Here is a 72089-nt window from a genome sequence, read left to right as displayed (position 1 = left end):
CAGTCATAAAAGCTGCTGTGCCATTCTGAACTAAGTGATTTCTAAGCAAAGGCCTACTTTTAAATTCCTTTGAAGAAAGGGAAACAATGATTATTTTAAAAACAAATGTTGTCTTTAAAATTTGGAAAGTAGGGGGGCACCTGGGTGGCTCAGTCGGTTAATCATCCAATTCCTGATCTCAGCTCAGGTCTTGATCTCAGGGTCGTGAGTTTAAGCCCTGTGTTGGGCTCCACGCTGTGTGTAGAGCCTACTTAAAATGTGGAAAGTAGCATAGTCAATGGGGTCCTTAAATCTAGTAATCCTTCCTTCTCCCTGGATCTACCTCTACCACAAAGCAAAGCAGCACAGAAACACCTGCCAAGGGGTGCCTGGGTGGCTCAGTCAGTTAAGCATCTGCCTTCGGCTTGGGTTGTGATCTTGGGGTCCTGGGACCTAGCCCCACGTGGGGCTCCCTGCTCAGCGGGGAGTCTGCTTCTCCCTCTCCTTCTACCTGCCCCTCCGCCTGCTTGTGCGCTCTCTGTCAAATAAATAAATAAATAAAATCTTAAAAAAAAAAGAAACACCTTCCAAAGACAGGTCAGTTATTCTGAAAATCAACTAAATTATTTATACCCTTTGAAATAAGCATTTCAAAGGGAAACCTAGAAAAAGTCAATTATAAGCCATGGTACTGAACAGCTTATTGGTTAAATCAGGCTCTTTGTCTTTCTGTTTTGCTAATGGTGTGGACTTTTGACTTTCCTAATCATTAACTTTGGCTATCGAGGGAGATCCCACTGGACTTGGTTTGTTCATACTTTTTTGAGTGATATTTCCCCCAGCTTAATGGCCTAAAAGCATAATGAGGTGAACGAATCACAAGTGATAATAATTTAAAAAATCTAGTCAGGAACACAACTGGACTCATTACCATGAAGAAGTAGCATTCTGACAAAGAAAGGAAATGACCCAGGAACAGGGGAGAATCCATTATGACTACCATGTACGTGTACTGTTTACTACATGCCAGGCACTGTTGTAAGCACTTGCATGTATTCACTCATTTAGTCCTACTAAAAACATTTTACAGAGAGGCTAAGTAATTTGCTTAAAGTCACACAGCTAGGAGTGGGCAAGCTGGTATGTCACCAAGGCAGCCTGGTTTGATTGAGGCTGGACTTGAGCCTGGACTGCCTCTGCCCTTTCAAGGAAAGGAAGTGGGAAAGTCATGGAAAGACATTAAATGTACATAGAGAAAGGGACATTAATATTTCTAAATGCACACTAATCAGTGTATCAAATAACCAGAGACTAAGTTTAAAACAATGGACATTTCTTCCCTTACGGTTTTGGAGGCCAGAGTCCAAGATCAAGGTGTCAGCAGGACCATACTCCTCCTGGTGGCGCTAAGGGAGGACACTTCCTTGCCTCTCTCCCAGCTTGTGGCGGCTCCCGGCGTGCCTTCGCTTGTGGCAGCCCAACTCCAATCTCTGTCTCCACCTCTGCAGGGCCTGTGTCTCTCCCCTGTGTGTGTCTCTTATAAGGGCACCTGTCACTGGTGTAGGGCCCACCTGGATAATCCAGGATGATCTCACCTCAAGATCTTTAACTTAGTAACATCTGCAAAGATCCCTTCATCCAAATAAAGCCACATTCACAGGTTCTAGAGGTTAAGATGTGAACATATCGTTTTGGTGACCACTGTTTAACCCACTACAGCCAACGACGGCTTCACGGTGTTGTAAGAAATCGAAAACTCACCGCAACCTGGCTGAAACAACAAAGCAGATCTCTTGGCTCGTTTGGCTGAATGGTCCAGGGGAGGTCAAGCTTCAGGTCAGGTGTGCAGGACTGGCTCCGTCCTCAGGCAGGCTCTTCCCTTAGCGTCTGACAGGGCTGTCAGTGGCTTCTGGGGTCACATATTCCCTGTTTAAGTCCATACGGATGAGAGAAGCTTCTCCCTCCCAGAAACCCCCGCCCCTGTTCCCGTGCCTCCCATCAGCTCCGCCTAAGTGGTGTGCCCATCAGCAGACCTACCCCTGTGACTAGGGTTGGGGGGCGGGTATGTCGGCGGCCCTAAGACAACCAGGAGCCGCGCCTGGAGGCACACATGGGGTCCCCCACTCAGGATGTGTGGCTGCCAGCAGGAGAGTCCCCAACTTAAAATCAAGGCACTGTTAGGAGGTGACCAACAAATGTCCGCTCTGGGCCCTCGGTCGACTTTCTCTGGTGGGTGTGGCTTCTTCCATTTTACAGACGCGGAAATGGAAGTTCAGAAAGAGGGGCTAAGTTGGTCAAAGTCACGCACTGAGCAGAGGGGCAGAACCAGGACCGAAAATGAAAATTAAAACAAATGTCAAGGGGAATCACAACCACCACACAGCCCTCCTGGGCGAGGAAACGAGAACCACAGCACAAAAATCAAACCCCGCCTCACCTTTCACTTCGCTTGACGGCCCCTTGTCGCTTCGGGTCCCGAACTGTGGGAGTGTCCCGGCGTCGTGGCGACCCGCGCCCAAGAGCCACGCTCAGGGAGCTCCGGCACCTTGTCTCGGGCCTCTCTGGCCTCGGCTGCGGAAGCCAGAGGACGGAGGAGGCGTCGCCGGGTGGACGGCGGGGCAGGAAGACCCACAGGTTGCGCCGCCGCGCTGGCTCTGCCACCGTCGGGAGTCGGCCTGTGGCAGAGGTGGCGACCCTGGCGAGCGGAAGAGAAAGTACAGCGGGAGCGCCAAGCCCAACGGACGAGGCACCACCGGCGCCAAAATGGGGCCCGAAAGGCCGTGTGCGGCGCATGCGCGCGTGGCTTCTGTGGGGGAGGGGCTCCCATCTCCGCGCGGCAGCGCGCCGCGTGCAGTTCATCTTTTTTTTTTTTTTAAAGATTTTTTTATTTTATTTATTTGAGAGAGAGAGAGAGACAGCTAGAGAGGGAACACAAGCAGGGGGAGTGGGAGAGGGAGAAGCAGGCCTCCCGCGAGGAAGGGAGCCCGATACGGGGCTCGATCCCAGGACCCTGGGACCATGTGACCTGAGCCGAAGGCAGACGCTTAACGACTGAGCCACCCAGGCGCCCCGCGTGCAGTTCATCTTTTTTTTTTTTTTTATTCTTATGTTAATCCCCATACATTACATCATTAGTTTTAGATGAAGTGTTCCATGATTCATTGTTTGTGCACAACACCCAGTGCTCCATGCAGAATGTGCCCTCCTCAATACCCACCACCAGGCCAACCCATCCTCCCACCCCCCTCCCCTCCAGAACCCTCAGTTTGTTTTTCAGAGTCCATCGTCTCTCATGGTTCGTCTACCCCTCCGATTTCCCCCGCTTCATTCTTCCCCTCCCGCTACCTTCTTCTTCTTCTTTTTTTTTTCTTAACATATATTGCATTATTTGTTTCGGAGGTACAGATCTGAGATTCAACAGTCTTGCACAATTCACAGCGCTTACCAGAGCACATACCTCCCCAGTGTCTATCACCCAGCCACCCCATCCCTCCCACCCCACCCCCCACTCCAACAACACTCAGTTTGTTTCCTGCGATTAAGAATTCCTCATATCAGTGAGATCATATGATACATGTCTTTCTCTGTTTGACTTATTTCACTCAACATAATACCCTCCAGTTCCATCCACGTCGTTGCAAATGGCAAGATCTCATTCCTTTTGATGGCTGCATAATATTCCATTGTATATATATACCACATCTTCTTTATCCATTCATCTGTCGATGGACATCTTGGCTCTTTCCACAGTTTGGCTATTGTGGACATTGCTGCTATAAACATCGGGGTGCACGTACCCCTTCGGATCCCTACTTTTGTATCTTTGGGGTAAATACCCAGTAGTGCAATTGCTGGATCATATGGTAGCTCTATTTTCAACTTTTTGAGGAACCTCCATACAGTTTTCCAGAGTGGCTGCACCAGTTTGCATTCCCACCAACAGTGTAGGAGGGTTCCCCTTTCTCCGCATTCCCGCCAACATCTGTCGTTTCCTGACTTGTTAATTTTAGCCATTCTGACTGGTGTGAGGTGGTATCTCATTGAGGTTTTGATTTGGATTTCCCTGATCCACGTGCAGTTCATCTTAAGGATTTCAGGGATTAGTCGCACAGTAAATGTCCTGGGTAAAAAAAAAAAAAAAAGCGATATTCAGTATATTTGTTTCTGCTTTCCCCATTGTATCAGTGAGAAAATTCTCTTCAGGACTCCCCGAGCCTGGCTCCCTGGTCGTTTGTCCTTTCACAGAGGCAGGCCAACCATTCTGGTACCACCGGGCGAGAGAAGTGACTGCAGCATCCAGTCCTGCGGAGGGTGGGTTTGCCAGCGCCACGGAGTTGTGTTTTATAAGACTTATTACTATAGAAGGAGCTTGAAAGGTTTTCCAGTTTGGGGGCGCCTGGGTGGCTCAGTCGTTAAGCGTCTGCCTTCAGCTCAGGTCATGATCCCAGGGTCTTGGGATCAAGCCCTGCATTGGGCTCCCTGCTCCGGGGGGCGGGAGGGGGGGTTCTGCTTCTCCCTCTCCCTCTGCTGCTCCCCCTGCGTGTGCTCGCTCTCTCAAATAAATAAATAAATAAAATAAAATAAAATAAGGTTTTCCAGTTCATCCCTTTAACTAATATAGGGATCCCCTTTACTTCAGGCCATGACACTATGAATGTACATAGGATCACTGAACGGTACACTTAAAAATGGTGAAAATGGCAAGTTGTTATGCGGATTTTACCACAATAAAAAAACCCAGAAAATATTTTTGTGTGTGAGTTTTCTTTCTGGGCCAAGCCTGGACTAGATCATCCCTTGTTGCCTATAGCACAACAAAATGGATGTCATAGGATCTGTTAAGAGTGTTTGAACCAAAACAAGTGTCTGTCTTATTCTATTATCCTGGATTGCAGAAGACACAATTACCTAAAAAGCAAAAAATGGAGAGGTGGATGTAGCAGTGGAGGCCCCACGTTGGCAGGTCCCTTTTCCAATGTCAAGTTACCCGGAGGGCTGGGTGAGCTCACAATCACATGCTTTTGGGGGGCTATAGCTCCCTGCACCAGGCACTTAGCTTCGTGAGTTCCATTCATCTGTATATTGCTCTGTCTCCCCCCCAGAATGGGAAAGGAGAGGGCAGAGCCTACCTTCAACTCCTTGGGCTTGGTCCCCAGTAAGCAATCAGTATGTGTTTGCTGAATAAATGCATGAATGAATATCCCTGCCCCAAGGCAGAATGTACTGTTATAGCGACCACAGATCGGCATCTCCCCTCCCTTGGCTTTTTGCTGTCCTTTTCCTACAGTGCAAGTAGAGAAGTTACTTCTAGGCACACAGTCCTTCCTCAGCTCATCAGTGTCATTTATTAGACCCTAGCTTGCTTTTTTTTACATTGTTTAGTCTGACCGAGACGACACTCCAATAGCTGTGATTAATTCCAGCAAAGTTCTGCTTTGGTTTAGAAGACACACCTTCCCTGAAGGAGTGGGTCTAATCTCATCCTATTAGGTAATGCTTTCACTAGTTTAAATTTTTTTTTTTTAAGATTTTATTTATTTGCGAGAGAGAGAATGAGAGACAGAGAGCATGAGAGGGAGGAGGGTCAGAGGGAGAAGCAGACCCCCTGCTGAGCAGGGAGCCCGATGCGGGACTCGATCCCGGGACTCCAGGATCACGACCTGAGCCGAAGGCAGTCGCTCAACCAACTGAGCCACCCAGGCGCCCGCTTTCACTAGTTTAAATCCTCCCTGGGAAACTGGATCTTTCAGATCCCAGGTGCCCCCACCCCAAGAGGAAATGAATGCCCCTAAAAGGAGCTAGCAGGGGGGAAAGTGTGTGTGAGGCCAAGGATGGTTTCTCTGCCACCTTTCTCCCCATTTTCCCTAACTCAAACCCTGGCCAACACAGGTGTCATGTTGCCATCTCTGCCCCCTTCAGGAAGAAGGTGTGACAAACTTATTCGTACTTCAGTGATAGATGGTGTGTTACAGCCTCTTAAAGAGAGGCATGGTCATTTTGCAAAGCCGAACAAATTAGTAAGTCTAGGCAATTACCATCATGGTTGCTAACATCACAAAGAGAGAGATAATCAAGCCGGATAGAAGAATAGCACCATCTAATCTTGACAAAAGAATCAAACCCGAATGTGATCAGGCCTCTATAGACAAGTAACATTTTACAGCAAATAAAGGGGACAGAAGAATACATTCAAGTACCACCACAGGGTGCGATCAGCACAATCTGTACCCTGGGAAATGCTATGGGACTGATGAGCCTGTTTCTTAAATAACAGAGAGAGAGTCAGACACGTCAACCTATCAGTGTATGGGTCTTATTGAGTCTGATTCAAATAGTTTTGTTTTTTTTTTAATTTAGGAGCTAACATTGATGAAAATTGAACACTGACTAGATACTTGATAATATTAAAGCATGACTGTCCATTGAGAGGGGTGAAAATAGTATTGTGGTTATTTTTCTAAAAAAAATCCTTATCTTTTAGATAGATATGCTGAAATATTTGCAGATGAAATGATGTGAAGATCTGAAATTTGCTTGAAAGTAACCTGGGCAGGGGGTGCGGGTGGGGGTGAGGGATGCCTACATCCAGTTAGTTATTAAGTCCTGTGCATTTTAGCGTTCTAAATATTCCTCAGATTCATCTTTCCATTTCTACTTGAAGCTCCTTCTAACTGGGTTGCCTGCTTCTAATCTCAAACCCCTTGATCCCTCCTCCCTTAGCAACTAGATCCATCTATCTAAAAATGACCATTCCACTCTCCTCCTTAAAACCTTCCACGGGGGTACCTGGGTGGCTCAGTTGGTTGAGTGTGGACTCTTGGTTTTGGCTAAGGTCATGATCTCATGGGTCGTGAGATGGAGCCCCCACCTTTGCGCTCTTTGGGGCTCTGCACTCAGTGAGAAATAGGCTTTTGCAGTCTCTCCCTCTGCCCCTCCCCCCACTCGTGAGCGTGCACACACTCTCTCCGTCTCTAAAACAAACAAACAAACAAACAAACAAATAAATAAATAAAAATAAAATTGGGAGGCCTGGGTGGCTTAGTTGGTTAAGCGTCTGCCTTTGGCTCAGGTCCTGATCCCTTGGTTCTCCCTCCCTCCTTGCTCAGCAGGAAGCCTGCTTCTCCCTCTGCCTGTCACACCCCCTGCTTGTGCATGCTAGCTCTCTCTCTCTCTTCTCTGACAAATAAACAAATAAAATCTTTTTTAAAATTTTTAAAAATAATAAAAATTTAAGAATAATAAATAAATAAATAAATAAATAAACAAAAAAACCTTCAGTGGCTCTCCCCACTGCCTGCTCTTGTCCTCCATTCAGTCTCATCTGCTGTTCCCTGTCCTCCCTGTTACATGGGCAGCCCAGAACTGCTTGTAGCTTTTCTCTACACCATACCTCCTGCCAGCACCACCCCCTTTCACCTTGCCTGGCTAATGCCTTCTCCTGCCTCTCTTCCAGTCTCAGTGTAGGTGTTACCTTCTTCAGGGAACATTCTTTGTCTCCTTCCCTCACCTTCACTTTCCACCCCAGGCTGGCTTGGGAGCTCATCCCGTGTATATCTCCACACTTGAACTCACTACATGGTACTATAATTCTTTGTTATACACTGTGAGCTCCTTGACGTGAAGGACCATGTCTTACTCATCTATTCATCTCTTTGTTCCCAATAACTAGCATAGGGCCAGGTGCACAGTAGGTGCTGTGACAGGATGATACTTACTTAACACAGATGATTCAGGTTCCGGTGGGTGACTTTCAGACAGTAACAAGAATAACTGATAGGAGACGTCTACCTGGTGTCCTTTAAAATCCACAGGCTGTCACCAACCATGCCTAAGTGTATAACCTGCCTGGCAGGCAAGTGTTAAACAGCAGAGGGGTCACTGGGATCTGGAACCTCAAGACCTTCCCCAGTTTTAGTAATTGGAGTAGGAAGGTGCTTCTCTTAGAATTAGTTGGGGAAACAAACTCACCCTCTATGGGAGTTTTAGTATTTCCTTAAGCAGGTATCACCAGGTAACAAATGGAGTTTACAATCGATTTCCTTTTATGAACCTGCTTCTTTTTTTTTTTAAGATTTTTATTTATTTATTTGACAGAGAGAGAAACGGTGAGAGAGGGAACACAAGCAGGGGGAGTGGGAGAGGGAGAAGCAGGCCTCCCGCCGAGCAGGGAGCCTGACGCGGGGCTTGACCCCAGGACCCTGGGATCATGACCCGAGCCGAAGGCAGACGCCTAACGACTGAGCCACCCAGTCGCCCCTATGAACCTGCTTCTTAACCTATATCCCAGCTCCTACAATTCCCCCACACATTCTATTTATTCTTCATATTTGAACCAGAGTGACTCTTACATATAAGTCAGATCCTGAAAAGATAATTACTTATGGTGTAATTACTTACACCATCATAAAATCAAGGCACAGTGTAAAGACATTATATATTTTATCATCTCACTGATGTTTTTTTGATATATAAAAAGTGGTATAAGTCAGAAGACCAGGTACCAGCCTCACCCATTATAATTACTTTCCTGCTGGGTACCTTGGATAGGAAACTTGACCTCTGTGAGCCTTAGTTTTCTCGATAAAATGAAGCTGCAATTTTAAAAATTTTAATTAACTAATTAATTAATTAACTAACTAATTAATTTAGAGAGAAAAAGGGAGGGTAGAGGGAGGGGCAGAGGGAGAAGGAGAGAGAATCTTAAGCAGACTCCATGCCCAGCGTGGAGACCCACATGCGGCTGGCTCCATCTCACGACGCTGAGATCATGACCTGAGCCGAAATCCAGAGTCGGATGCTTAATCCACTGAGCCACCAAGGCACCCCTGTAATTTTTTTTAAAAGCAAACTCTAGGCCCAACGTGGGGCTTGAACTCACGACCCCAAGATCAAGAGTCATATGCTCCACTGACTGAGCCAGCCAGGAGCCCCTAACATGAAGCTGTAATTTTAACTTTGATAACGTTTTAGAGTACTTCCAAATCTAAAAATTTAAGGTTTGATGGCTTTGACTAAAAGTCCAAAACTTTAAGAGCACTAATTCTTGTGGTCTTGTGGTATAAATCCCCATGTGGTACCAATCCAGAGAAACAGAACCAATAGCAATTGGTTCATGCAATTATGGGGGTTGGCAAGTTGGAGATCTACAGGGCGCCTGGGTGGCTCAGTTGGTTAAGCGACTGCCTTCGGCTCAGGTCATGATCCTGGAGTCCCGGGATCGAGTCCCACATCGGGCTCCCTGCTCAGCAGGGAGTCTGCTTCTCCCTCTGACCCTCACCCCTCTCATGCTCTCACTCTCTCTATCTCATTCTCTCTCTCAAATAAATAAATAAAATCTTAAAAAAAAAAAAAGTTGGAGATCTACAGGTAAGGTCGGCAGACTGGAAATTCTGACAGGAGTTGATGTTGCATCTTGAGTCCTAAGACAGTCCGGAGGCAGAATTCCTTCCTCTTCTGGGGACCTCAGTCTGCTCTTAAGGCTTTCAACTGACTGGATGAGGGTCATCTGCTTTATTCAAAGTCTAATGACTGAAATGCTAAACACATCTAAGAAAAATATCTTCACAACAACATCTCGACTGGTATTTGACCAAACAGCTGGGCAACCTTGCCTAGCCACGTTGACGTAAGATTAACCACTACACCAATACAGCCTTCAGGTAGAATCTTTGTCCTCTTCTTTCCATCCTCATGAAGACCCTGTCCTTGTCCTTCAGGATCTCCCAGTCCAGCTGGGAGAAGGCTCCCACAGGCTCCTGCCACTGAACGGAGGTGTGCATTGGACCGCAGGACCCCAGATGAGGGGCCTTGGAAATGTGTAGTCTTCTCCTCTTCTCTCCCCCTTGAATCCCCCATGCTCCCAGGAAATGAGGAAAATGACTCTCTGGTTAACATAATATTCTCTTGTGAGTTTGGTTTGTGGCTCAAATGAGCCAATCCTCAAAAGGGTCAAATTAATTTTGTGTTAAGCATATTGCTAAATATAGGGCGCCTGGGTGGCTCAGTCGGTTAAGCGACTGCCTTCGGCTCGGGTCATGATCCCGGGGTCCTGGGATCAAGTCCCGCATCGGGCTCCCTGCTCTGCGGGGAGCCTGCTTCTCCCTCTCCCACTCCCCCTGCTTGTGTTCCCTCTCTCGCTGTGTCTCTCTCTGTCAAATAAATAAATAAAATCTTAAAAAAAAAAAAAAGCATATTGCTAAATATATAGTATGTAGTCAAAAATATGGAACTGGGCAAGCAAAGCAACTATTTTTTTTTAAAGATTTCATTTATTTATTTGAGAGAGAGCACAGAGGAAGAGGGAGAAGCAGACTCCCCACTGAGGCAAAGAGCCCCACACAAGGCTCGATCCCAGGACCCCGAGATCATGACCTGAGCCAAAGGCAGATGCTTACCTGACTGAGCCACCCAGGTGTCTTGCAAACCAACAGTTTAATAGAGGGTTCTGAGGCAACAGGTTTGGGGGTGGGCAGAATATCAAGAAAGTTCTCTAGAGAAGGTGACCTTTGAACTGAATTCGGAAGGTCAGATGAGGCGTTATCCAAGTGGCAAACGTTTGGAAAGGCATCTCCTGCAGGGCACCAGCTGGTGGGAAAGAAGGGGCGTGGAGTACATGCTTGGCCACCTACACCATGGCTCTATGTTCCCACAGCATTCTAGCATATCCCTGACCAACCCTTTCTTAGTCATTTGCTCCATGTCTGTCTCCCTCACTGAATCACTAGCACACAGACCGAGGTCATTTATTTCTGTATTCCCAGCACTTAGCTGGGAATATGCCCGGCATGTAGTTAGGATACCTAATAAATGCTGATCAAAGGACATTGGGTTCAAATTCAGATTTGGTCATAGAGTGGGTGCACTTCTAACCCCTGCCAGACTTTTGGCAGGTCCTTGCAGTCCACAAAGAGGACCGAGATTGAGAGAGAGAGAGAGAGAGAGAGAGAGAGAGAAAGAGAGAGAGGGAGACCGTTCACCACAGCTACTCCCTCTTAACCATGAAAAACAAAGTGTATGTTCTACTGTTGGTGCAAACATAATACCAGTAAGAAACAGAACCTGAAAACAGTTTTTGCAAAGGTGGATGTTATAAATGTGTTCACACTCAACAAACTTTAAAAAAAAGTCGGGGGGAGGGCGCCTGGGTGGCTCAGTCGGTTAAGCGACTGCCTTCGGCTCAGGTCATGATCCTGGAGTCCCGGGATCGAGTCCCACATCGGGCTCCCTGCTCTGCGGGGAGCCTGCTTCTCCCTCTCCCACTCCCCCTGCTTGTGTTCCCTCTCTCGCTGTGTCTCTGTCAAATAAATAAATAAAATCTTAAAAAAAAAAAAAAGTGGGGGGGTGCTCCTGGCTGGCTCAGTCGGAAGAGCATGTGACTCTTGATCTTGGGGTCGTGGGTTTGAGCCCCACGTTGGGTATAGAGATTACTAAAAAAAAGAAACTTTTTTTTTTTAAAGCAGTCTCCACATCCAGCATGGAACCCAATGTGGAACTTGAACTCATGACCCTGAGATCAAGACCTGAGCTGAGACCAAGAGTCAGACGCTCAACTGACTGAGCCACCCAGGCATCCCCAAAAGATAAACTTAAATAATTTAAAAAAAAAAAATGTGTTCATACTCATCTGAAAGCCATCCATTCAGTAAGTGTTTTTTGAACAAATAAATAAACGTATCCCAATGGCTGCAAAGTGTAGGTGCCATGCTCGGTGCCATAGATCATTTTGGCACCAAGGTATTAAAACATGCAGCTCTCTCCGTGCTGTCTTCTTTAGTTTTACATCTAATGCCTTAAAAGGACAAAAGACACTGTTGGGGATCAGGGGAACCGGCTCTCAATAATCTCACCAATGTCCCAGGGGATTCGGAGCCACAGTGAAGAAGAGAGAAGCCAACAGTCAGCACTGCCCCTGCCTTCTCCACGCCACGGGCCTGGAGGAGATTCAGTTACTATAGCTACAAGCCTGTCTCTTAGGGAGCGCAACACACCACGCGGTAGGCTCCCTAAAAAGGCCATGCTGGTCATATGAGCTGTAGATCTCCGCCTAAATAGAGATATTTTCTCTTGGAACTTATAATTAATGAAGTGACACTCAATGGTGTGCACGTGACAGAACAAGATACAGTAAAAATAATGGGTCTGCTTCCCTCAGATGGAAATAAACAGGCTAGTCCATTATGAGAGCTGAGAGGAAACAAAACGCTGGACCCTATAATTATTTGTTCATTGTGAAACATCTTCGGCTGTTGGACGTGGCATGCTTCTGGAAGGCACATGCAGAAGACACGTTGGGGGAATAAAAAAAAAAAAACCCTTTCAGATGGGGAATCAGAGCAAGTTTATGGTACTCCATCTAATAAACAAGAATGACATATCTATACAATGCCTTTTAATTTCTACAACATTTTAAAATAAGATTTTATTTATTTATTTGACAGAGAGAGAGAGCCAGAGAGCACAAGCAGGGGGAGTGGCAGAGGGAGAAGGAGAAGCAGGCTCCCCACCGAGCAGGGAGCCCGATGTAGAACTCGATCCCAGGACTCTGGGATCATGACCTGAGCCCAAGGCAGATGCTTAACCAACTGAGCCACGCAGGTGTCCCATACAACACTTTCTTGCGCAATTGAATTTAATGTAATCCTGTAACATTCTTCTGGGGCTGTTAAGTACAACACCCACTCCCATTCACAGCAGATGTCCCTTTAAACCCAAGCTTCAAAGATGTTATGTAGTTTGCCCAACACCACCCAGAGGATTAGTGCAGGGACTGAGGAAGCTCCCGACCCTCCATCCAGCGAGCTTGCTCCTGCATCCAGGGATGATTCAAAAAATAACTTCCTTTCCTATCTGAATCCTTGGAGAAACAACTTCGATGAGATGATTTTCTAGAAGCAAATATCTTGGATGTGATCACAGAACTCACAGAGAGGCCACATGAGAGGCTTTTACAAACTGGCGTCTCAGAGCTCTGTGGTGGATTTATCAAGAGGAATCAGTCTTCTGGCATTTTTTGTTATTTATTTATTTATTTTTTATTCTTATGTTAATCCCCATACATTACATCATTAGTTTTAGATGAAGTGTTCCATGATTCATTGTTTGTGCATAACACCCAGTGCTCCATGCAGAATGTGCCCTCCTCAATACCCACCACCAGGCTAACCCATCCTCCCACCCCCCTCCCCTCTAGAACCCTCAGTTTGTTTTTCAGAGTCCATCGTCTCTCATGGTTCATTTACCCCTCCAATTTCCCCCGCTTCATTCTTCCCCTCCGCTACCTTCTTCTTCTTTTTTTTTTCTTAACATATATTGCATTATTTGTTTCAGAGGTACAGATCTGAGATTCAACAGTCTTGCACAATTCACAGCGCTCACCATAGCACATACCCTCCCCAGTGTCTATCACCCAGCCACCCCATCCCTCCCACCCCACCCCCCCACGAGTCTTCTGGCATTTTTGAAGGAAAAAATTAATCATAGCTAAGTTTGTGAAAGGATTTTCTTCCCTGAATCTATTTCCTTTCCTTCTGAATTAAATTCTAATATTCACACTGAAGCAACACATTTGTTCCTGAGTAAAATAAAGAACCGCCTAAAGGCATAAAAAATTGTTAAATCAGAGCAGAGGCATACAAAACAAAAATATCACAGTCCCCTAACTTCCCTGTAGGACCTCTGGCCATAGCTAAGAAAAATAGCCAACAATACATAACACTTAGCATATACCAGGCCCTGTTCTCGGCACTTTACATATATTAACTCATTTAATCCTCCCTAGAGCCCTAGAATGAAGGAACTGTTACCATCTTGACTTTGTGGATGGGAAAACTAAGGTGAAGAAGCTTGCCTGAGGTCACAGAGCCAGTCTGCAGTGGAGCTGAGATTGGAGCCTGAGCCGTCCCGGGGTCAGTCCAGGTCTTAACCTTGAGACCGAGTCTGAGATGTATTTGAGTCTTCTTCCTGAGGGGAGCAGTCTGGACAGAAAACTTCTGGGTTTTCTCCCCACCCAGTCACTGGTTCCTAATTTGTGAGCTGTGGAGATCCCCAGCACTCACTGGGCTACATTAACAATGCAGCGGACCATTAAAAATTATACTTATTGACCCATGTCATAACACGGGAAACAGGAATAACCTGATGTGGAGTAGCAAACACAGGATGCAAAACTGCCCATTACACTCTGATTTAAAACTGTACTCATATAATTCTCAATCTTAGTTTTACACACACACACACAGATACGAAGACAAATGAGAAATAGACTAAATATGAACATCGGTTGTTTTGTGAGGGAGGTAGAAGCCTGGGTGGTTTTTTGTTTTTGTTTTTTACTTTATCCATTGATCTAATTGGCCCAAGTTTTCTTCAGTGAGGAAACCTGTATAATGAAGGTGTAAAATTTTAAATCATGTCACAATTGGGAGTAATATAGGCAAAACTCGCCTGGGAGTAAGGAGTGTTGACTAGAAACAGTTTCAGGGACACCTGGGTGGCTCAGTAGGTTAAGCATCTGCCTTTGGCTCAGGTCATGATCTCAGGGTCCTGGGATCAAGTCCCGCATTGGGCTCCTTGCTCAGCAGGGAGCCTGCTTCTCCCTCTGCCTGCCACTCCCCCTGCTTGTGCTCTCTCTCTCTTTCTCTGACAAATAAATAAATAAAATCTTAAAAAAGAAAAGAAAGAAACAGTTTCAAAGTTCAGGTGGCCATGACAGGATTGGTTCTTGAACTTGGCATTAGATGGTGGGCTAGCCTGGGAAGAAAGCATAATAAAGGGATACGGAGGTTGCACACATCCCTGCTTGTCATTCAGTGGACCACACAGGTACTACACTGGGGGGTGTTGCCAGGTGTCACCACAACCCGACCTGAGCCAGAGAACTCAGTCTTCTTTTCTGCTGCTCGGTTACACATGCTGAGACAGGGTGGTTTCAGAGGCACCAAGAGGGCACATCTCTGAAGCTCACAGCTGAATCTAAGTATTCCTTGTCACCTTCCTGCCTATTTGGCTGCAGCCAGAGGGAAGGGAAGAGGAAGAAAGTATCTATGTTCTGCAACTGGCCCCATTCTGTTCTGTTAGTAACACCTCCTTGGTAGCGCACAAAAGTCCTCCCATCAAATCTCTGGCAACTGATGCTCTATCTCTTTTTCAGATAAGCTCAACTGTCCATTGGAGAGACAAGCTTAAACTCAGGAACGTTATCTTCTGTACAACTCAGTATCATCTTAATCCAATGGAGAGCTTCTGCGTTGGAACATGCAACAAAACACAAGGTACAGTCTCTGTTCTCCTGGAGCTTACAGTTCAGCTGCATGAAGAAATGGCAATACAGGAAGATTTGTAGATCCTAATTTTAAAGTACATGAAAGTAAACAACCTTGTGTTGCTGGTTGTCTTCCACAATGACCGTAAGCTTCTAGGGGGCTGGGATTGTTTTGTGTTGCTTCACACACCCTGCGGTGTCTCCAGAGTGCCTTGAATACAGTAAGGCTCTCTATTTCATAAATATTTTGGACTAGAAATTACACCTCACACCTGAATATATAGCCGGCAGGTGCCTCTATCCTAAGGAGGGTGAGGTGCTTTCTCTCCGAAGATGACAAAATCCAGATGACCTGGCTACTCGCGGACGAGGGGAGAAAAGCAGATTTTTATCACTCTTTGGGAAACAAGGACTCAACGTCAGGCGAGTCCTGATTGAAGTTAAAAGGGCAGTGCCTTCCAGAAGTCTCTTCTAACTTAAAATATTAGGATTTCTTTTCCTTAGAAAGGGATTATTTTTTTTAAATGTGCCTTGAAATTCCTCAATAAAAAGGCTAGATGAACATTATTTAAGAAACAAAGAGTCAAAACCATTGAATGACTATGGAGAAAATAAGTAGATTTAAATTCATAGAAGGGAATTGTTGGGTCATATAGTAACCTGTTGGGAGTTATTTTGGGGTGGAAGGCAGGTGAAAGGCGTACATTTGTATTATTTGAAGCCTGTACATCCAGAACATATTCATGTATAACTTCTGCCAATAAAGAGAAGGGAGAAGAGGAAAGAGGAGGATGGGGAAAAGGGGAGGGTGCTATCATTGGTAAGGAAGGTCAGAAAATGTGTTATTTAACTGGGTGCATGGTCATGATTCAACAATACAAGAGTTCTATTGCTAATGATAAAGAGGAAATGCTCTTAGTAAGCAACTGAGCAATCTGTGCTCCAGGGAGGAAAACACATGCAGAGAAAGGGAGTCACGGGTAGCACGGTGTAGCTGGAGGGTTAGTTGACATAAAGAAGCAATGCTTAGAGAGGCAGGGAGGGACTAGATGATAATCAAGCCAGCAAGCCCCTTGTACCTGTTGACCAGCCAACTTCAACCTAAGCCTATGAGATTCTGAATCTACTGACCTCTGATAAGTCTTGGGATTTGCTTTTTCTTTAAGCTTTCCAGGTGAATCTGGTTTAGATTGACTTGCTCTAGGCCAGTGGTTCGCAATTGGTTGGTTTGTACACTTCAGGGGCATTTGGCAACACATGGATACATGTTTGATGGCCACTAAGGGTGGGTATTACTGACATGTAGCACGTAGAAGCTAGAGGTACTGCTAAACACCCTACAATGCACTGGACAGTCTCCCCAACATGTCAACAGTACCACTGCTGAGAAACCTTGCTCCAGGCTTTAAATAGTGAAATAATACCCAGTCACTTAAATACCTATAAAGTGGTTTCTGTGAGCCAGGAACTGTTTGGGGCACTATAGATACAGTGGTGAGCTAAACAAAGTCCTGCCCTCAAGAAGCTAAAACTAGAGGAAATAGACCATGACCAGATAAACAAATAAATAAATAATATAATATTAAGTGGTGATAAGTGCTATGCGGAAAAATAAAGCAAGCTAAGGGAATAAGAAGTAGTTGGTGCTATTTTATTTTATTTTTAAAAAAGATTTATTTATTTATTTCAGAGAGAGAGAGAGCATGCGTGTGTGGGGAGGGGCAGAGAGAGAGGGACAGGGGAGGAGATAAGTAGACACCCTGCTGAGCGGGGAGCCCAACACAGGGTTCGATCCTAGGACCCTGAGATCACAACCTGAGCTGAAATCAAGAGTCAGAGTGGCCAGGAAAGGCCTCTGAAGATGACACCTGAGCAGTACTGAGTGAAGTGACAATGTAAGAAAGTGACAGAAGGAATGGAAAATGCAAAGACCCCAAGTCAGTAAGTTGCTTGAGTCTGGTGAACGAATGAAGTTAGAGAGGTAGCCAGGGGTGAGATCATGAAGGGCCTTGGGGGACATGCAAAGGACCCTGCACTCTATTCTAAGTTTGTTGGAAGTCACTGTAGGGATGAGAGAAAGAGGAAAAACAGAGTCCAACTTCTATAAGATAATCCAACTTATATAAAAGGATCTTTCTGGTTCCAATATGGAGAAGAAAATGCGGGGGGGCGGGGTACTGTAGAAGCAGGGAGATCAGTTAGGAAGCTATTTTATGGTCTTGGGGTGCCTGGGTGACTCAGTCAGTTGGGACTCAGACTCTTGGTTTTGGCTCAGGTCATGCTCTCAGGCTTGTGAGATCAGGCCCCACACTCAGTGGGGAGTCTGCTTGAGATTCGATCCCTCTCCCTATGCTCCCCCCTTGCTCACATGCATAGGCACCCTCTCTCTCTCTCAAATTAAAAAAAAAAAAAGAAGAAGATGCCCCCTCCCCCAGGCTTCCTTTTTTTTTTTTTTTAAGATTTTATTTACTTAATTGACAGAGAGAGAGAGACAGTGAGAGAGGGAACACAAGCAGGGGGAGTGGGAGAGGGAGAAGCAGGCTTCCTGCTCAGCGGGTAATGTAACCATCTGAAAACGAGGACTTTTTTTGGTGTTTCAAAGAATAACTGCAACTTGGTTTGAAATTTGTACTGTCTCTATCACTAACAAAGTTATGGCTTCTTGTTGGATGAAGAAAAAGAAAGAAGAAGCTATTGTTGTGGTCTAGACAAGAGCAATAGAGGCTTGGATTCAGTGGTAGAGATAAAGGGGAGAAATGGTAGGATAGCAATATATTCTGGAAGGATTTGTTATAGTGGAGCAAGGAGGAGAAAGAATGATTCCAAGATTTTTGGCCTGAACAGTTGAGTGAATGGTGATGCTGCTCGTGGAGGTAAGGAACATTGGGAGAACAGCAGATTTTTATGTAAGAATAGAGACCAATTTTGGACATGTAAAGCTTTAGAAGACCACTAGACATCCAAGGGGAGATCTCTGTTGCCTGTTCTGCCAGGCTCACCAATGCTTTCTATTCCAATAAATGGCACCACCATCCACCCGGATGAGGTGGTCATTCTTCAATCACCCCTGTTTGATCAAACCAGATATGTGACTCACTGGACACATGGCAGCCGTCTTTAAAAATCAGAAGGGTTGTCTCTGAAAGAGTAACATGTCTTTATGGTTCCAATGGACAGAACTAGGACCAGAAGATAAAAATCTCAGTGAGACAGGTTTCAGCTCAATATGTGATAGTGAACTGTTGTAAGTGTTCTAAGTGTGCTTGAAAATGTATTTTCTAATTTGGGGGTGAATAATTATCAGATATGGCTCAAAAAGTCTTTAGCCTACCTAATTTTCAGAATGGAGATATGTTAAGATCTCCATGTGCTTGTGGGATCTGTCAGTTTCTTTTTGTAATTCTGACCATCTTATGCATTAGAGTCTATGTTATTAGGTGCATCTAGGTTTAGGACTTTGACCTCTTCCTGGTGATTTATCCATTTTACCATTACCTCATGACCTTTCCTAACCTGCAAAATACTTTTTCCTTTAACATCAACCAGCTTTCCATTGGTTTAGTATTTGCTTGGTATATCTATTTTCACCTTTTTACTTTCTACCTTTCTGCCTTATTTTAGTCATGTCTTACTGCCCCTTTCTTCCTCCTTAAATGTAACAGCTCTCTTGACTTCTAACACTGTTTTTGAGATTTATATAAATGTAATCATATATTAAGTAAAATTTTATGTCTGGTCTCTTTTATACAATATTGTGTGATTCACCCATGTTGCTGAATATAGCTCTAATTTGTTCACTTTAATTGCTACAAAATATTCTATTGTTCAAATTAATATGACAATTATTTATTTGACATTAGGTTGTTTTGATTTTGTGGTGATTATGAATAAGGCTGCTATGAACATTCATATACTGGAGCAGTAAGAGAAATAGGGGGAGTTCAACTCATGAAAACTGACTAGGAATGGGGATGAGGTGGGGAGAACTACTACAAGCCTCTAAAAAAGAATTTTATTTATGATATAGTAATACCTCACACCCAACAGTGATTCATTCAGAACAGAACTGAGCACCTAGGAAATGAAAGGCATTTAACTAAACAAGGTATTGGAAAGTTCATGCACTTAATTCACAGGAGAATTTATTCCTCAGTTTATTTACCCTTATTTTACAAAATCTTCTAAATATTTTGGTTCTCTGGCAGCCTGGTCCTCAGGAGATTAGATATCACCTATTAGAAGAGAATGTTCTCAGAGGCAGGCATATTAAGGTCAGAAAAAATGCCAATTAACAACCAGGGACAGGACAATCTGTATTGTAAAAAGCAGACACAGATACTCAAAATGTACAGCAGTTTGGAAGGACTCTTTGAAGGGCCAAACTATCCAATAATCTCCCAAAGGCAGGCCCACATTACTAGCTAGCATGGTAATATATCACAATTATGTCCAAGTTTTAAAGCAACAGTTGAATTATACGTATTTATTATATAATATATGATATATTATATGTATATAATATTTATTATAAACATGTAATATGTATGTATTATATGTATTCTATTACACTTGACGTGGCCAGGAATATTTACCACTTTAGAAAGATTTCTATACAAATGGTTAAGACAAAACAAAGCAATAAATGAAAACAGTTTAGTGCATAAAGAAGTAGCATTGCAAATGATGATAGAAATACCATATTAGCATATTATCACACGTTGCTGAGAATGGCTAAAATGGACTGATTGTATAGGGAATCTAGAAAAAACCCACAGAAAAAACATCATTCTCAGTGGTGAAAGGCTGAATGCTTTCTGTCCAATATCAGGAACAAGACAAGGATGTCTGCTTTCACCATATCTACTTGACATTGTACTGGAAGTTCTGGCTGAGCAATTAGACAAGAAAAATAAATAAAAGGCATTCAGATTGGAAAGGAAGAACTAAAAAGTCCTATATGCTCAGATGACACACTCTTGTATATAGGAATCCACTAAAAAACTGTTAGAATTAGTAAGTAAGTTCAGCAAGGTGGCAAGGGATGAGATCAATATACAAAAAATTGTGCCCACTTTGTATGAATACTCTCTCTCTCACATGGACACTGGTAACTAAAATATCTGTTAAAGTATGTTAGGTGAGTATGCTCCCTGCATTATACCCTTCACAGCACTGTACCAAAAATCACCTTACTGGTTTATATGCTCATTGTCTGTCTCTCTCCATTGCAATTGAAGTCCCACAAGAGTAGGGACATCATCTGTCTTCTTCCCAGTATATTCCTGCTGCTTAGCAATGTGGCTGGCACATGGCAGATGCTCAAAAATTATTTGTTGACTTCTTAATTAACAGAGTATCCTTGGTATAAGCAACACTACTTCTTAAGCACCATTATTAAGTCTCACTGTTAGGTACTGGAGACACAAGAATGAAACCTGCACTCCAGGAACAGGAGCACTAGACGAACAAATAACATAATGTGATAAAGGATAATGTCAGCATTCTTGCTTTAATTACATTGAATTTTTTCTGTTCTTAAGCTTATGAATTTACTTCTCAGCTCCCTTCTGCCTGGACACATCCCACACTTTATGCAGTTCAGACTAAGGTAAGCGTGCATGTACCATATTGTATTTAATATGGTGAAATTGCTAAGGTACTTAAATATTAGGGAAGCTATGTCTTACTTATTGGTCAAAATATATATTATCATAGGGATTGCAACTCTAGGTACTCTGGTTTAGAAAAACCCAAATTCAATACTATGCCCCATCTCCCTCAATATATAATTTCATTGGACCGTTAGTCACAGAGTACTCATAAAGCCTGGGATGGTGATGAGGATTCGGAGCTCTTAATCCATTGAGGGAGGTAGGTAGGTAAAGAGAGAAATACAACTTAGTGCAGAAGGTACTGGATAGAGCTCTATGCAGGGTATTATGTTCCAAAAATGACTAAAGAAATAAAAGGCACTTTGTGTGAGGGACAGCCCTACCCCAGCTTGATACTCAAATGATGGCCCTGTTTTTTTTAACATGGGCACTACTGCGTAAACCATACCTCAGGGAAAGATTCGGGTACTCAGAGACTTGAAAGAGTTAAATTCTCAGCAGATATGTCAATCAAGTAGTAAAAAAAAAAAAAAAAAAAAAAAAATCCGCCCTTTCCCCCATTGCCTGCATACTGAACCTACCCTTCCATTTTTGGAAAGAAGAGAAACAGTACTGGAAAGCTTTTGAACTTATTTTCTAAGTAGCTTATTTTACTAAACAATCAAAACCATCAAGTAGCTAAAACATATCCATTTTCAACCTTGAGTCCTTTGGCATATTATACCCCTCAAGTCCTCCCTGGAGAATAACAGGCTCACTTCTTCCAGGAAGACAGCATGGTGCTGTGGGAAACGGTGGGATTTGGATTCGGAAGACCTCTTTCTGTTCACATCCTACTCTGTCACTGGTTGTATATCTGTGAGTCATTTAACCATTCTGAACCTGTCTCCACCCTTAGAAAATAGAGATCATCTGCCTAATTCATCTCAGACGTATGAAGTGAGTACCAAGTAAGACAATCGGTGCCAGATTGTTTTTACAAACTACAAAGCAATATATAAGGACGATGATCATATCTGTAGGCCAGTGCTTAGCAGGTGCCTGGTACGAATGTACTCCGTAAATGTTTGTGAAATAAATTAATATCACAGATCAATGAGAGCTCTAGTTGGTTATACCTGAGAAAGCGGTGGATGCTACTGGCCAAAAACTGTCCTTTGTTTCCTTGACTTTGATTTCTATTGATATTGAGAGCTACTGGTTTTATTATCTGGCCAAGAGAAGACTATAAATTATGGATGACAAATTAAAAGGGTAGGCTTATGCTTGGGGGAAGGAAAAAGTAAAAGAATATAATTCCAGCAAAATACCTCCTACTCCATCCCTTGCTTTTATAGATAAAAAAAAGGTGTTTCTAGGTAGAGCTCCATCAAGTTCAAGCCACAGTTCCTATTTAGATTGCTAAGTGGGTCTAAGAATGTTCTTTTTTTTTGGTTTAATTGAGACCAAATTTCACTAAGCATCTCTGACAGCAGTGATTTACAATGAGGATGATATAGGAGGTTGACTGCAAGGCCCTCTGGTGGCCTGAAGATTTTTCCGTGTCTGCAATTGCAAAATGAAAAGAAAGCCCAGCCATTTTCTATCAAATAGGAGCTTATTTATAAATTAAGAAGTCAACAAAGCAGATGGAGCTAGAGTGTATTATGCTAAGTGAAATAAGTCAGTCAGAGAAAGACAAATACCATATGATTTCACTCATATTGGGAATTTAAGAAACAAAACAGATGAACATGGGGGAGAGAAAAGGGAGGCAAACCATAAAACAGATTATTTTTTTTTTAAGATTTTATTTATTTATTTATTTGTCAGAGAGAGAGAGAGAACAAGGAGGGGGAGCCGCAGGCAGAGGAAGAAGCAGGCTCCCTGCTGAGCAGGAGCCCGATGCAGGACTTGATCCCAGGACTCTGGGATCATAACCTGAGCTGAAGGTAGATGCTTAACTGACTGAGCCATGCAGGCACCCAAACGGACTCTTAACTATAGAGAACACACTGAGGGTTGATGGAGGGAGACGGGTGGGGGATGGGCTAAATGTGTGATGTGGATAAAGGAGGGCACTTGTTAAGACGAGCACCGGGTGATGTTATGTAAGTAATGAACCACTAAATTCTACTCCTGAAACCAATATTACCCTATATATTAACTAACTAGCATTTAAATAAAAACTAGAAACATTAAGTCAACACAGATAACTTGGAAAAGTCGTCCTTGATTTTTTTTAATTTCAAAAGCTTCATAATCATAAACATTTCTATAGAGACCCCAGCCCAATGTAACCCCATGTTTGTTTGTTTTTTTAAAGATTTTATTTATTTATTTGACAGAGACAGACACAGCGAGAGAGGGAACACAAGCAGGGGGAGTGGGAGAGGGAGAAGCAGGCTTCCCGCCGAGCAGGGAGCCTGATGTGGGACTTGATCCCAGGACTCTGGGATCATAACCTGAGCCGAAGGTAGACGCTTAACCGACTGAACCACCCAGGCTCCCCATGTAACCCCATGTTTATGGCAATTCACAAAATGATGAACAGCAAGTCCCTGCCCTCTGGAATTTGCCATCTAACAAAGGCACAGGGACTAGGATGCAGACGTAGAAACAAAGGTCGAAGGGGAGAACTATAGAAAGTACTTGGGCTTGGCACACCTGGGTGGCTCAACTGGTTAAGCATCTGCCTTCAGCTCAGGTCATGATCCCAGGGTCCTGGGATTGAGCCCCATGTCAGGCTCCCTGCTCAGTGGGGAGTCTGCTTCTCCCTCTCCCTCCGCCCCTCTCCCTACTTATGCTCTGTCTCTCCCTCTCTCACAAATAAATAAATAAAATAAAATAAAAATAAAGTACATGGGCTTTGGAATCTTTGTGGGATTAAATAAGATAATATATGCAAAGCATCTACTATGGCATCTGGTGTATAGTAGATGCTCAATAAATGGTAGCTTTTATTATTGTACTTTAGTATGTGATATTTAAGTGATCTCAGCCACCTGCTGGAAGAAATCTAATTTTCAGCTCTAAACTCCTCTAGAACTTTTGATACACCTCATTTAATTCTGTATTTCAGAAGAATTAAAAGGAAAAGCATCTAAAGCCCACCCCGTGGCATATAGCACTTCTTCCCTGTCATACTCCAAATGGAATTTCTCCTGCAGCTTGGCAAAGTAGAGGTGAAGGGAGAAATAAAGTGTTTACCTAGTCCAAAGTGACAATGAACATAAAGGGATAGGTGAAGTTTTAATTTAATAACATAATGTCACAGTAGGCATAACTTTTGACCCAATAACCGGATTCCTGAACATTTTTCTTAACAAAATAATCAGAAAAGGGCAAAAAGATGCATATATTAAGGATCTTATCACATTATTTATAATAGCAAAAAATTGGAAACAATCTAAAAGTCCATCAATAGGAGACTAACTAAATAAGGATACAACCACACAGTACAATTCTATGAAGAACTAAAATTACGATGCAGATATTTGACATTAAATTACATTTGAGATGAAATTTTACAAAATTAGGCATTTTGATTTTATTTTTTTATTTTTATTTTTTTTAAAGATTTTATTTATATATTTGACAGAGAGACAGAGTGAGAGCAGGATCACAAGCAGAGGGAGAGGGAGAGGGAGAAACAGGCTTCCCGCAAAGCAGGGAGCCCGATGTGGGGCTCAATCCCAGGACTCTGGGATCATGACCTGAGCCGAAGGCAGATGCTTAACGACTGAGCCCCAGTTTGATTTTATTTAAAAAACCCCCTACCTACAATATACCTATGATTTCATTAAAAAAAGCCAAAACCTATCTAGGGACACCTGAGTGGCTCAGTCGGTTAAGCATCTGACTCTTGATTTCAGCTTGGGTTGTGATCTTGGGGTTGTAGGATTGAGCCCCAAATGGGCTCTGTGCTCAGCATGGAGTCTGCTTGTCCCTCTCCCTCTGTTCCTCCCCCTACTCATGTGTGCTCTTTCTCTCAAATAAATAAAATCTTAAAAAAAAAACCCTATTTAAACATATCTGTGTGTACATATATATACATGTACATATTTAAACAAGTCTGAAAATAGATATACTAAAATTTTAGCAGTGATTTCTAGACATTGGGAATATAGGTATGTATACACACATATATAGGAATATAACTTTATTCTCTTCATTCTTTTCTATATTTTCTGAAATTTTTATGATGACTATGTATTATTTTTATAAGAAAAAACAAAAGCTAAATGAAAAAATTTAAACCAAAATAGAAAATAGCTATCTCCAAGCAGTACAAGCTAGTGAAAGATCGCTGGATAGAATATCAGGAGGTCTGAATTCCTATTTCTGACATCCAATCCTTTGCTATGTGACCTAAGCCAGATCCGTGTCTCAATTTCCCCATCTATACAGTAAATAAGTAATTTAAATAAATCTCACAATAGAGAATAAAATGAGAATGAATGTGTTAGGAAAAAAATCTGTAAATGTCACACCTACTTGCAAATTAAAAAACAAAAGACTTCCTCAATTTTTAAATTCCCCTTAAGTCTTCACTGCTTTTATATATATATATATATATATATATTTTTTTTTAGTAATCTCTACACCCAACATGGGACTAGAACTCATAATCCCAAGATCAAGAGTCGCTTGCTCCACCAACTAAGCCAGCCAGGAGCCCTACTTTTAAAATTTTTAACACACTAACAAATACATGAGAAAGTATTCAGGATCTTAGCCTCAACTAGGCTCCAAACTGTTTACCAAGTAAACATTTCCATATTGATCAAGATAAGGTGTAAGTCTATATGGTAACAGCAGTTCTCAGTAAGCCTGAACCGCTCCTGCTGGCCTATCTTCACAGAGGTGGAACTAAATGATACGTGTTATGTCTAATTTTCAAAATATGTGTAAAATTAGATTTTAAATTCATAGAGTATAGGACTGTATCTTCCTTCTTTAGATCCAAGTGTAACTGTAGTCAAAACTGTCAAAAATTGAGGGTCATGAACACTTCTTTTCCCTTGTTGCAGGCTCTCAGTGACCTGAAGATGCTCCACCCCTTCCCAATTCCAATATGTGTTCAACTCCAAGATCTAGGTTGAGAAGTGTCTGGATCTAATTCAATGTACAAGGTACAAAGCATCATCCTGTTTCTACTTTGCAAATGCTATTTATTTCTTCTGTCAAGAAGGTCCTTTACCTACTTCTTGGTATGTTGCTAATTCATAGGTTGCCTTCTGATCACATAGATGAAGACAGTCAGCCCCAGCCTCCCCACGCTCCCGAAGCAACTGTGAACACTTATATTTCTCATCAGAACTCATCAGTGGTAAAATTCCAAGTTGTTTGGGCGCCTGGGTGGCTCAGTTGGTTAAGCGACTGCCTTCGGCTCAGGTCATGATCCTGGAGTCCCTGGATCGAGTCCCGCATCGGGCTCCCTCCTCGGCAGGGAGTCTGCTTCTCCCTCTGACCCTCCCCCCTCTCATGTGCTCTCTCTCATTCTCTCTCTCTCAAATAAATAAAAAATCTTTAAAAAAAAAAAATTCCAAGTTGTTTTTTGTCTGTCTCCCATATTGCACAATGAGCTATATGAAGACAGAGACTGGATTATCCCAGCAATTGGCATAGTGCTTGGATATGATAGGTAATATTTCTTGAATAAATGGATAAAATGTTATTCCTAGAATAGGAATCTGCAATTTAATAAAAGTTCCTCCATAGGGAATCACCTACTTGGCTGGCCATCTACTCTGCTAATGGGTTCTATAGAAACTAAAGCAAAACAAGAATAAAGCACACATGAAAGAATTTGGTGTACCACAAGGTAGATAATTTTGATGACTCCAATTAAAGCAAAGAAATAATGAAGGATAAAGGAGTCAATTGACTAGCAAAATAAAGTATACTCAATAAAGTGTGAACTGGGGTGCCTGGGTGGCTCAGTCATCAAGCGTCTGCCTTCGGCTCAGGTCATGATCCCAGGGTCCTGGGCTCGCCAGGAAGCCTGCTTCTCCCTCTCCCACTCCCCCTGCTTGTGTTCGCTCTCTCACTGTGTCTCTGTCTGTCAAATAAATAAAATCTTAAAAAAAAAAGTGTGAACTAATTAAGGAAATCTGAAAAACTGAAAATCAACAACCAAGAAAACACCAGAGTGCAAGAATTCTAAAAACATGTACAATCTTTTATTTTTTTAAAAATAAAAAACTTATATCTAGGGAAAGACAGAGATACAGATGGACTACTGTAATTCAAAATCCAAGACATGTCTTCCCCTAGATATAAGTTCTTTCAGGACAGGAAATGATCTTTCAAGTAGTAGAGTGTCTCTAGGTTCAGTAGGGAGCTCCTACTCCCATTTCCATCTTCTAATTTCCTTTTCACTTTCTTTTTTTTTTTTTTAAGATTTATTTGAGAGAGAGAGAGAGAGCGAGAGCACAAGCAGGGGGAGCAGCAGAGAGAGAGGGAGAAGCAGAGTCCCCACTGAGCAGGGAGCCTGATGTAGGGCTTGATCCCGGGACTCCTGGGTCATGACCTGAGCTGAAGGCAGACACTTAACTGACTGAGCCACCCAGGGGCCCCTCAGTTTCTGTCTTTAAATAGTAACTTTCTTTCCTTCTCTTGCCCAGTCCGTGGAAAATTTTTTTTCTTGTCCATTATGTCCCACTGAACATGCTTTTTTTAGGGGCTACCAGTATAACCCAAGGCCCTTTCACTCCAATGGTGGTAAAAACCCTGCAAGTCACAGTTGTATTTACTGCATATGTAAATATCCTGTAACTGAGCCTTTGTATATATTTGGTATCCTGCTGACATTTAACATTGCCAGGTAAGTAATTCAGCTGCCCAGAGGAAGGGCTCTCCTTAGATGTGTGGTATTGGGCTCCACAAAGGCACTCTTCCTAGTTTTTCCAGAGAGTCAAGATGAATACTATCTCAGCCAGTGACTTTCTGCTGTTGAACCAGTTTGTATTTTACTGATTAACAGATCAATATTTGGGGGGCTTAATTTGAATATTGAACAAAACATGAAATTACTGGTTTTGACTTCTCTTTTGAGGAGATACATCGATAAGGCTCCCAGAAAAGAAATGGCCAAAATTCAAACCAATGGAAAGAGGAAAGATTGCCCCAAAGTAAAACCTAGCTGATTTTCTTGGTTCAAACAGCATTTATCTGATGGATATTTTGGTGACAGATGTTAACTAGACTTATTGTGGTGGTTGTTTTGCAATATAAACATATATCGAATCATTATGTTGTATACCTAAAACTAATATAATGTTATATATCTCTCAATATAAAAAACCAGCATTAAGCATATATATATATTTCATGTACTGTGCCAGACGCACATATATATCTCTCCATCTGTCCAATAGAAAGGATTACCTTGCAAGTCTGTTCTGAGGATTAAAGAAGATATATATATCTCTATATAGATATCTGTACATGTATTACAGCCTTGTGAGGGAATCATTTCCATCGGACAGATGAAGACACAGATTCAGAAAGGTGAGCACGCAACTTGTCTGTGGCCAGGATGCTATTAAGCAACAGAATGAAAATCAGAAGCCAGGTCTGGCTCAAAACCCAGAGTGATTTCCACTCACTGGTGTGATCTATTCAAACAGCCGGCCCCCTCGACAGTAATAATCACATAATGATAAAAGTCATTGCTAACATTTATCTAGCTCTTCTCACGTGGCAAGCACTGTGCTAAGCAATTTATATATATGATCTCTTTAATCCTCACAATCACAGGTAGGTTTATCAAGACCTCCATTTCACAGTTGAGGAAACTGAGTTTTATACAAGTTCAGTAATCACTTGGTTCTCACAGCTGGTAAGGAGTGGGGCCAGAGTTGAACCTAGGTCTAATTCCAGAATCCATTCTTTTCATCCTTACACTTGACTGCAGGAAACTCAACTCTTGTCCTGATTCCAATGAGGCAAGTCAATTGATAGTTCTGTCTCGATTTCCTTGTTCCTTAAATGGGACACTGTTCCTTGTCCTTCCCAGAGATATGGGGGTTGTAAGATAAGAAAGTGCTGAAGCTTTAAGAAAAACTGCTATATAAATCTAGGCACAGTCAAAAGTTTCACTCAGATTTTCCCTCTCTGGCGATCATAAAGGGATTTAGTTGACATCATTAGCTCTTAAACATCCTCTCAAGTGGGTAGTGAGTATTATCTTCACTCATCAGAAAGCTGAAGCATAAGGAGATGATGTAATGTGCTAGTCAGTCGGTGGTTGAGCTGGGAATAAAACCCCAGATTCTAGCTCCCACTGCTTATGTTCTTACTGTCAATCCTGTGTCTGCATTTCAAACTTAATTGTAAAATAGAGGAGGGTAGAAATATCAGTGTCCACTTCAAAACACAGATTAAATACTTACAGAAATTAAATTTTCTACTGCAGTGACACTAATATAACCCCAAGGCTCTTATCCTCACATTCTAGAGAAACTGCATGAGGAATCAAAAATAAAAATTTCCATTTCTGCAGTATACACTTCGGCTCCTTAGTCTTCTCAAATAACTTATTATTAATCAAAGGTTTTACAAAACTGGGTGAGTCATTACCTAGTTTCAACTAGTGAGTCTGTAAGCTTCCTTTCATAGGGAGCATAAAACCTCAGTATTAAGTTGTTCGCTGATAAAATCAGAAAAAAGAAGCATCAAATAGATTTTCACATCATAAACACTTCATTTAACTATATAATTTGACTTGGAAATTATTCTAACATACCAACCTGAGCTCAAAATTCAGTTTCCAAAGTGCACTGCATAATTAAAACAACAAAATCACACACATTACACTTTTATGATCATTCTTCTCCTGCATAAAAATCAAAGTAAGTTTTGTGCTTCCCACCCAAGCCTTACCACAGACACACACAAACCTTAAAGTAAAATAGAAGGTAGTAATGAGGCCAATTCTCTGTCTTCAATAGGGGATGAGTGTTCAGTCTAGTTCCCAGATTATGAGCCCCTCCTAAATCTTGCTTTCTAGAACAACACAACCGTCTTCCAATTATCAGGAGCTTGATAATCACCTATTTTTAAATTACCACAGGGACCAGAGAGGAAATAAGAGAAATAAATTTCCACTTTCAAAATTGAACTAAATACTGGAGTCCATAGATACTTCATTGTTCCTCTCTCTGACTCCAACTGAATTAGACTTATAAATGAAAAGCCTGTCATTTTGTTATAGGGACAAAAACTAAGTCACAGGAACCCAAAGGGCTATTCTCAAATGACCTCTCGGAGTTTGCTTCTCGGGTGGCTTGAGAGGCCTAAATTCACCCCTAGCTGCATAATAAAAGTCCAACCACCTTCAAACGTGCTATGAGGCGAAAGTAAAGGATGATGTGGGGCACTCAGGGGTTTTTTATTTAATCCATTAGTCCAACTTTCCTTTGAGAAAAATCTTTGTCTTGGTTTCTATCATTGAAACCAATCATAGCTTCTGTTGAGTCAGGGGCTCTAAGGTCTCTCAGACTTTAATGTGAGTATGAATCACCCGGGGATCTTGTTAAATTTCAGACTATGATTCAGAAGGTCTGGGACCGCGTGCCCAACAAGCTCCCAGGTGATGTCAATGCTGCTGACTGATGCATACACTTTGAATAGTAGGACTATAAGAAATGTTTCCAAATAGAAGTAACCTCAATCAGATGTTTATACTCAAAAGAGATAGCCTCCACCAGGACTTTGTAAAGGGAGAGAATATTCCAGAGCCTAAACAGGGTACCTGCTCCTTGTCCCTTTTCTAGGATTTTTTTTTTTTTTAAGATTTTATTTATTTATTTGAGAGAGAGACAATGAGAGACAGAGAGCGTGAGAGGAAGGAGGGTCAGAGGGAGAAGCAGACTCCCTGCCGAGCAGGGAGCCCGATGCGGGACTCGATCCTGGGACTCCAGGATCTTGACCTGAGCCGAAGGCAGTCGCTTAACCAACTGAGCCACCCAGGCGCCCGCTTTTCTATGATTTCTACGAGCTAGTTGTAAACCCAATGTGGTACCTGAATAAAGGCATCTTTTTAAAATGTCTTCTGTGTTGACAGTTTATTGGGACTCAACTTGATGGGGCTTGTATGGATGAACATAAAAACTTCAAGCCTTTTGTAATGAAAGGGCTGATTCAAAATAAATATTTTTAATTATGTCAAATACTAATGAATAAGTGATGTTCACAAATAGTTTATAAGAGAATCATTTGGGATTAATCATTTTCATTTCTCCCACAAAATAAATAGCTCATGTACTAAAGGAGACACCTTTCCTTAAGCAGGAGGAAAGAAGTTCAAGTCATGCCTATGGAACAATCATAATATTTTTAGTGAGGAAAATACCAAGATTAAAACATACAAAAGTATACGAGGAGAATTATATGGTATTAAATGTGTCCCCAGAATCAGAGGAAAAGAACAGCTGGTAAATTTAAGGAAGATTTTAACTGGAAAAGATTACACATGTGAGCAATAGTCCATTCACCTTAAGAAAAACAATAAACACCCACAAACTTCCATCTTCAGGTTTTCAATAATGGTTTTTTTTTGTACGACCATTAGACTAACCTCCCCCACAAAATTCACAACCAACCATCATAAAAATTAAGTTGTGGACAGGTCCAGCTGGCTATATTCCATGTTTACCCTTAGACGCTTTTCCAGCTAATGAGGGTAAAATTCATGGTGCACACAGCAAGAATAAAAAGAGAATCACTTCCCTTCACACAGAAGGAACCCCCCATCTTGAGCATCTTTCTGCACTTTGCAGTGTGAGGTGTCTCAGTGCTTGCGGGCACTCTTCAGCCCCATAACTGTGAAGGTAGCAGCCGTCAGTTTCTCATAAACCAGGAACATGAGCGCAGCAGTGAGGACTGTCTGTAGCAGTTTGGCTTCAAGGCCTTTGTAGAGTCCCATGATTCCAAAACGCCTAAAGAAAAGAGGTTTGAAAAAAAAATAAAAGGTTTTCTTCATAAAAGTCAGCTCCTGGATCAAAGAAGCAGGCTATCATAGCTACCACTTATCCCCGAGGGAAGATGTTCCAAGACCCTCCGTGGATGCCTGAAACTGAGGTTAGTACTGAACCCCCTATTTTTTTCCTATACACACACACCTATCATAAAGTCTAACTTACAAATTAGGCACAGTAAGAGATTAACAACAATAGCTAATAATAAAATAGAATAACAATATACTGTAATAAAAGTTACAGGAATGTGGTCTCTCCCTCTCTCTCTTATATCTATGTATTGAGATGCAGTGAGGTGAATGATGCAGATATTGTGACTTGGCGTTAGGTCCTATTGACCTTCTGACGGTAAGTGAGAAGGAGGATCATCTGCTTCCAGACCGTGGTTGACTGTGGATCCCTGAAACCATGGGAAGGGACACTGTGGATGAGGGGGGAATACTGTATTTGCATTTTCTAAATTTTATATAAGTGGAATCATATGGTATGAATTCTTTTTTGTCTGACTTCTTTCACATGGCATAATTATTTTGAAATCCACCCATGTGGTTGTATGTATTAGTAAGTCCTTTCTAATGAGCAGTATTCCACTGTGTAGATAGATAGTAACCTGTGTGTCTACTCACTCAATGATGGGACATTTGTGTTGTTTCCGGTTTTTGACTCTTACAAATAAAACTGCTATTAATATCTGCGTACAAGTTTTTGCACAGACATATTTCATTTCTCTTGAGTACATAACTAGAGAGGAAACGTGAGGTCCTATGATAGTTGTATGTTTAGCTTTTGAAGAAAATACCAAACTTTCCAAAATGGTCGGACCATTTTGTTTTCCCACCAGCAGCACAGGAAAGTTCTGGTTGCTCCACATTCTTGCCAATACTTGGTATGGTGAGCATCTAGTTTTAACTTTATACCAGTTCTTTATCTTTGATTTTTTTTATCCCAAGCATATTGTTTTTATAGTAAATTTATTTACGTTCAAAATATCTTATATCTAGGAACAGTTATAAAATTATGGCAGCGTTTGCTTCAAAGGAGGCCCCTGACTGATTTGAGGCTGCTGAGATTCTCTAAATGGAATGATACAGGGAAACGATAAAAGGACCTGCTTCTTAGGGCCACTGTCAGGATTAAGCGAGGTTACCCGTTTGAGGTACGGAGCTCAGTGTCTAGCACAAAGCACTCATCAGCACTGCTGTCATCATTACAATAATTATTGTTACTCTTCCTACTGCCCCCTCCCTTTCTCACTATGACTACTGCGCTCCAACAGCTGTTTATTTCTATCTCTGAGAGAGGTCGCAGGCGAAGCCACTGACGGCAGCACTGCTAAAGGCAGAACAGTCTCTACATTAGGTGATAGCAGGCTTCCCTCTCTAAAGGAGTTCTGGATATTTCTAAGTCACAAAGAATAAAGACCTGGAGTTTTTCCGTAACTTCCCCAAATGCTGCCATATTGCACTAAGGCCCTAAAATGAGAAATGTCTGAGCACAGTGTGCAAGGAGCGGTTTCGAGGCTGCTGCTGCCAAGGCAGTAGTACAAGTTAAGCAGATCCAGCCACTCTGGCAGAGATGGCTGCTGAAAGACAGGACAGAATGTGAGGCATCTACAGAGCTCACTTTACTCGTTGGTGAAGAAGATAGAGAACATTCCGAAGACTCCCCAGTGTTCTGTTTTCTGGGTTTAGTCTATGACGTCCAAACTGGGGAAGAAGAAAAACAGATCAATTTCTACCTGCGGAGGAAATTATGTTGGAGTAATGTCTTATAGTATACAGTAATAAAAATATCCGAGTATGCAGATTTCATGAATTTTCTCTTTTTCACTGAAATAAATGAAAATAAGAAATATTTTTCGGGGCGCCTGGGTGGCTCAGTTGGTTGGGTGTTCGACTCTTGGTTTCAGTTCAGGTCATGGGATCGAGCCCCATGTCAGGCTCTGTGCTCAGCGTAGAGTTCTGCTTCAGAGTCTCTCTCCCTATCTCTCCCCCTCTGCCATTCTCTCTGCTCTCTCTTCTCAAATAAATAAATAAAATAAATAAATATTTTTCAACGAAGCATGAATTTTTACTTCAGAGAATTATGGGGAAAATACTCCCTCAAAAGAAAACAAACATGCCCACAATGAAGATTTAGATATTGATGGTATGGCTTACCCTCTAGTCCTTTAGAAAGTTCTTATAAACTAATCAGTTAGAACCACTACAATCTAAGCTCTTCACATTATATGTTTACATTATAAAAGTATCAAAATACACTTATTTAGATGCTGAATTCCCTTATATTAAGTACCAATTTAAAAATAGCACATCAGTAGAAACACTTTTAACAGAAGGTAATACATTTTTTGAACTGAAATATTTTTGGGACGCCTGGGTGGTTCAGCGGGTTAAGTGTCTGCATTCAGCTCAGGTCATGATCCAGGGCCCGGGGATCGAGCCCCACGTTGGGCTCCCTGCTCAGCGGAGAGCCTGCTTCTCCCTCTGCCTGCCACTCCCCCTGCTTGTGCTCGCTCGCTCTCTGACAAATAAATAAATAAAATCTTAAAAAAAAATTTTCTTTTCACCATCACCGCCATTTTATCTATCAATAAATACTTTGAATTTTTTCTGCAAAGTAGATCATGAATCTGTCCATGTCTTATCTCTCCTCTCCATTGCTACCACCTTAGTGTAGGGCACCATCACCTCTCACCTGTACTATGGAAATGGCCTCCTACCTGATTGCCCTCCCACCCTTATCTCTTAACCCTAGGACCAATTCGCCACACAACAGCCACAGGAATCTTCTCGAATTGTAAATCAGATCACATTGCTCCCAGTTTAAAGCCCTTCAAAGGCTTCCCACTCAAGTGAGAATAAAATCTAGAATCCTCATCTATAGCCTTCCTTGCTACTTTTCCAATCTCATCTTGAGCCACTCTCCAGCCAGAGTGGCCTCTGTTCAGTTCTCAGTCATCACCAAGCTCTTAGCACATCATGTTCCCTCTACCTAGAATGCTCTTTGACAGTTGGGTCCTTATCTTCCTTTAAGTCTTGATATTTATATATGTCTCCTCAGAGGAGCCCAATCCTTAATCACCCTGTCTAAGAAGATCCGTAACATGCCCCTCTCTACCAAATCACAGAATGCAGTTCACCTCCTTGATAGCTCTTTTCTCAACTTATAATTAACTATTTATTTTGCTTATTTACCGTTTTATTCTTTCCTGTTACCTCCATGAGGACAGGGATTATTATTATTATTATTATTTTTTTTTTAATTTATTTGAGACAGAGAATGAGATAGAGCATGAGAGGGTCAGAGGGAGAAGCAGACTCCCCGCCGAGCAGGGAGCCCGACGTGGGACTCGATCCCGGGACTCCAGGATCATGACCTGAGCCGAAGGCAGTCGCTTAACCAACTGAGCCACCCAGGTGCCCCAGGACAGGGATTATTATTTTTACCCACCATGTATACCCACTCCTCACACAGAGTGGGTGCTTAATAAATATTTTGATGAATGAATAAATAACTGAATGCAAAAACCCAGAAATTTGAAAGTACTTCAGAAAAACTAAATCATTAATTCCTCCTGAATGAACTAAACAAATCAACTTCTGATTTTGTATGATTAACCTAAGCAAGTCTACTTAAATGAGAAGGAAACAAGCTTATACATTCCTAAAGTCATTAAAGAACCTCCTCCCACATTTGGGTTTTCTGAGACACTATGTTACCTAAGAAATTACAAATGTAAACTTTGTTCCACACCAAATAGGAAACCAGCTGATAGCCAGCCTGCTTAGCAATTATCAAACAAATGGAAAAATGGTATAGCCTACCAACTGACAACTTTATTGCTTTATTAACATTGCTTTAAACAGAGAAACCACGTACTTCAGAATGTTGTTTGACTAAATGGAGGGAGAACCCCAGCACTCACCCTCAGAATTGACTGTATCGTCTGCATAGGATAGGTGACGGTGGTAGCAATCGCTTTGGATATTGCACCAATGATGAACACATCCAAAGAAGAAAGCTGGAAAGCAAAGAAACAGCAAACCGCATCAATCCAAAAAAGAGAGTGTCAGAGATTATTATTTGCTGCTTTCAGAATCAGGGATTACCTTCGCTCCTTTCTTTAGAAGCTGCCTTTTTAAACCTTCGTAGAACATGAACTGGATGGCAGGATTGAAGACCAACAGCAAGGAAGGAAATGTGCCATTCCATAAAGCCAAGATTCCTTCATCTCGAATGATCTGGTGAAAAGCATCTAAGCAAGAAATCAAGGACTTTTGATTACAGTCCCCTAACCGGAGAACACAATGTGAATTTTGTTCAAATGTACCCAGAACACAAATCATACTGGTTCTATTAAAATTTCCTTCTTGCAATGATAGTCTAGGGGCAAGTTCATCAGTTAACTACTTTTTGATAATCATCAGACACGGACAGTCACCATGTTATTGACAGACCAACTTAAATCACAGGCAACTCTTCCTGACAATCTGGTATTAGAACGTCAGGTTTTCCTAAGTAATCACCACCACCACGACTGAGAACTCTGTCTTACAGAGAATTGTGAACTTATAGCCCACGTGTTTCACAGCAAAGTCCAGGACAACAGACAGTACCCTGGGATCCATTATTTAGGATATGACTTAAAAGAAAATCACTATTTTCATTATAAAGACGGATACATGGGAAAGGAGAACCAGGTAACGTAGTATTATTAAACTCACAGTCATCAGATATTAATGATAACTATATCCAAAGACAACACTAAAAGAAACAGTGTAGATTATTCTTTAGAAATATTGACCCCTCCCACCAACACTACAGCATACTTCTCTACGTCCTGACATTGGGTTTGGCCAAGGGGACGTTAGCAAACAAGATGCGAACAGGGGCTTTTACAATTGGATGTGTCTTCTTGTGCTTTTGCCATCATCAAGAGAAGAATATGTGTAGGCTGGTCCCAGCCTAGATGAGCCAAATCCCTGTCAATCCATAGACACATGAGCTAAACAAAGGCTTACTGTTACCTGTGGAGATTTGAGGTTATCTGAGATGAAGCATTATCGTGGCAATAAATTCCAGACACAGAGAGAAAAGAAACTCCTTAAATAGGAACTCACTCAACAAACACTTACCAATAATACCTTTGTAGTTGGTTGGTACAATGTCTTCATTCCTAAATTTTGCCCCTTGCAGCTTCAGTCTGGTGTTTACCACCCAGAGTGGAGTTGTTAGCAACACATTCACCACTCCTTTAAAAAGAAAGAAGAGACAAGGGGAAAGCAAAATGTAACCTTGCAAGCTTTGCTGTCTTACGTTAGAGCTACATACCAATGTTTCATTTATGCTTCTGCCACTGACCTACTGGGAGACCTGAGGGAAGGTGTCTCTCTGTGACAGGGTACAACACAAGCCACCACTGTTAGAAGCAATTCAGAAGCCTTGCTGAGAGCAAAATGGCTGGCAGCAGTACCTTTCCACACTTACATAACAGGAAATGATCTGTTTGTCAATTTATATAGCATCCAAAGTAGCAATTTTGATCTAATTCTAAGTACATTCTTAAAATGACAGTTTTAAATAAGGTTTACTGATCACATGCTAAGTCCATGACAATATCTAATAAAACACATAATTTGCAACTCTCACGTAAGTAGCTTACATGGTTTTAAGTGAGCATGGATTTGGTACAATGGGTGACAAGTGGGAGAAAGTGGTGACATTTGAAAGAGCTTCACCAGGAACTAGAGGCTCACAGAAGAGTTCCTCATCACTTAGGGAATTAGGAGAGGCAGGCAGCAAGCAGTAGTTATGAACCATCACAAAACACCTGAAACAGCTTCGCAAGCATCATGATCCTTACAAGCTTAAGGATGGGGATGTTGGTCCCCCAATGTTGCCTCAGAGTGGAACAATACAATGAGCCAGGTGCTTCTGTTTTGAAAACACATGATCCCAAGTTAACACCATCTTGAGATATTAAAATATTCCTCATCAGTCCTGGAATGATTAAAAAAAAAATACCAGAAAGAATTGTAACAAAGTGCCTGACACATAGTATATACTCTATAAATATTTGTTAAATAAATATTGAATAAACCAATGAACAAACTCAGTAAACAACCACACATTCCAAGCTATCTAGCTCTAGCCAGGCTCTGAAGAACCAAGAGGCACAATCCTAAGGAAGAGAAATCTTTTACTAAAAGTCACACAACAGGAGAAACAATGTTTTGATTTAAGGACTCTCAAAACACACCATTCAGAAAACACAAGTCCAACCAAAGACAAGCTCGATGAAACAGCCAAGAGATTAAAATCCTATTTTTTCATCTGTTGTATAGAGTTGCTAAAGTAAGATAATTTGTTATCTCTTTCTTAAGAGCATTATGAGAACACTTTCCTCAAAATAAAAGACATTATCAAAAATTTTATGAGCTGTATTCATTATATTTTTAGAGTCACATAACACACAAGGAGTCATCTTTAGTTATGACTCACTATACTCATGCATTGTCACTTAAGGCATTGATCATAATCTGAAAAAGCCTTACCTAGAGATTCTTGCTAGTCTCATTTTTAAAAAAGTGCCAGTGCTCAAGAGGTCAAGATAGAAGAATATCAACACATGCCTACTTGCCCAGACTTTATAATGTGTTCCTATTGAATGCAATGCACACATCACTTGACGGAAAAACCAACAGCAAGAAAAATGAGACTAGAAAGTACTACTGAGCAGTCTATTGCATTTTTTTTTTTTTTCAGATGAAGACAGGAGAGCTCAGAAACAGAGATCACAGGCTTCTGTAGATAATGTAGATAGGCAAAGTGTAAAAACCTTTTTAAACAAATGAAATGTGTTGTCTATTAAACAAACTCTTCAGAAATCAAAATTCCTTTCATGCTCTATTCAAGAGGTAATTACCCACAAAACACATCGGAGGCAATCTAGCCTAGATTTAAGATTTAACCATCATTTAAAATTCTGCTTTTGGGGCGCCTGAGTGGCTCAGTTTTTAAGCGTCTGCCTTCGGCTCAGGTCATGATCCCAGGGTCCTGGGATCCAGCCTGACATCGGGCTCCCTGCTCGGCGGGAAGCCCGCTTCTCCCTCTCCCACTCCCCCTGCTTGTGTTCCTGCTCTCCCTATCTCTCTCTCTCTAATAAATAAATAAAATCTAAAAAAAAAAAAAAAAAAAAAGAGAGAGAGAGAGTCCTTTAAAAAAATTTTTAAAAAAATAAAATTCTGCTTTCATATATATCTTTGTTTTGAGCTGAAAGACTGAGAGGATTCTTAGGACAATCTCCAGTATAAAAATGCACTATATCATTTAAAGAAGAGAATATAAAGTCCTTGTGAAAACATTTGTATTTTGAAGCTTTTTATCTGACAAGTTCAAGTACTTTGTTCATCCTCTAAGCCAAAATAGATGGAGAGGTATTTTTTAATCACTATAATTTTATGAGTTCTGGGAAAAGACACTCAAAATATTTGAGGATCCAAAACTTTACTGAAGTAAAGGACAGCATTCCACGGAAGAAAAACAAGCTACAAACAGTCATGATGAGAGATTCCAACTTCACTAATGCCTGATGGATATGGCTGAAGGATAAAGTTGTCTGCTTATTTATAAGCCCATGTAGAAAGTTTGTTCAGTTCTAAGCTGTGGTTGTTACTTCACTTCTAAGATGGGAATACTAATATTTTACCTACTTAATGACAAGAAATTGTTTTTCTTTCAATGCAAATGATTCCACTTTCATTTTTCTTTGTAAAAAATCATTTACAAGAAAACAGAAGCAAAATTAAGAGATGAACAATAACTGAACACACACACTGAAATTATTCACTGATTCAAGGAATAATTGGAACACAGCTGTTTACTTCTGAAATCTTGAAAACAAAATAGTTTTATTAGCAGTGAGTCTGTTAAGGAGAGAAAACAAAAAAGAAGTATGCTAATTGTGTATGCACTTCTGGGAAATAAGTGCAATGACCACTGATACAAGAAAAGGGCAGATCAAGGTCATAAATCTAACCACTTGGCTCCCTATGAAGGAATGCAACTTGATACACAACAGGAACAAACCTGCCTTACCAGATTTAAGACTGGAGGGCAGGAAAGGAATATGAACTGTCAACAATAACACCACTGGCATTCAAAAACAGTTATGGGTAAAAATCCCAATTTCATAAAATGGCAAGTATCTTCTTCATTTAAATTTTCTGTGAGGTTCTGTTCCCAAATCCCTTCCCAAGGTATCAAGCTATATGAGCTTTTTTCCTATGAAAATACAGTAAGTAATAAGTTTCTAAGTTTCAAGCAGAATTTGAATAACAATTATACTGTTCCTAGTTCTCCTTGGAGACAATGAAACTCATTTCTACAGTGATTTTAATACATGACAAGGCTCACAGCAGGAAAAGAAAAAGTGGTTCTAATTCTAAGAATGCATAGGTATTAAGATATGAAAACATGTTATGAGGAGAAATTTAAAACTCACAAAAGTAATTCCCAAAGAATTCCTTACTTTCAGAAAAAGAGACCCTATAATCAGAGAATCTCAGAATTATAAAGGACTATAAAATACATTTGACCAAGGGTCTCTCAACTGTTATACAATCCACATTTTGATTGTAAGCTGGATAATCCTTTGGGGCAGCAGGTGGGGTCGTTACTGTGTATCAGACAGACAACAGTAGCTGTAGAAGGATGGAGTCATTAAATGGCTTGGTACATTCAAGGAATCACAGTTTTCCAGGAGAGGATGGGAACAGTAGAGATCAAGCTAGAGGTAAGCAGTATCACAGCAGATCTTGTATGTTGGGCTCTTATCCTGTATACGGTGGGGGCCTTTTATGCTGTAGGTACCATGACTTTATCCTACATGCAAGTGGCAGACATCAAGGGGTTTGAAGCTGGAAATAACATTATTAGATTTGGGTTTCAGAACAGCAGTTCCCCACCATCTCTCTGATAAGACATATAACAGATGAGGCTCATAACTGACACAGACCCATTGCACCTTTCTTTCACATACTCCAGAAAACACTTCAGAGTGTAAGTGAATGAGAATGATATGTCTTTTCTCAAACCTGCTTATGTCAGTTTTGAATCTGTTATGGTAGGCAAAACTTTATAGGTATGGGGTATGTACAAGAAAAGGCATAAAACTCCTATCAGTAAACCAATAAGCCTTCACCATGTATTGAAGAAAATGAAAAAGTATATATTTATACATCTTAAGTTAAAATAAAATACAAGGTAAGTAGGCTATTTATGATACTCCCTATGTCAACTGACTTTTAAAAACTAACTGCCCTACCATACCAGTCTAGCTGTGTTATGTATAGGGGAATCTACTGTGATTATAGATGTGTAAGAGTTAGAAAGGAAAAAAGCAGAGCACAATGAGAGAAAGAATAACAAGGGTGTTGTGTACCTGGTGGAGAATGGGATGTCAGATGTCAGCAAATAAACAGCTTTGAACAATTAAAAAAGATTTCGTACTGAGGGTTGCTAGAGGGGAGGTGGGTGGAGGGATGGGGTGGCTGGGGGATGGACACTGGGGAGGGTATGTGTTATGGTGAGCGCTGTGCGTTGTGTAAGACTGATGAATCACAGACCTGTACCCCTGAAACAAATAATACATTATATGTTAATAAAAATAAATAAATAAATAAAATTTAAAAAGATTTTGTCATATATTTCATGAATTAGTAGTTTCATGGAAAGTTATTGAGTTAGTCCTTGACAGTGAGTGATAAACTTTTAAATGTCAATACATAAAACTATAGTAATCTAAAATATATTAAAATTAAAATTTTACAAATACTTGGTCTCAGGTATTAAACATAATACTAGATAGCCATTTGTTGCAATTATGTAAAAAAGAAGGTTCCTTCTGTACAGGATATCCTTGAATCTATTCTGATTTTTTTCCCAAGTGAACAAATCTCAAACTTGAATTCTTTGAATTATGACACTGTTAGAAAACTATTCTTCCAGAAAGGTTAGCTAGGCAGGATTATGCAAAGTAGGTAAGTAAGGAAGACTTCAGGGGCGCCTGGGTGGCTCAGTCGTTAAGCAGCTGCCTTCAGCTCAGGTCATGATCTCAGGGGCCTGGGATAGAGCCCCGCATCGGGCTCCCTGCTCAGCGGGGAGCCTGCTTCTCCCTCTCCCACTCCCCCTGCTTGTGTTGCCTCTCTCGCTGTGTCTCTTTCTGTCAACATAAATAAATAAAATCTTAAAAAAAAAAAATAAGGAAGACTTCAGAGGCAACAACAGAAATGGCTATGGATATGGAAAAGAAGGAATGGATTCTAGAGATATTTAGGAGACAGACTGATGATGGTTCTTTTTTTTATTTTAAGTAATCTCTATGCCCAACATAGGACTCAAACACTCAACCCCGAGACTAAATGTCACATGCTCTACTGACTGAGCCAGTCAGGCATCCCTGAGACTGATGGTTCTTGATGACCAAACGATTGTGGTGGGTGAGAGAGCACTCGCTATGATGACTCCTGGATTTCTATCCTGAGTTACTTACAAATCTTTATTCATTTCCTCAGAGAATAAAATCCTGTGTGTTATACTCTATGTAAAAGTTGGCCTGGTGGGTAGTCAAAACGTACACACTTTCACTTATAAAATAAATAAGTCATGGGGATGTAATGAACAGCATGGTGACTATAGTTAATAATATTGTACTATGTATTTGAAAGTTGCTAAGAGAGTAGATCTTAAAAGTTCTCACCACAGGAGTGCCTGGCTGGTTCAGTTGGCGGAGCATGTGACTCTTGTGGTTGTGGGTTCGAGCCCCATACTGGGGGTAGAGATCACTTAAAAATAAAATCTTAAAAAAAAAAAGTTCTCACCACAAGGAAAAAAAAATTTAACTGTGTGGTGATGGATGTTAACTATCATTTTGCAATATATACAAATATCAAATCATTATGTTGTACACCTGAAACTAATATAATGTTATACGTCAATTATAACTCAATTAAAAAAATGGTTGGCGGGGGCGCCTGGGTGGCTCAGTCGTTAAGTATCTGCCTTCGGCTCAAGTCATGATCCCAGGGTCCCGGGATCGAGCCCCAAATCAGGCTCCCTGCTCTGCGGAAAGCCTGTTTCTCCCTCTCCACTCCCCCTGCTTGTGTTCCCTCTCTTGCCGTGTCTCTCTCTGTCAAGTAAATAAAAATCTTTTTAAAAAAATAAAATAAAAAGGTTGGTACAGGTGAAAGTTAATTAGATCTAAATCAACCTAAGACCAAAATGAGAGTATTAAGCAGAAGAAAAGCTCAGAGACCAAGCCAAAACACATCAGTGGCCTCATACTGGTAAAGAGGAAAACTTGTGGGGCATGAATACTCTTGGACTGGTAACTACTTTTCAATTAACTCATTTAAATTTCAAATGGACATTTATTCAATTGTGTGGCTCCCAAAGTACTAATTTTTCAAATATACCAAAAAGTGATTCCACAAAATAGAACACTAAAAGTACAACAGTTAAATCAATTAATTTAGGGGTGCCTGTGTGGCTCAGTCAGTTAAGCATCTGCCTTTGGCTCAGGTCATGATCCTGGGGGCCTGGGATCACGCTCCGAGTTGGGCTCCCTGCTTAGCTTCTTCCTCTCCCCCTGCCATTCCCCAAGCTTGTGCTCTCTGGCTCTGTCTCTCTCTCTCAAATAGATAGATAAAATCTTTAAAAATAAATAAATTAGGGTGCCTGATGGCTCAGATGGTTAAGCGTCTGCTTTCGGCTCAGGTCATGATCCCAGGGTCCTGGAATCGAGTCCCGCATCGGGCTCCCTGCTTAGCAGGGAGCCCGCTTCTGCCTCTCTCTCTCTCTCTCTCTCCCTGTCTCTCATGAATAAATAAATAAAATCTAAAAAAATAAAAAAATAAAAAAAATTAATTAATTTAGTTATAGACTAAAATGGATACACACACAAAAAATAGGAAATCTATCTACTTTCTTTCCATCTCTTTAGTAAAACTCTGACTAATTTAACAAATATTTTGTTCACCCAGCAAATATTTATTGAGCACATGTTAGGAATTGTTCTTACTGGGAATATAGTCATAGTAGTAGGAGGAAACATGTATATATACTCCCTAAGAAGAGGTATGATAGGGCGCCTGGGTGGCTCAGTTGGTTGAGCGACTGCCTTCGGCTCAGGTCATGATCCTGGAGTCCCGGGATCAAGTCCCACATCGGCTCCCTACTCAGCAGGGAGTCTGCTACTCCCTCTGATCCTCCCCCCTCTCATGTGCGCTCTCTCTCTCTCTCATTCTCTCTCTCAAATAAATAAATAAAATCTTTAAAAAAAAAAAGAAGAGGTATGATATATATATATGTATGCATTAACACATATATGTATATATGTAATCTTATATATAATTACATATAAGATACACTACATATAAAAATACATTTAATTGTAACATATATATCTGTTCTGTATGTGTGTGTATGTGTGTGTATATATAGCCATATATATAAAATACCCATATATATTTTTATCTACATATTATCTATATATCTACATATTATCTTAAATATACATATAAATATATATTATATAAATATATATATTAAACATACATATATTTAAGATACTTGCTCTTATGGAGCTCACATTCCACTAAGGAGACACAGACAGTAACTAAATATTCATAATATCAGGTTAATGGCTCCCTAGAGCTTTTAAAATCTCAGATGACAAGGATCCAAAGTCTTCTAAAATCTGGCTCCTGTTTACTTCTCCAACCTTATTGCTCATGTTCTTGTGCTCACTTCACTTACTAACTAAATTAGAGAGCTCACTGTTCTAAACATGGTCCTGTATTTCCTCAATTCCCTACCATTCTCTCCATCAGAAAACTGTCACCACTCATCTACAGAAGTTACTAATCCTGCCCAGTTCAAGAGCCACGGCTTTCTATAAGCAGATCCCTCCCAGCTAAAAGTGATCTCTCTTCTTCCTATGAACCTCTAAAGCGTTAACCATTATGATACTAACTACACTGGGCTGTGTGCTAAAATATCTTTGTCATATTTGTTTTCACACTCATGGTGGGCTTCATGGGTGTGTAACCCAACTTGTGCCTGGTTTTATCTCATTGCCAACTGTCTTGAAATGCTAATAAATTGTGAACAAGGAGTCCTGCATTTTCATTTTGTACTAAACCTTGCAAATTATGTAGTCAGTCCCGTTCATGTTAAACATCTCATATAGACCTCAGTCAAAAAATAAATGATGGGGGGCATCTGACTGGTTCAGTCAGTAGAGCATGTGACTCTTGATCTTGGGGTCATGAGTTTGAGCCCCACGTTGGGGGTAGAGTTTACTCAATTAAAAAAAAGAGTAAAATAAAAATCATGGAAAGCAAGCAGGGAAGGTATTATAATCTTTTTCTTTTTAAAGAGACTTGGGGCACCTGGGTGGCTCGGTTGGTTAAGTGTCTGACTCTTGATTTTGGCTCAGGTCATGATCTCAGGTCGTGAGATCAAGCCCTGTGTCAGGCTCCCCGCTCAGCATGGAGTCTGCTTGGGATTCTCTCTCTCCCTCTGCCCCTCCCCACCCCCTGATTGCACGCTCTCTCTCTCTGTAAATAAATAAATAAAATCTTTTTTTAAAAAAAGAGAGAGACTTCAATTTCCATAAATTCTGGAACACTGCTAAACAGGGATAAAACTATCTTCTCTGGATTAAAAAGACAAGAAGCCAAGTCAGCTCAGAAATAAACTTTTTTGTGTATATGGTCAATGATCTTCCACAAGGGTATCAGGACCACTCAATGGGGAAAGGACAATCTCATCAAATGGTATTAGGAAAACTGGATATCCACACACAAAAAAGAATGAAGTTGGACCTGTATCTTACACCACATACAAAAATTTATTCTAAATTAAAGATTAAAAAAATTATTCTAAATGGATTAAAGACCCAAATGTAAGACCTAAAAGTATAAAACTCCTAGAAGAAAACAAAGCAGAAAATGTTTTCATGACATTAGACATAGCAATGACTTCTTGGATGTGACACCAAAAGCATAGACAGAAAAGCAAAAACAGACAAATGGGACAAATATCAAACTTAAAATTTTTGAGCAACAAAGAACATAATCAACAGAGTAAAAGGCAACAGAGAATGGGAGAACATACTTGCAAATCATATATCTCATAAGGGGCTAATAATATCCAGAATATATAAAAAATACCTACAGCTCAACAATCAAATATCAAATAACTCTATTAAAAAATGGGAAAAGGACTTGAACAGACATTTCTCCAAAGATGATATACAAATGGCCAATAAAGCATATGAAAAGATGCTCAACATCACTACTCATCAGAGGAATGCAAATCAAACCACAGTGAAATATCACCTCACACTATGATTGGGATGGCTATTATCAAAGCAAAAACACCCAGAAAGGAACCCTAATGCAAGCTGGCACAGCCCCTCTAGAAAACAGTATGGCGGTTCCTCAAAAAGTTGAAAATAGAGCTACCCTATGACCCAGCAATTGCACTACTGGGTATTTACCCCAAAGATACAAATGTAGTGATCCCAAGGGGCACATGCACCCCAATGTTTATAGCAGCAATGTCCACAATAGCCAAACTTTGGAAAGAGCCTAGATGTCCATTAACAGATGAATGGATAAAGAAGATGTGGTATATATATACAATGGAATATTATGCAGCCATCAAAAAATGAAATCTTGCCATTGCAACAACGTGGATGGAACTACAGGGTATTATGCTAAGTGAAATAAGTCAATCAGAGAAAGACAATTATCATATGATCTCACTGATATGCAGAATTTGAGAAACAAAGCAGAGGATCATAGGGAAGGGAGGGAAAAATGAAACAAGACAAAACCAGAGAGGGAGACAAACTGTAAGACACTCTTAATCTCAGGAAACAAACTGAGGGTTGCTGGAGTGGGGGGGGTGGGGGGGGTGGGAGGGATGGGGTGGCTGGGTGATGGACATTGGGGAGGGCATGTGCTATGGTAAGAGCTGTGAATTGTGTAAGACTGATGAATCACAGACCTGTGCCTCTGAAACAAGTAATACATTATATGTGAATAAATAGAATTCCTTTTCAAAAAACAAACAAACAAAAAACACCCAGAAAGTAACAAGAGCTGGTAAGGATGTGGAGAATTTAAAACCCCTGCTGGTGGGATTATAAAATGGCATAACTGCTGTGGAAAACAGTATGGTGGTTCCTCATGAAATAAAAAAAGACAAAAAACAAAACACACACACGCACACACAAAAAAACCCCTAACATATGATCCTGCAATCTCACTTCTGGGTATATATCCAAAAGAACTGAAAGCAGGGACTTGAAGAGATATTTGCACAACCCATGTTTATAACAGCAACTATTCACAGTATCCAAGAGTTAGAAACAACCTAAATGTCCATCAACAGATGAATGGATAAACAAAATGTGGTATATACATACAAGTAAATATTATTTAGCCTTAAAAAAAATAGAAACCCTGTTACATCCTAGAACATGAATGAACCTTGAGAACATTATGCTAAATGAAATGAGCCAGTCACAAAAAGAAAAATGCTGTATGATTCCAGTTATATAAGGCATCTAAAGTAGTCAGATTTATAGAAACATAAAGAATGGGGTTGGAGAAGGGGGTAAGGGGGAGTTGCTGTCTAATGGTTATAGAGTTTCACATTTATAAGATGAAAATGTTCTGGAGATCTGTTTCACAATAATGTAAATAAACTTACTATTAAAGCATACACTTAAAAATTGTTAAAATGGTAAATTACATGTTATATGTTTTTACCAAACACACACATACACACAGAGAGCCAAGTCAGAAAATTAATTATATTCTTTGTAGCATTACTTTGTGCTAAAACAACCTCTTAGGGAATATATGAACCGTAAGATAAATATTAAAATATAAAAAATTTTATACTCAGAAAACTTTGTTACCTGCAACAAATCCAACTACTAGATCTTTTCCAGTAGTAGAACGTTGACCTTTGACCCAGACTGCTTTGAGACTATTAAAAGTGTAGAAATAGACAAAATTGGAGCAGCAGAGACTGGAGATAACTGGAAACCACCCTCGATATGGTGCCAGGCTAGAGGAAAAACAGAATAAGCAATGTAAAGATGCTGGACAAAAGCTAGTGGAAATGGGCAAAGTCCTAGGAAAGGCTGACCATCATTCACATATTCTCAAAGTTCACTCCTACACTACGACATACTCCAAACTGTACATATATCTCACATTCTAAAGGCTGTCCAAACCAAGAAATCTTTCCTACCATTAATGATGCCAAAGAAACAACACACTTTCAATGACTGATTTTACTAGTTTCCTCCCCTTGGTTTCCTTCTGCAAATTACTATGTAAAATTAGAGACAATTTCTTCATGGCTGTTAGTTAATATAGCATCATTCACATTTTATTATAGGGTAACAACACTTGAAAATGAAGTAAATATAGGGGCGCCTGGGTGGCTCAGTTGGTTAAGCGACTGCCTTCGGCTCAGGTCATGATCCTGGAGTCCCGGGATCGAGTCCCGCATCAGGCTCCCTGCTCAGCAGGGGGTCTGCTTCTCCCTCTGACCCTCCTCCCTCTCATGCTCTCTCTCATTCTCTCTCTCTCAAATAAATAAATAAAATCTTAAAAAAAAAAAAAGAAAATGAAGTAAATATAGACATAATAAGTGTGGAAAAAAAAAAAAAGAAGTGATGGCGGCATGTTATTAGGGCACAGGAACCAGGCTGAAGGGGCTCCCACCTGTGACCGTTTCAACACCAAAATAATATAGTATAGTAATCAATTGTAAACCACTGAAAAACCAGGAATTTCTGAGTCTATACTGCTACTAAATAAAGTTTCTCTTCATAGACTGCTGATAGTTGCGAGAGAGGAAAAATTATTCAGTGGCTAACCTGAATCTGAGAAATCATAATTAACCAATGAAGGGCAGGGGGACAATACGTGACTCCAGATGTCATATCCTAAGGACAAAATATCACCTATGCATTATTCTGGTCAAGAATGCATAGCCTCAGTCTAATCATAAAGAAACATGAGGCAAACTTAAAATGAGAAACATGTTATTTTAAAAAAGGGGGGGAGGGGAGCTATATTCTTTAAAAATGTCAACATCATAGGGGTAAAAGGCTTTGATGTATGGTGTATAACTTATTCTTAAATAATTCTGAAAAAAGTCTGTGTGGTGTGTGTGTAATAAAGACAGAAGGGGAAAGGAGAGAGAAAGTGGGGAGAGAACATAAGAACAACTGGGAAAATAAATGGGAAAAAAGTGTTAATAATAGGTGGATCTGGGTAAAGCATATACTGATATTCTTTGTACTGCTTTCAGTTTTGCAACTTTTTGTGAACTTGAAATTATTTCCAAATAAAAAGTCAAAAAAAAAAAAACATAATCTGAATGCATCTGATAGGAATGAACTAAACAACAGCTTCTTCAGCTCACTGTAAAAAAACCATAAAACATAAAACAAAGCATTGGTTTCATGGAAGACTCTATGATCAAGAATCAAAATGGCCAACTACAAAACTTTAAGAGATGAAAACAATTATGTACTTACAAGTCGGGCAATTACAGATTCACAACCACTGTAAGTCTACGAGAATGGAAAGAGAGTGAGTGCAGGTGTGCTAGAGGCCCAGCAATCTCCTAACGGGCTGCTTTGTCTAACAAAATGGGCAAGGTGGTACTCACAGGCCTTCTTCCTTAATGATCTCGAGGAGCACCATGTGTGTAGTTTTGGACTTTCTTTTCTCATCAACTGTAAGATAAAAGAATAAACGTTTAAACTAAATCCTTTGAGAACTATTATCTTTAGCATCAACAAGTTTCACTGAAATGCCATTTACCTCACCTGAGCAATCTCCCACCCCGTTCTTTGAGCTCCCTAACTTGCCTCAGAACTCAACCAATCCTCCTTGTTCCTGTGTGCTAAATTCCCAACTGAGGATTCCTTGGGTCTCATCTGTTATTCATGAACCTTTAAGCATTTTAATTCAACACCTAATTCCCAAAGCAAAAGATGTGACAGGAATCTTGTATTTCATAAGGCTTTGTTTTGGTTTTTTTTTTTTTTCAAAGTTACATATTCTCATTTTTATCTTAACATCTTATAAAGTAAAGAGGAAATGAATTACCATCTCCTTATTAGTGGAGAGGCCAGACCAAAAGCTGTGAAGGACACATGTAGTTGGCAGCAGAGCCAGGATTAAAACAAGGTTTCAAAGTTTTAGGCTTGTGCTTCTGCTTTAGATTAGGCTTCCTAATCTAAAAAATAAAAGGTCTCAAAAGGATGAGAACTGGGGTGCCTGGCTGGTTCAGTTGGTAGAATACGTGATTCCTGATCTCAAGATCATGAGTTTGAGACCCACCTTGGGCCTAGAACTTACTTAAAACTAAAAAAAGGATGAGAACTCTGCTTTTCTTGGCATTCTCACTGAAAATCACAAAACCTCAATTAACCTCACATTTCCTACCCACATTTGGAGAATATTTTGAAAACATAAAAATGTAGAAATGGAACAATTTCCTAAGAATTAAAATTGTTATCTATACGGTTTTCGGGATGGTGAACAGGAAACTCCTACAGAAGGCAATCTGGCCATAGCTATCAAAATTACAAACAGGCTTACCTTTGATCCAGCAATCTCACTTCTGGGAATTTATCCCACAGAACTTACAGAAACTAAGCAGCATATGAACAAGTCTATTCTACAAAAGAGAAGAGGGGTGCCTGGGTGGTTCAGTCAGTTGGTCATCCAGCTCTTGGTTTTGGCTCAGGTTGTGATCTTAGAGTGGTGGGGTCAGGCCCTGCATGGGGATCCACGCTCAGCATGGAGTTCGCTTGTCCCTCTCCCTCTGCTCCTCCCCCTGATCACACTCTCTCTCTCTCTCTCAAGTAATAAATAAAATTAAAAAAAAAAAGAGAGAGAGAGAGAAGAAACCACCTGAGAATCTACAATAGGGGAAGGGGAAACAGGTTCTGGTGCACCTACAGTATGGAACCATTCTACAGCTAGAAGGATGAAGAAGCTCCCAAAGCAATGATTTGGAAGGCATTCAAAATATGCTGTTAAGTGAAAAATGTAAGCTACAGAACAGTGTGACAAATATGCTTTTTGTGGAAGGATGGGAGAAAACTTCTATATTCTTATTTGCTTGTTATTCCATAATGAAACTCTGCAAGACTATTTGAGGGAATAATAAAGATGTTATCTACAGAGGACAGAAGAGGGGAAAAGGGGCAGATAAGAGTAAGATTTTCCACTGTACTGTGCATTGTTTTATATATTTTTGGTTTTGAGTCATATGAAAAAACCTATCACAAAACTCTAAAATTAATTTATAATAATAGCCATGAAGGGTTTTAACATAGGAATTAGTTTATTCAAAGCTAATCTATTCTTATCTCTTCACGTAAGTTCTGGCACAGGTTTATAATTTTAAGTTGAAAAATACTGGGGAAAAAACAGGCAGGAATTATAGAGAGTTGCCTAGTCCTATAACGCAAAAGAGGCAAACTAGGACTACATGCCCAATTTAGCAGTGACTGTGGGTGTTTGGCTCCACCGTGTCTCCTATTCTTTGTTCTCTTTTGAGAAGATCTATCCCCAGCAAAAACTCTCCCCACTGTGCCTTAAAAAAGTCATGTTGTGAGGGCACCTGGCTGGCTTAGTTGGTAGAGCACGCAACTCTTGATCTCGGGTTTGTAAATTCAAGCCCCACATTGTATGTAGAGATTACTTAAAAAAAAAAAAAAAAAAAATCAGGGAGCCTGAAGGGCTCAGTCGGTTAAGTGTCTGCCTTGGGCTCGGGTCTTGATCCCAGAGTCCTGGGATCAGCCCTGCATCGGGCGTCTGCTTCTCCCTCTCCCTCTGCCTCTCCTCCTGCTGTGCTTGATCTTTCTCTCTCTCTGTCAAATAAATAAATAAAATCTTTTTTAAAAAGTTATATTGTTTATTAGAAAGAACTGTAATGATTCAAAATTATTAATGCAAACCCACTCAGGTTCTCTCAGAGAGTGGCTGAGACTATAACTCATCCATGAATGCCTCTCTGTTAATTAGGAAACAGCACTGATGACCAGTATTTAAAGTCAGTGGAAACAGACAAGGGTAGATCGCTAACAAAACAGATATCCTTATGTTAACTTAGAACTTATGAGAAAAATATGTTTGCTTCCTGACACCAAATGAAGAGAATATGATGCCTACAAAAGGTACTCACCTTGAAGTCGGAGTCGAGCTGTATCCAAGGGAAAAAATACTGTCATTGCTGTCACACTTCCCTGAAAAGTTTGAAAAGCCTTTAGCAATTGCAGTTTCACAAAAACAAAAAGCCACAACTTTTAAGTGAATAAAAGTTTATTATTAACAAGGGGTCAAATCAGATTTTCAGTGAACAGACATATACAATATTGGGATTATTATTGCTCAAGTTCTATAGTTATATACTTAAACAGAAGTATTTGATTTTCCAGAAGAAATCTTTTTCTCATACTGAAAAAGAAAATGAAGTGGGTCTCTGGAGAGGACAAACTTAGGGGTTTGCAACCCAGGACAAATGTAAAAGATAGCAGATAAATGGATGTTTTAGCCTTTTATAGGTCAGTTGCTGCTCCTATGCTCTCTCTGATAACCCCACAAACCAAAATATCCAATAATCAAACAGGTATATACTTCTATTCTCTTTGCTTAATCAATATATTTACCACAAAGTAAAAGAAGTGTAAAAATCATATTATTCACTGAAATAGTTTTGTTTGCTTGTGTTTTAAGTAAAATAGGGACAATCTGGGCTCAATATTCTATAAATTCATCCAGGGTAACACAATGACAAAAAATATCGGGGATGGAAGCCAACACTAGTCTTTCCATTCATAAAATCCTATGACAGATAGGGGCGCCTGGGGGGCACAGTTGGTTAAGCATCTGCCTTTGGCTCAGGTCATGATCCCAGGGTCCTGGGATGGAACCCCACATTGAGGGGTGGGGGCAAGGTCCCTACTCAGTGGGGAGCCTGCTTCTCCCTCTCCCTCTGCCTGCTCCCCCACTCTCTTAAATAAATAAATAAATAAATAAATAAATAAATAAATAAATAAATAAATAAAAATCTTTAAAAAAAATCCTATGACAGATAAAAACCACAAGCATCTAGTTTGGGATGAAATCTTCCAGTGGGTTTACGGTTCTCAACCCAGATGGAGGCCCACTGGTGTATATTCTCAGGCGTAAGATCAAGTTTTAGGCTAATAATCTAATAATAGTTACATATAATATTTTAATCATGATAACAACTGGAAATTAGGTCAACCTTATAGATAAGAAACATTTGCCAGGTCTCTTATTTATTTAAATAGGTCAGCCTGGGGCACCTGGGTGGCTCAGTTGGTTAAGCAACTGCCTTCGGCTCAGGTCATGATCCCAGACTCCTGGGATCGAGTCCCGCATCGGGCTCTCTGCTCAGCGGGGAGCCTGCTTCTCCCTCTGACCCTCTCCCCTCTCATGCTGTTTCTCTGTCTCTCTCTCTTTCTCTCAAATAAATAAATAAAATATTTAAAAAAAAATAGGTCAGCCTGCTTGACAAGGGAGAACACTGTGTTGTCCTATTAGTATTCGTCAAAACTCAGATGGAATGTTACCATCCCCTGCCCATCGGGGTACATTCCTCTATGTTGTTCATTCCTCTGTGTTCCCACAGCACTTGCTTATGTCTCCTCTACCAGCAAGAATATTTACTGTCTCTTTGCATAACATAGATTTTTTTAAAAAGATTTTATTTATTTATTTGAGAGAGAGAATGAGAGAGAGAGAGCACATGAGAGGGGGGAGGGTCAGAGGGAGAAGCAGACCCCCTGCTGAGCAAGGAGCCCGATATGGGACTCGATCCCGGGACTCCAGGATCATGACCTGAGCCGAAGGCAGTCGCCCAACCAACTGAGCCACCCAGGCGCCCCTGCATAACATAGATTCTTAATGAAATGTTTATTCAAGTTAACCCTTCAGTTATTTATGCTTTTTTTTTTAAAGATTTTATTTTATTTTGCGAGAGAGAGAATGAGAGACAGAGAGCACGAGAGGGAGGAGGGTCAGAGGGAGAAGCAGACTCCCCGCCAAGCAGGGAGCCCGATGTGGGACTCGATCCTGGGACTCCAGGATCATGACCGGAGCTGAAGGCAGACGCTTAGTGACTGAGCCACGCAGGCGCCCGTAATTAAAACTTTAAAGAGAATTTACTAATATAGTACTAAAAATTACTGAAAAATAAAAAAAGGTACTAATATGGGACCTAGTTTATGTGTCAAATAGTTTTTTGTGTACTAGTCTGGAAACTCAGCATACAGCCTGGCATAGTCTAAGCCCTAAACTTGTTAATTAATGTATGACCGTATGCACCTACAAATAAACTTAATATCCATGAAAAAATGTATTCAAAATTCTAAAGATAAATTTGGAACATAGCTGTTCTGTACATTGGGAACTTGCTATATTTGTCTCCTCACCAAGCAAACACACAGATGACTGCTTTCCTTTTCATAAGCAGCTGTTACCTGAAGGAAAATATTTATTATATATGCGAGTCTTATGCCAAGCTATAGAAGCACATGACTTTTTAGAATTTGAATTAAATTCCTCTTTCATAAATACTCAGTGTTTTTTTTTTCCTCCAGGACCGTCTGTTCACTTATATAAAATTAGAAGGCACAAAATACCGAGAAGATAACCACAATGTACAATATTGTTGTGCCAGGGAGACATAAAAATAAATCCATTATTTTGAGTCCCACAGAATTCTAACCATCTGAGTGGGAGTTCTACTGCTGACATTAATTACAATTTAAAAGAATCCATTTCCAGAGAAACAACCTTCTGGTGTCTCACCAAAAACAAACATTTTTAGTCACAACTTTCTACCGTCCCCCTCTGGCATTTAAACATTAGGTCTTGGGAAACGAATTAATTGCTACACTGAACTGGCACCTGGAGCTAGAAAAGCCTTTAGAAATCATCTTGCAGGAGCGCCTGGGAGGCTCAGTCGTTAAGCGTCTGCCTTCGGCTCAGGTCATGATCCCAGGGTCCTGGGATCAAGCCCCGCATCGGGCTCCCTGCTCCGCGGGAAGCCTGCTTCTCCCTCTCCCGCTGCTTGTGTTCCCTCTCTCGCTGTGTCTCTCTCTGTCAAATAAATAAATAAAATCTTAAAAAAAAAGAAAGAAAGAAAGAAAGAAAGAAATTATCTTGCAGTGGACTCCCTTTACCTGAGAACTAAGGAGCCTGAGCCAGGGTAGTGAAGAGGTCTGACCAAAGCCTGAGGGGCAGAGGTGGAGTTAGAACCCAGAGCTCTCAGACTCCTAGTTCTACTGTTCACTGCTCTACCTGTTCTCAACCTTGTTTCAGTGTTTTAACTTGACTCTTCTCTTCCACTTACAAAGTGTACACAGTACAAAACACACACACTCAAATCTGGGAAAATCACACACAAAAACCTTAACAGTGAATAGGCAAGGAGAGGAAAGGAATTAAAGGTGGCCCTATTTCCCTTGTTATGACTCTCCATATAATTACTTTTTTTTTTTTTTTTAACAACAAGCATGTGTTAGTTTTAGTTTTGAAGTGGGGAAAAAGCAAATACACTTTTTAAAGACATCCGAATACAAGAGCATATAGCAAAGAGATTCTCAAAGTATTGTGTGGGTCTCCTTGAAAGTCCCCAAACCCTTTGCAGGGGTCTGCAGGATTAAAACTATTTTCGTAAGAATACTATCACAGCTTTTGCCTTTTTCATTCTCATTTTCTCACAGCAGTGTAATGAAGTTTTCCAGAGGGTACATGATATGTGATACTGTAACAGACTGATGCAAAAGCAGATACAAGGATCCAGCTATCTTAAGTCAAACATGAGAAAGGTTTGCAAAAATATAAAACAATGTCACTCTTATTATTTTGGGGAAATTTTTTTTTAAATGTTACAAATGTTAACATGTAACAGGCTTAATATTGTAAACAATAAAGAACTGTTAATGATTTCTCAATTTTAATTTCTATTAAATACTGATAGTTACAACCACATAAACAAAAGCTCTTCAGAGTCTGTGATAATTTTTAAGAGTATAAAGAAATCCTGAGACCAAAAAGTTTGAGAACTGCTGTTATAAACATGCCATTAAGTTTGAAAACCATACATCGTTAACAAAATATTATTGGGGTGCCTGGGTGGCTCAGTTGGTTAAGCCTCTGCCTTAGGCTCAGGTCATGATCCCAGGGTTCTAGGATCAAGCCCCCTGCTGGGCTCCCTGATCAGCGGGGAGCCCACTTCTCCCTCTCCTCCCTGCTCGTGCTCTCTCTCTCTCAAATAAATAAAATCTTAAAAAAACACAAACAACTATTTACACATTCACTTAATATCCCTTTCTTTATTTCTTTTTTTTTTTAAAGATTTTATTTATTTATTTGAGACAGAGAATGAGAGAGAGAGAGCACATGAGAGGGGGGAGGGTCAGAGGGAGAAGCAGACTCCCTGCTGAGCAGGGAGCCCGATGCGGGACTCGATCCAGGGACTCCAGGATCATGACCTGAGCCGAAGGCAGTCGCTCAACCAACTGAGCCACCCAGGCGCCCTTAATATCCCTTTCAACTAGCATTATACCAGCGTGACATAAGCAAACTGAAAACATCAACTACCTTTGGGCTGGCCACTATCCTCTCCAGGATATTCTTTAAAAAGCGAATAACTCTAAGAAGAACAAATGTAGCCTATAAGTAACACCTCAGAGCTAGTCATTTATTAGATACTTGTTTTTTTAATGACAGGGATACTAGATAACTCATAAAGAACATATGACAGGATGCTGAAAGGGGAAGCAAGTGTAAATCTGGAAGGGAGCTGAACATTCTGGAAATTCAAAAGCTGTTATTGTCAGAATACAGACAGCAAAATCAAGAGTGGAATGAATGTCTTTAGGGGTAAGCAGGGATCAAATCAAAGGCTTTTTTGCTAAGTATAATAAGGAATATTCCAGTGACTGATTAGACAGATGTGGGGAGAGGAAGAAGAGGAACTTCAAGCAGGGCACCCAGCTTTCTGACTTAAAGAACCAGGGATACAGTATGGTCATAACTGTAGGTAAACACTGCAGGAAGAGCAATTCTGGGTCAGATGATTTTGGCTTTCAATTAGCTGAATTTTAAGTGCCTCGAGGACTTCTACTTGAAGATGTCCAGCAGGTAGCCAGATACTAGTCTGAAGATACAGAGATTCTGAGATAGAAATGTAGATTTGGGAGTCACTGAAATATAGAACATTTCCTCACCTTTGAGGCAACAATAATTGTACCATCCAGGGGTGGGTGGGATCATTATTTTACCAAAAATATAGGATTACATACTGTTTTGTTTTTATAATCAAATCTTCACTCTCAACAAATTACTGAAAAGATTACAGTAATTTTTTTCTGTTTTATTACCTTCCTTTTCCTTTCTTTGGGCTAATTTTGATACTTTTATCTCACGTCTTGAGATGGATGCATAGCTCATTGTCTTTCTTCTTTTCCAAACTTGATTTAAAGGCTACTAATTTCTAAGTATTTTACCTGTGTCTGACAGGTTCTTTTCTTTACAACTCAGTAGTTCTTGATATATTCATAGTTGTGCAACCATCACCACTATCTAACTCCATTTTTATTATCCCAGAAAGAAACCTCTACCCATTAGCAGCTACTCTCCATTCTCACCTCCTCCCACATCCTGGCAACCACTTATCAATTTTCTGTCTCTATTTGCCTATTCTGATATTTCATATAAATGGAATCAAATAATACATGATCTTTTGTGACTGGCTCCTTTCAAGACTCATCCATGTTGTAGAATCAGAACTCCATTCTGTATCATGGTTGAGTAATATTCTGTTGTATGGACACATCACATTTTGTTTATCCATTCATCAGTTGATGGATTTGGGTTGTTTCCACTTTTCTGCTTTATGAGTTGCTATGAACATTTGTGTACAAATTTTTGTATGAATATATTTTCAGTTCTCTAGGAGTGGAATTGCTGGGTCATATGGTAACTGTTTAACAATTTGAGGAACTACCAAACTGTTTTCTACTGTGGCTGCACAGTTTTATATTCCCACCAGCAAATTATGAAGTTTCCAACTTCCCTATAAACTTGCAACACTTGTTATTATCTGTCCTTTTGACTAAGGTCACCCTGGTGGATGCGAAGTGGTATCTCATTGTGGTTTTGATTTGCATTTCCCTGGTAATTAATGCTGTTAAGCACCTTTTCACATATTTATTGGCCACTTGTATATCTTCATTGGAGAAATGGCTATTCAAATCCTTTGCATATTTTTTAATTGGGTTATTTGCCTATTATTGAGCTGTAGGCAATCTTTATATGTTCTGGATACTAGACCCTTAACAGATAGAGGATTTATAAATATGTCCTCCCATTCTGTTGTCATCACTTTCTTGATGGGGGTCTTTGAAGCATGAAAAGTTTTGAATTTGAATGAAATCCAATTTACATATTTTTTCTTTTTTATTACTTGGTGTCATATCTAAGAAACCATTGCATAATCCAAGGTCATGAAGATTTATACCTATGTTTTCATCTAAGAGTTTTGTAGTTTTAGCTCTTACATAAGGTCTGTGGATCATTTTAATTTTTGTGTATGGTGTGAAGTAGGGGTCCAACTTCGTTCTTTTGCATGTGGCTATCCAGTTGTTCTTGCAATATTTATTAAAGGGACTATTCTTTCCTCATTGATATATCTTAACATTCTTGCCAAAACTCAATTGAACAAAAATTGACGATTTATTTGTTGGACTCCCAATTTTATTCCACTGATCTATCTATCCTTATGCCAGTACCACACTCTCTTGATTAATGTAGCTCTGTACTAAGTTTTGAAACTGGGAAATATGAATCCGTCAACTTTGTTTTTTCAAGATTGTTTTGGCTATTCTGGTTATTCATTTGCATATGAATTTTAGGATCAGCTTATCAATTTCTGCAAAAAAGCAAACTGGAATTTTGATAGGGATTGCACCAAATCTGTCGATTCTTTTGGGGACTATTGCTATCTTAATAATTGTCTTCCAATCAATGAAGATGGGATCTTTCCACGTAAGTTTTTCATTTTTTCAATGATAATTTGTATTTTTCAGTGTACCTAAAAGTTTTAATATGCACTATCACTCAATTCTAAATATTTTCTGATTTCCATTATGATTTCTTCATTAACCCACAGATGTTTCAGAAATGTATTTAATTTCCAAACACATTTTTTTAATTACCTTTTTGTTATTGATTGCTACTTAATTGCACTGTGGTTTTTTTCTTTTAAGATTTTATTTATTTGACAGAGAGACAGAGAGAGAGGGAACACAAGCAGGGGGAATGTGAGAGGGAGAAGCAGGCTTCCCGCTGAGCAGGGAGCCCAATGTGGGGCTCGATCCCCTGCACTTGTGGTTTTTTTTTTTTTTTCTTTAAAGATTTTATTTATTTATTTAACAGAGAGAGAATAGCGATAGCAGTAACACAAGCAGGGGGAGTGGGAGAGGGAGAAGCGGGCTTCCCGATGTGGGACTTGATCCCAGGACCCTGGGATCATGACCTGAGCCGAAGGCAGACGCTTAACGACTGAGCCACCCAGGCGCCCTGCACTGTGGTTTAAGAATTCATTTTGTGGGGGCGCCTGGGTGGCTCAGTCATTAAGCGTCTGCCTTTGGCTCAGGGATCTCCTTAAAAAAAAAAAAAGAATTCATTTTGTTTCATAGAATGAAAACTTTTTCAAAATTTAAGTTTTGCTTTACAGTCAAGTAAATGGTCACTTTTGATAACGTTTCCATGTTTGGCTTGAAAAGAATGTGTATTCTGTGGTTGTTTGGTACAATGTTCTGTATATGTCTGTCTATTAGGTCAAGTTTGTTAAATATATTATTCAATTCTTTATTTTCATAGCTCCCCTCACAACTTGTTCTATCAATTACTCGGCAGGGAGTCTGCTTCTCCCTCTGACCCTCCCCCCTCTTATGCTCTCTCTCTCTCTCAAATAAATAAAATCTTTAAAAAAGTAAATCTTGGGCGCCTGGGTGGCTCAGATGGTTAAGCGTCTGCCTTCGGCTCAGGTCATGATCCCAGGGTCCTGGGATCGAGTCCCACATTGGGCTCCCGGCTCAGCGGGGAGCCTGCTTCTCCCTCTGACCCTCGCCCCTCTCATGCTGTTTCTCTCTCGCTCGCTCTCTAAAAAATAAATAAAATCTTAAAAAATAAATAAATAAATAAAAAAGTAAATCTTTTGAGACTGTTATTAGATGAACACAAACTTAAAACTGCTTTATTTTCCTGACATATTGAGCCTTTTTTCTCTATGACGCCATTACTATAAAGTCTGTTTTGTCTAATGTTGATAGCTCTATTTTGGTTAGTATTTGTCTGATAGGTCTTTTCTCACATTTTTATTTTTGAACTTTCTGTATCCTTTTCTTTTAGACACATCTTTTATAAATATCATTTCTCCCTTTTAAAAACCAATCTAGGGCACCTGGGTGGCTCAGTTGGTTAAGCGACTGCCTTCGGCTCAGGTCATGATCCTGGAGTCCCTGGATCGAGTCCCACATCGGGCTCCCTGCTCGGCAGGGAGTCTGCTTCTCCCTCTGTCTCATGTGTTCTCTCTCATTCTCTTCCCCTCCCCCGTCTCATGTGCTCTCTCTCATTCTCTCTCTCTCAAATAAATAAATAAAATCTTTAAAAACAAAAACAAAAACAATCTATGCATTCTCTTTTAACCAAAGCATTTAGTTCATTAACATGTATTTGGATTTAAAGCTGCCATCTTATTTTGGGCTATGTGTCATACATACTCTATGTTGCTTTCTCTGCGCTTTTCCGCTTTCTTCAACTAGAGGTTTTGTTTTTTAATTAATTTCTTACTTCTGCTGTTTATTCAATTTTGTTATTTCATGATAAAATTTTACAAACTACCTAGTAATTACAACATACATTCCTAACTTACCAATGCTAAAAACATTCAATAAGTTTATCCTCCTCCCGAACAGAAATTTAATTCCATTCACTCCCACTCACTTTCATGCTACTGTTACCTACTTTAATTTTAACTTCTTTTGCTTCTTTTTCAATGCCCACAAAACAGTTAATTTATTATTTGATAGTTAAAGTTATTTAGATTTAGACAAATGCAATGTTTACCACTTTTTCTACTCTTCATCCTTTCTTCCATCTCATACTTTCCATCTAGCATCACTTGCTTTCTGTATGAAGAACATCCTTCAGAATTTCTCATGAGGATCTTGCTAGTGGCAAACTGTTTTTGATGGTCTAAAAATGTCTCTATTTCATGTATGTGGTAAAGATTTTCACTGGGTATAGCATTCTAGGAAGATGTTCTTTTCTCTCAGCAAAATGAAGAAAACACAATTTTCTGACTACAATCATTGCAAATGATAATTAGGTGTCAGCTATCCTTTCGCTCACTAATTCCATCTTCAGTTGTGTCTAATATATTGAAAACATGTTTTGAATTTGAATCCATCACTCGGCTTCAATTATTAATTTACAGCTATGCACTAATTATTTTAGCTTTAAATTTTTATTTTATCAAAACAAAAGATGCACACATAGTTTAAAAAAGTCATGTAATATTAAATGGCAAAATACAGTAGTTCCTGCCCACTCCTCTCCATTTTACCCAGCCTTCCTCCCAGAGGCAATTATAGCTTCTTTTAGCTGTTTCTTTTGCTATTTACCCATCTCTATATAATTAAAAAATATCCTGTTATCTTCTGATTTATCAATTTTAGACATTGTTTTAAATTATGGAGGGTGAGAATTTAGCTCTGTTATATTCCCCTCTGCCTTCTTGTCCTATCTTCCTAAGAGCTATGATTTTTGTTTAAATAAGTTTTCAGTATTCCCATGACTATCATGCATCCACTTTCAAATTTCAGTTATTTTACTTTTCATTTCTAGATACTCTATTCGGTTAAATTTCAAATATGCTCAGCCAATCTTAAGTTTCTTCCTCACACATATTTTCTAGTCTTTCTTTTATTTCCTTATCCATACTAAATAGCTTTTTAAGATTGTAACTGAAAATTCCATTTTCTGATTGTTGCTGTCGTATGCCACTGTTCTTGTTCACAATGCCTTGTTTCTCTGTGAGTTTAGTTAGTTTGGACTGAACTGCTTATTTCCCTTAGAATTTTATTTTTGGGCATTCTTTTAAACCTTCTAAAGATAAGTACTTCTGGAAAGTATTTCTGCCAGACACTCTGGGGTCCCACCAACCTGGAATCATTCCAAGTTAAATTATTCACTTCAGGTTTTCAAATGATCCAAGTAGTGAGAATTCAGGCTACAATCTAAGAGAGGGTTTGTGGCTTCATAATCTCAGTGGTGATTTCTCAGTGCCAAGGCTGGAGATAGCTGATATTCCTGGGGAGGAGTAAGATCATTTTCCATTCACCTCTACAGCGTATTCCTTTGGGATTCCAGGCTTACTGGGTGATTGTATAAGGGCAGGTTCACATTTCAAATTCTATTACTTCACATTTCAAATCTATTACTTCAAAGTGTCTAACACTACTCACTTATGTTCCCTGGATATTTAACAAGTGAAATTCTAACTTAATACCTTGCCTCTGAAAAATTTATAAAATTTAGTAAACTAAAGAGAATCAAAACAGACATAAAATAGCTACCATTTTACCCTGGAAATGAAAATTAGGAAAATGACAAAATCAAAGAAGGAAAAAAGCCAGAAATCTGAATTTAGATCCTTTCTACACTGGTATCTCATTAAAAGACATGCATAAATACAGAAGCAGATTATCATGCCTTTAAGTACAATGATGTTTCGGTTAGCTTACCAACCAAGTCACCAAAGTCAACCATTTCCAAAATGTTAATTCACCACTGAAGGGTGAAACACAGTCAAAAAATGCAATGCCAGTTCCAAAGTCAATTTCCAGGAGAGCAGTCTAGAAATGGTGGCTGAGTCACAGCACCACTGAAATCAGTTTATGGTTTCTCCTGATGGCATACATGGCATTACCAGATAGAAGGGTTATTTTAAAAAGGAAGAAAGAAAAATAACTAAAATACATTTCCAGCGGTAGATCTTGAGCAAGTGAAATTCCAAAGATTGAAAGCTACTTACCGAGGCATTGATACTCAAAAATGTTATTCACCTAATCAGAGTTAATATAAGTCTTTCCCTTGATAAAGCCATCAAGCTAACTCACACTTAGACACCGAGAGATACAATAGTTAAGCAAATTCAATAGGTAGAGAATATCCTTTAAGTAAACTTAGGAGAACCAGCAGCAGCTAAGAAAAAGGCAGTCTCCAGACCAGACTGGTATGAAAGGACAGGGCTAAGCATGTTTGAGGGCTGAAGAGAAGCAAACACTGGAGAAAAGTTAAAGCTATAGGAAAGAGGTGAAAATTAATGGAACAAAATCCTAAAAGATATTTGGGGATGGGGTGAGGGGGGAGGATCAAGATCAAAGATAGCAGAGACTAGATGCATCTGTTTTTCCTGAGGCCAGCAGAATATAGGAAATATGGGTACAACTGCAATTGACTCTGTAATCAGAAAAAATGGAAAAGTGAGAAAGCTCATCCCAGTAGCCCCCATTTTATCTAGAGAATAAAAGGTGAGATCATTTGCTACAAGTGAATGGGTAGAGGTGGCCATATGAGGTGAGAAAAAATTTCAGTTCTTTTGAATTTCTGGAACTGAGTACAAATACTATATTTGCAAGGATATACCTAAAAAAAAAAAATTATGGCCTTATTACACTTTTCCAGGCACTGCACTAGGTGCTCCACAAGTGTTACCAGGAGACCCCAGTAAGTGAAGTGTTACTGTCCCCATTTTATAGCTCAGAAAACTCAGGTTCAGAAGAAAACATAAATGACCCAAGATGACATGGATAATTAAGTTTTACTCCAAAACTTCTTTGCAGCTATTAAACCATATTTATTTTAAAAATAAAGTTATAGACCATTGTATGTATGGCAATACAATTTTCTTTAACCTTTTTCTGACTCGAGCATAAAGAAGCCAAGTAAAGTTAGAAAAATAATCCCAATGAAGACTGCATAAGAACCTTTAAGATTAGAAGAACTGAAATGAAGTGACCCCGTTAGCAAAAAAGTTTATTAAAGAGGTCAGGAGGGATAAACAGGGAGAGCACACAGGATTTTTAGGGCAGTGAAAGTACTCCACATGATACTATCATGCTGGTTTCATGTCATTATACATTGTCAAACCCATACAACGTACAAAATCAAGAGTGAATATACACTAATATACACTATGGATGGGGCGCCTGGGTAGCTCAGTCGTTAAGCGTCTGCCTTCAGCTCAGGTCATGATCCCAGGGTCCTGGGATCGAGCCCTGCATTGGGCTCCCTGCTCGGCAGGAAGCCTGCTTCTCCCTCTCCCACTCCCCCTGCTTGTGTTCCCTCTCTCGCTGTGTCTCTCTCTGTCAAATAAATAAATAAAATCTTTAAAAAAAAATTTATACACTATGGACTTTGGACGATTATGATAGGTCAATGCAGGTTCATCAACTGTAACAAATGCACCACTCTGGTGGGGGATGTGCATGTGTGGGGACTAGGGGTATAAGTGAAATCTCTGTACCGTCCTCTCAATTTTGCTGTGAATCTAAAACTGCTCTAAAAAATTAAGTCTTAAAAAAAAAGGTTTACTAAGAAATAAAGATATATTTTGGATGGGAGGTAGTGAGGCAATGAAGTCTTAAAAACTAAAAGCTACATAATAATTCAATCATAATTTAGCAGAAGCCTAAATGAAATAAAACAGCAGGCTAGGAAGTAAAGATAATACAACAAAGACTTACTCCAATCACCACTTTTTGAGATGTTTAAACCAAAGTAACATAATGCCCTCAGATGTACACCAACCTAAGTTAATTCTATGAGGAATCTGAGCAACTAGATTTAAACTCTGGGTCTGGATGAATCAGCTGTGGATAGGAAAACCCTTTCAAAGAGAACTGAACATATAAATTGCTAGAACTGTAGTTTAAAATACTCCCAATAAACAATCAGTGTCCAAGTGCCTCTAGTTTGTTTATACACGCGTATACTTAATATTTGTCACTTGTTTTCTGATAATCTAAGGATATTCAGAGTTTGGTTTTGAAATGCACAAAGGAATGGGACAAGAAGCGTGGAAGAGAAGGCACCTAGGCACAGCAGAGAGAAGACAGAGTAGCAGAGAGGGGAGACCTGGATTCTGTGCCTATAACCAACTCACTGGTAACCCTGGAAGTCATTTAACATCCCTGTTTCCACTTCCCTGTCTCTGTGTGAGAATAAAGATACTTGTCCAAAAGCCTCAGAAACAACCCTGAAGTGGGTATTACTATTTTCCCCTTTTTACAGATGAAGAAACCGAGTCAAAGAGAGGTTGAGAAACATGCCCAAAGTCACACAGATGGTAAATGGCAGAGTTGGAGCTCAGGCAGTCTGGTTTCAGAGCCCACACTTTTAACCACTTGAGTGGTCAGAGTTGTGAACAGATGTGAGAGGGGGTTAAGAGGTAAGGTAATTCTAGGGGTGCCTGGCTGGCTCAGTCGGTAGAGTACGCGACTCTTGATCTCAGGGTTGTGAGTTCGCGCCCCACATTTGGTGTAGAGATTATTTAAAAAAATAAAATCTTTAAAAAAAAAGGGAATTCTAAGTACTAAATACTATTATTAAATATAACATCAAATTCACTAAATCACGTTAGGATGCACAGAAAAGTAGAAAACGTAATTGTGCACAAAATGATTAATAGCTTCCATTTATTGAGCCCCTTTTATGTGTCAGATAGCATAAAAGCTGTTTTACTTATATTATTTAATTAATATTCACAAAGCCCTGTGAGGTTATAGACATTTTACAAATTAAAATCTGAGTTACGGGACGCCTGGGTGGCTCAGTCGGTTAAGCGTCTGCCTTCGGCTCAGGTCATGATCCCAGGGTCCTGGGATCGAGTCCTGCATCAGGCTCCCTGCTCCTTGGGAGCCTGCTTCTCCCTCTGCCTCTGTCTCTCTCTCTGTCTCTCATGAATAAATAAATAAAATCTTTAAAAAAAAAAAATCTGAGTTAACTAAACTGAATCTGGAAATAGAGGTTTTTGTTTCTTTTTTTAAAGATTTTATTTATTTATTTGACACAGAGATACACAGTGAAGAGAGGGAACACAAGCAGGGGGAGTGGGAGAGGGAGAAGCAGGCTTCCCACTGAGCAGGAAGCCCAATGATGTGGGGCTTGATCCCAGGACCCTGGGATCATGACTTAAGCCAAGCTGAAGGCAGACGCTTAACTACTGAACCACCCAGGTGCCCCGAGGTTTTTGTTTCTAATGAATGACATTAGGGAAATCACTTAACTAAGCAAGTCCATAGATCTTCATAACGGAGTGTGGGAGGCCACATTAACATTTACATTGCACTAAATGTTTACCGGTGAGAAAAGTTAGAAATGATGTATATGTCCATAAATAAATTATGGAATACTCATATGATAGAATATTTTGTATTAAAAAAACAATACTTTTTGAAATCTTTTTAATGACATGATATAGTGGATTTCTGATGTTTTGAGCCACATGGCATCATTCCCTCTTCCTAAGGGCAGCCTGATCTTTACTTCTTCCCACTGTGTACAATTTTGGCAGGATGGTAAATTGAGGTGCCCACCCTCCACTACACTAGCTTAAGAGTCCTGGAAGGCTTCTTTTGAGAGACACTATTCCCACCTGATACAGTCAAGGACTGGGCACATAACCTTGAGCACATCTAACAGGGACTCTCCTATGACTTTAAATCTTGAGCAGAATCCTGTAGAGGGACAAAATCCACTGATTCCATTAGTGGTGCCCAACACTCTCAATTTTTCTGTGAATCTAAAACGGGCCATATGAGGTGAGAAAAACTCCAGTGGAATATGTTGGTTCTTTCCTACTTCAAGTCATCAGCCTCCTCACTGATCCTGTCCTGGGAGCTCCCAAAGAGCCTGCCAATAAACTTTTGTTTTGTTAAATCACCCAAAGTCTGTTTCTCCAGCTTGCAACCAGAGAACCCTAATTGATATACACGGGGAAATGCTTTACATTCTGAAACAAACACACCAAAAACCCCAGGATATGAAACTCTATAATACCAGTTATATAAACAAAAAATTTATTTGTAAATGCTTATTTGTATATAAACAGAGAAAACACAATGAGGAAGACACAACTAATTCTGAGAAACACTGTTTCTGATAAAATTTAACCCAAACTTCTTTGCATAGTATGAGATTCCCCAACTACATAGGCTTCTACTCGTCTCTCATCTTTTATACCAGCTATGTCAGAACTAACTTGAAGTTCTCCACATGCTGATTTACATATGAGGACCTCTGGCCATGCTTTTTGTGTCCAAAAGTCTCTTATTACCCTCCTGTTTCATTTTGCCTAGCAAACTCCTACTCTAAACATAAATTATGCAATTAAAAAACAAAAAAAAATTAAAATTAACTATAAAGAGAAAAGAAGTTCCCTGATTATTAGCATTACAATTCCAAAATCTGTTTCAGTGTCTAAACCCCACTTAGGCAATTCTAACCAATTACACTTTTCAAATTGTAGATTAATAAAATTTCTTTTAATTACAAATGTACATTTCTACAAATAGAATCTACCTTTCAAAACTAATCTAATGAGAACTCAAAATATAAAATTATAAACCTAATTTACTCAAAATTTTGAGAAATGTTTATGAATGAGGCCATTAATTATATCATATAATAATCACCCATTAGAGCTACAGCATTCTCCTGAAATAGTACAATTCTAATTTTCAAATACTTGAGATTATCTGCAGTTACTCCAAGGTGTGCCACAAAACACTCAAAATCAGTTTATTTTAATTTTTAAATGTGTGTATGTGCATAACACCACACTTGATGTGAAAATGTAGAACTTGGAAGCAAATAAGCAAACATGAAACATGTCAACTCAAAAAGGTTGTAAATCAACATCTTAAGCAATGATCCAACAATCCTTTGGGGAGAAACAACTACTCTAGGCAGCCTTGCTTGGAGTTTATACGGAAGTCATGCAGCTATTGAGAGGCAGAGCCAGGATTCTCACCCAGACTGCCTAGCTCAAGTCAGGCACTCAGGCACTCAAGTACTCTTACCACTATGCTAAGCCGACTCCTTGATCATCTCAAAGCTTTGGTTGAACACTGTGCTCAGGACATTTAATTAAACATGAGCCATGACAATACTATACCATTCAAAGCAATGGCATTTTTCTTATCAACTGTAGTGACATTTTTGTGGTGAAATTTTTTTCCTTTGGTACCAACCAGAAGAAAGGCCTACATTACATGGTTTAACATAAAGGTTTGCAAAAAAAAGTTTGAGAACATTCTTCAGCATAATAGTTCAAAAAAAACAAAAACACAGTGCAACTTCTCAGATACGTGCTAGGAACATTACTGCCCTGAGGGGAAGCATGAGAAAAAAAAAATTCTTTTTTTTTTTTTAAGACTTTATTTGACAGAGAGAGACATAGCGAGAGAAGGAACACAAGCAAGGGGAGTGAGAGAGGGAGAAGCAGGCTTCCCGCTGAGCAGGGAGCCGGATCAGGGCTCGATCCCAGGACCCTGAGATCATGACCTGAGCCAAAAGCAGACCCTTAACGACTGAGCCACCCAGGCGCCCCGAGAAAAAAAATTCTTAAAAAGCGTACCTATTAGATAATCTAACACAGCTTATGGAAGAAAGAAAAACCATAGCAAATTCAGGGCGCATAATTTCAAGCATAACTTTAACAAGAGATAGGGCGCCTGGGTGGCTCAGTTGGTTAAGCATCTGCCTTCGGCTCAGGTCATGATCTCTAGGTCCTGTGATTTGGCCCACACCAGGCTTCCTGCTCAGCAGGGAGTCTGCTTCTCTCTCTCTCCTTCCCCCCCTCTGCCCCTCCTCACCGCTCATTCTCTCTGTCTCTCTCAAATAACCAGAATCTTAAAAAAAAAATTTAACAAGAGAAAAATAGGCAACAAGGAGAGAAAAATATAGAAATGTCTTTGTAGGTTACATGGAAATATATTACCTCTACCTGCAATCACTCTCTATAGTAAGGCTCAGAAAACTATGGCCAAAGAGCCAAATCCAATCCACTGTCTGGTTTTGTAAACAGGATTTTTTTGGAACTCAGCTCCACTCATTCATTTACTTATTGTCACACTTTCACACTATCATGGCCGTGCTGAGTAGCTGCACCAGAGACTGTACACAAAATCTAAAATATTTACCATCTACCTTCTTACAGAAAAAGTCTGCTGACGCTTTTCTTTTATAGCACTTAATACTATCTAAAGTTATTTTTTTAATCAATTACTGTCTGACTTCCCCATTGAATGCACTCTTCATGAATAAAACGACTTTGTTTTCCAATATATTTCTAGCATCTAGAACACTACATGGCACATAGAAAGCACTCTACAGGTGCTGAATGAATGGCATTTATTGATAGAAAGAAAGGAAAACAAACACTTCCCATCTTCCCATTCTTCCTAAGATGCACTTCAACTATTCACTCCACCATTTACCAAAATGTGACTTGTCAATTAACCAATGGATTTATCATATTGAGAAACAAGTTAATAAATCCAATGGCTAATTCTCACTTCTTACCTTATTTGACCCAGTTGATCTTTACCCTTCTCCATGCGACTTTCAGAACACCACATTCTCTTAGTTTTCCTCCTACCCAATAGGCCTTCCTTAGTCTCCTTTGCAGGTGCTATCTCACTTCTGAAATCTCTTAATGTTGGCATGCTCACTCACTCTTCCAGACTTTTCTCAGTCCACGCTTACCTAGTCTCATGACTACTCTTAGGCATTTCAAACTGAACTAATCCAAAACTAATCTCTCTCCCAGACCTGCTCAGTTATAGTCTTCATTATCTCAGTAAATGTAAATGTCTCCAGTTGCTCAAGCCAAAAACTCTTGGGGAGTCAACCAACCCTCAATCTATTATACCCCATATCCAGCCCACCATCAAATCCTGGCGACTCTATCTTATAACTATATTCCAGGTTAATGATCATTTCTAACCACCTCCACACTACTATCCTAGTCCAAGCCACCATCATCTCTTGCCTGAGATGACGTTAACAGCCCCCTGACAATTTCCCTGCTTCCACCTTTACTCCCTTACAGTTTACGCTCATCAGAGCAGCCAGGGTGATCATGTTTAAAATGTAAAAATCAGCAAGTTGCTGGATGCTCAAGACCTCCAAAAGTTAGCTAGCCTTCTTTCCTACTCAGAATTAAAGTCTGATATAGTTTGGTCCCCTGAAGCCTTTCTGCCTCTTTATTCCCTCCACTCCAGACACATAGGCTCCCATGACCATCCTAGATCATGTCAAGCAAGCTTCCATTTCACCACCTTCGTACTGGCCGAAAGGCTGTTCTGGTTTAACTAAATGAACCAAGACTCCTCAATCAGGCACTTCCATGAAGTACTTTGTCATTTAACTCTAAAAACAAGTCTGTGAAGTAGGTTTCAACATTCCTACTTTATAGGTTAGGAAATGGACTTTACAGGCCATCTATCTAACAAATGATAGAGTTGGGGTTCATCCCTGATTAGCGAGCACAGAAGAGCTCTCAGTGAAGTTTTGCTGGCTAAAAGGAGATGACTCTGATATGCCTCTGAAGTCACAGTGATTCCAACTGCTAAAGGTGCATCTTGACAGCTGGAGAGGGTATGAGAAAGGGCAGTCAGAGTTAAGGGGACAACCAGAGGAGGAAGTGACCCAAGCCAAGAGTGGAAAATGTCCAGGAAAAGGGAGTGGTGTCAAATGGAACTGAGACATCCACTAACCCAAGACCCACGCACATACCTCACAGTAAACCATACCTGTGGTAGACAGCAACTCTCATCTTGATTAAAAAAAAAAAAAAAGATGTATCTTCTGCCAATACTGGCCAGAGATACCCTAAGTACTGCCGCTTGTCTGCAGCAAGAGTATGAAAATTGGCTATAGGGAAGCGCGTGACTAAGTAACACAGCTTCTCACCTACGTTTTCCTCCGGCCCAGTGAAACAAAGTTTGTGTCTGTGGTGGCCTTTAAGGGAGGTGACTGGTCTTTAAATTTCGGAAGGCAAAGAAAACGGCAATTATTTTCTTCCAGGCTCTCTGTGGGTATGTGGGATCGTCGCTGTCTGTATCCCAGATATTTTCTAAGAGCTCAAAACAGGGGCGAAGGGTGTGCTGGCCCTCACCCCAAATTGTTCCAGCACCTTCTCGCCTACGTCTCATTCCTCCCTGTCCCACAGTCACGACTGCAGATACCAACCCACCGTCTCCCTCTCATCCCCATCCCCCAGCCATATCCCGGGACTGGACCCACAGAAGCCCCACACCCCGCAGTGGCCCCGGGCGTGAAGACCCCGCCTCACCACGGCTCCGGCCACAGCGTGCACCAGGCTTTCGTAGGACAGCACGGAGGCCATCGCTGCGGCTCCCCACAGACCTGCAACACTTTTCCCTCAGGTCGCAGCTGGCGGAAAGAAGCGCCAGAGCCCGGGGCGTGAGCGTCACAGACCCCACCTTCTCAGGCCCGCCTCCTCCAGAACAACCACTTCCGGGTCGTTCGGCACCCGGTCCCCCAGGTAGAGGCCGCAGGGGCTGGAAGAGGAGAAAGGCGGGCCTGGGAAAGTCCCTTGGCTCTGATTGGCCCTCGGGGCATGCGTGGGCGGGGCAGAGAAGCGCTGGCCCAACCACGCGGAATAGCCTGACAGAAAGCACGTAGCCGCCCCTGGGTCTGACCGGAGTACCCTCTCGAGTTCGGGGACCTGGCGGGTTGTGCTTTAACATTGGCGTTTGGGAAGGCCTAGACGGCCACCTTCCCTCCGTAAGACAGGCTGGTAACCGGCAAGATGGGGACTCAAATCTTCCTATTTCCTTGCAAGTTAACTCCTATTTTCTCTGGACAGTATTTTTAAAGTCACATTTTATCCGAAAGGAAACGTCGATTGGGCAAGTGTCTCCCCTCTTGAAAACCCCCGCGTGTGGTAGAAAAACAAAATGGAACTTGAGATCAAAGTGATCCAATGCAGCCATATCCCGGGACTGGACCCACAGAAGTCCCA

The 72089-nt window shown here is 40.4% G+C and overlaps 1 protein-coding gene across 1 annotated transcript; it reads right to left on the bottom strand.

Moving 5' to 3' along the window:
* Nucleotides 1-30973: 30973 nt before the first annotated feature.
* On the bottom strand, nucleotides 30974-71562 carry SLC25A17 (solute carrier family 25 member 17). The gene is made up of 9 exons (XM_034987448.1): nucleotides 71397-71562; nucleotides 52116-52176; nucleotides 49584-49650; nucleotides 47812-47963; nucleotides 36953-37069; nucleotides 35927-36072; nucleotides 35743-35838; nucleotides 33438-33520; nucleotides 30974-31775 (listed from the first exon to the last, which is right to left on the bottom strand). Exons 1-9 carry the CDS (start codon nucleotides 71448-71450, stop codon nucleotides 31628-31630), a joined length of 924 nt encoding a protein of 307 aa, XP_034843339.1. The 5' UTR covers nucleotides 71451-71562; the 3' UTR covers nucleotides 30974-31627.
* Nucleotides 71563-72089: the final 527 nt, after the last annotated feature.

The sequence above is a fragment of the Mirounga leonina genome, unplaced genomic scaffold (assembly GCF_011800145.1).
Source record: "Mirounga leonina isolate KUSES-001 unplaced genomic scaffold, KU_Mleo_1.0 Mir_418, whole genome shotgun sequence".
NCBI classification, from domain to species: Eukaryota; Metazoa; Chordata; class Mammalia; order Carnivora; family Phocidae; genus Mirounga; species Mirounga leonina.
The sequence above is the reverse complement of the archived record's forward strand: the minus strand, read 5'-3'. Positions and strand labels throughout refer to the sequence as shown.

What these genes read in the sequence shown, in the direction of transcription:
- SLC25A17 (XM_034987448.1), bottom strand. Translation starts at nt 71,450, where the DNA reads ATGGCCTCCGTGCTGTCCTACGAAAGCCTGGTGCACGCTGTGGCCGGA. An exon ending in ACGCTGTGGCCGGAGCCGTG is followed by an intron (nt 52,177 to 71,396) that starts GTGAGGCGGGGT and finishes CAAACTTTTCAG; the next exon opens with GGAAGTGTGACAGCAATGAC. An exon ending in ATCATTAAGGAAGAAGGCCT is followed by an intron (nt 47,964 to 49,583) that starts GTGAGTACCACC and finishes TTTTTCCTCTAG; the next exon opens with CCTGGCACCATATCGAGGGT.